General features: G+C 47.6%; 4 protein-coding genes and 1 long non-coding RNA gene across 19 annotated transcripts in view; 2 read left to right on the forward strand and 3 right to left on the reverse strand.

The window, feature by feature from the left end:
• The window catches only part of LOC127318105 (uncharacterized), a 9,122-nt gene extending 6,748 nt beyond the window's left edge, over positions 1-2,374 (forward strand). Inside the window, exons 2-3 of the mRNA XM_051348734.2 lie at positions 1,228-1,394; positions 1,491-2,374. Coding sequence (XP_051204694.1) covers positions 1,228-1,394; positions 1,491-1,599 — 276 coding nt within the window. The 3' untranslated portion in view covers positions 1,600-2,374. The remainder of the gene's footprint in view (positions 1-1,227; positions 1,395-1,490) is intronic.
• Positions 2,375-8,688: 6,314 nt separating this feature from the next.
• LOC127313613 (uncharacterized) lies at positions 8,689-10,794 on the reverse strand. Its single transcript, XM_051344099.2, has one exon. It carries the CDS (start codon positions 10,792-10,794, stop codon positions 8,743-8,745), a length of 2,052 nt encoding a protein of 683 aa, XP_051200059.1. The 3' UTR covers positions 8,689-8,742.
• Positions 10,795-13,088: 2,294 nt separating this feature from the next.
• LOC127314997 (uncharacterized) lies at positions 13,089-14,683 on the reverse strand. The gene has a single exon (XM_051345539.2). The coding sequence runs from the start codon at positions 14,626-14,628 to the stop codon at positions 13,213-13,215; it is 1,416 nt and encodes a 471-aa protein (XP_051201499.2). The 5' UTR covers positions 14,629-14,683; the 3' UTR covers positions 13,089-13,212.
• A 9,196-nt stretch (positions 14,684-23,879) lies between these two features.
• LOC127318099 (uncharacterized) lies at positions 23,880-28,808 on the reverse strand. 15 transcript variants are annotated; one of them, XR_011749961.1, is made up of 11 exons: positions 28,468-28,808; positions 27,687-27,887; positions 26,873-27,005; positions 26,180-26,367; positions 25,926-26,003; positions 25,525-25,700; positions 25,381-25,421; positions 25,000-25,115; positions 24,766-24,906; positions 24,276-24,419; positions 23,880-24,172 (listed from the first exon to the last, which is right to left on the reverse strand). XR_011749961.1 is itself a non-coding variant. In XM_051348727.2 (8 exons), exons 4-8 carry the CDS (start codon positions 26,237-26,239, stop codon positions 24,134-24,136), a joined length of 336 nt encoding a protein of 111 aa, XP_051204687.1. In that variant the 5' UTR covers positions 26,240-26,367; positions 26,873-27,005; positions 27,687-27,887; positions 28,468-28,807; the 3' UTR covers positions 23,880-24,133. The 15 variants fall into 15 exon arrangements, 3 of the variants coding, with proteins under 3 accessions (XP_051204687.1, XP_051204688.1, XP_051204686.1); XR_011749960.1 differs by having other exon boundaries at positions 25,381-25,427; positions 28,468-28,807; XR_007861663.2 differs by having other exon boundaries at positions 25,000-25,427; positions 25,525-25,697; positions 28,468-28,807.
• A 15,014-nt stretch (positions 28,809-43,822) lies between these two features.
• Positions 43,823-44,362, forward strand: LOC139832981 (uncharacterized). The gene is made up of 3 exons (XR_011747901.1): positions 43,823-43,889; positions 43,996-44,103; positions 44,195-44,362. It is a non-coding gene; the product is annotated as an uncharacterized lncRNA (long non-coding RNA).
• The last annotated feature ends 27,011 nt before the right edge of the window (positions 44,363-71,373 follow it).

A 71,373-nucleotide genomic window follows, 5' to 3' on the forward strand; every position in this document is an offset into this window, starting at 1 on the left:
AGATAGATGCAACAAAAAGCAAAGAGCACAGGTTCTCTTATTACTGTGGCGAGCCTGGCATCTCAGGTGTGATGTGATATACAAGAAAGGTAATGAAACAATCACAAGATCGGCCTCTTTCCTTCTGAATTACGACTACCTCCTGTCAGACCCAAGTGAAAGTGCTACAAAGGATAAAGGTAAAGTGGTCATTGATTCTTTTGTTTTGACTAACCAATCTCACTCTCCTGTGCTTAGTGGAATAGAAGATGTAATTCAGAAATATTGGACTCCTCCACCGGAGAGAACCATAAAGGTCAATGTAGATGCGGCGTTCGTGCCACAGACTGGTGAGGCGGCCATCGGTGTTGTTGCACGCGACCACTCTGGTGCTCTCGTCGCCGCTCTAAGCCAGAGTACAAGCTTATGCCAGTCTGTAGAAGAAGCTGAAGCGAAGGCGATGCTGGCCGGTTTACAGCTGGGCATCGACCTGAACCTGGAGGTGTCTGTTCTTGAATCAGACTGCACAGCGACAGTTTCTGCAGCAAACAGTCAAGTACCCAACAGATCAAAAATCTGGAGCATCTACAAGGACATACACAAAGCTAGATCGCTGCTTCACGGGTGTTCTGTGAGGCATACTGGGAGAAACCATAATACGGTAGCACATGAGCTTGCAAAGCTTGCCAGGTTCTCTGGCGCCTGTAACATTTGGTTGGCCGACTTTCCACATGCTGTAGTTGAACTCGCTTTAAGCGATGCTGTAAACATTGTGTCTATTTAATGTATGAGTTTTTCCCCTCAAAAAAAAAAAAAATAACCTGAGCTGACATCTTCTACCTCGCGTGATTCAATTTTAGTAGTACTTGTTTTGCTGCGTGCGCAAATATGTCACGAGACAAAGGATTTAGCGATTAGGACATGTCCGGCATCATGCAATTGAGATAGCCTGACTAACGCTCGAGACTTCTTAGTCGATATGTTTTATTGCGGGTCTAAACAAAGTGCAAACAACAGCAAACACGGATCTTCAAGCAGAAACAAAATCTAACGGTGAAGCAAAACTTAGCAATTCCATTATTTCCTAAGCTCACTGCCAGCACTTCTGAAATCTTGTTCCCCTACGCATTCAGCAGTGTCCAGTGCCCTTAATTAGAAACCATGCCTAACATATGTCTATATTAGTGGCTGCTTATTTATTTTTCTTCTTATCTAATCGGTGTTCATTATCTATCTATATGTATCCAGCAAGCTCATGCGGAAATTGTTGCACGCGAGATACAGAAGAAGATAGATGGCCTCTACGATTTGATCGTTAAGGGGGAGAACAATGTTAAGACCAGCAGCTGGGGCGACGCTTTTCTAGTCCTGCATCTTTCGAAAAGAGTCACCCCAAGACCGGCCGACTCTGACTGGTATGACATCAAACAAATAATTACATTTTTCTATTCGTTCTTCCTTTCCTATATATCAAACAGGAGTTGATGTAATCTAATTTGATGTGCCTACAGGTACGATGCATACAAATCAAGAATTATTCTTAATAAGATCAAGAGAGCAGGCCTCATTTCATTAACCTTCCTGGCCTACAGTCGTTATGATAAGGAAGCTCAGCCATGATGATGGAATGAGAGCAACTGGAGACAAGATCTCACCTCACTGAGAACTATTCTCCGCGCGCGTAAGAAGAAGCAAGACTCAACACAACATCTTGTTTGATGGATAAGAGCTCTTTATTAATTAGAGGGGTGTAAACTTAGTACTATTATTATGATCACCATTAAGGGAATGTTTTTATGATGTGCCAGCTAGAACTTGAGTACAAGTCTAGCACAGGTGGACTGCTATATTTGTGATGTTATCACAATCTAATATAAGGGGTGGGTTGAGTGGCCTGCTGTTTTTGTTGTTTATCCCTGCAAGGTTATTGGAGAGGTGGCGCCCGGGGATGTTCGACTGCGTCGGCACAGCCACCAGATCTTCCACGTTTTCGTGCTCGTCGGTGCGCTAACGCACTATGTTGCTACCGCGATCCTCATCAGCTGGCGCGAGGCCCTGGCTGCCGCCTCCGGGGCGGCGTCCGCGTTGTTGTGACGCGCAGAGCGGAAGTGATCATGTGTACGTTGTAGACGTAGGGTATGACATTGATTCTTTGATTCGTGCACCTAGTGTAGATGATTCTTTGGACCCGACTGCTCGACGCATGTGTATCGGAGTTTGTGGTCTTGTTGGCGAGACTTTGCTATGCTAAATGCCGTAAGAGCGAGCAGCAATTAAGGTGCAAATTCTTACTCCCAAATTGGGATGGGGTTAAAGAGTAATCTCATACGATAGCAATGTAACCTGTTAGTCCTTGTAATTCTTTGCAGTTCATCAGCACATTGCTTGAACTGTAAATTCTGAATCATTATGCTTTGTTACAAACACCAGTGCAGTTTTGTGGGCAAATCATAAGTCTATCTCTGATTCTGTACCTATCAAACAGTGATAAGTAGTAGAATTATCTGCAGTTCGCCTCGAAACATAAATCTGATGGAATCTACAAAAGGTGAAAATTTGAAAGTTACGGTAAGCACATGAAAACAATTCAGCGTAAAGACAGAAACACAATACACCGCCAGTTTAGTCGTAGAGAGTTTAGTGGTGGTGTGATGCTAAATGTAGTTCCGACCCGCTCATCAAGATCGTCTTGGAAAGATTTTAATCCGGACTTTATTTTTTAATTAATACATAACCACATTCAAAAGAAAAAATACCTTACTGTCTATGTTGCTCACACTTAGGATGTCAAGTGAGATCCCAATATCCCATCCAAATCTACTTATAGTACCTTTTTAGTTTTTTAGTGTAAATTTTAAGACAAAAAAATATACTAGAAAGGCAAAATGAACTATAAGTGGGACTTTGCTTCGATCCCACTTGACACCTACTCACAGTGATGAACACTGTAGAGATTCCACTTGCTAGTGAACATACATGAAGAACTTGACATGTCCGTGGAGTATTAAGCAAGATTGCAGGGTATATGGAATCGACCACATGAATAGCCTATTTATAAAACTGGACGTGTAATTAGAGCGTCTCAAGCACGACTCGTACCAAAAAAAAAAAAATCATTCCGCATTCTAGAGTTCTTACTAGTCCACCGGGAGAAATCATCAATCATCCTAGAAGTGAAAGAAACGCATTTTCGTCATTTTGGCTTTCACTGTGAAATTCATTAACTAACAATATATGACGTCCTTTAGTATATTGAAGAAAGTATATATATTTTATACTGTATTTTTTATTTGAGTTTGCTTTGAATAATGAATACTGGACAAACTTTTACGTTTTCCTTATTTTCTTTATTTGCAAAATTTTATCAAACAAACAAAAAATATTGTCACATCGGTATCCAAACAAATAAATTGTTTCTACAAATAATTTTTTGTTGCTACATTTCTGTTACAAACAGATCCAATGGACATGCTGTAAGCAGTATCTTTATTGAATGCTCCTTCTTTACAAAATTAAGCTAACAAGGTAGATTAAGAAACTCGTAGCAATTGCTCATTTGTATGTCGAGCTTCGCTTGGTCATCAAATTCTGGCTGGCCCAATACATTTATACTATACAATTTTACTTCTTCTTAACTCTTTTGTCACTAAATATATATAGTTTGTCTTGATATACATTATTTGACATACTATCTTGAAAAATAATTTTTTCATTAGGAATGCATAGACGCTAATTATATTAAGGTACATGCTAGTCATGCTAAGAAATTCGTTGTTAAAAAATCATTTTTGGTACTAAACATGAACTCTATAGTTTGTCGAAAGAAACTTTTTCCTATTATCTTTTGGATGTATGTCGTTATAATGGATTCCACTATGAATATAAGAAAACTTGTAGTATCATATTGCTTTATGTATCTTCTTGCAAAGTATTACTAAATATAAGAAAAAGTTGGGCAATGCTCTAGAGTGTGTGAATATTACATACAACTCGAGAAATATCTTTCTCGAGTACAATCAAGTTTATGTGAAATCGGTAGATAATTCAAGATTGTGTAAAGTATCAACTAGTAGTTTGTCCTTGAAGCTCGTCTTCGCTCTTGCTAAGAGAGAGGGTCAATAGGTAGCATTAGCATATGTGTGCTTTATATTTAATATCAAGAGGGTTCATAATATCAAAGGGTAGTTAGAGTACATAATAGGGTTGTTCACTTGATTTTCCAATAATTTATCTCTAGAAATAAGAAGTGTAAACCTGCTTAAATTGTTTATCTAATTCCGTGATCTCGGGTGCTCTCCAATTCATTTGAAACCAATTTAGTCCTCCAAACAAAACCAAAGTAATTTGGTAACATTTTGTGTATTCAGGTTATAATTTCCAAAAGCATATGCTTCTATCGTCCCCCTTGTTCATGTGCCCTTACATGTGTGTAGGCTGACCCCCGGATATAGGGGTTTGGGTAAGCACCACTATTGATCTTGAGCATACACCTGCCAGTCATTGTGATACGGGCATGAAGGCATATGTGGAGCCCAATTTCAGGACTCCACCAGCCTAGTTATCTTATTTTATGTAATGATCATATGTGGGCCAATTAGAGTTTTTATTGATTTGAGTCAGTTTGGTTTGGGCTTGTTCAAACCAAGGTAGAGAGGCCCACTAGGGGTGGGCTGGCCACCCCCTCATATAAGGGTGGGACGGCTAGGGTTTTAGGGTTAGAACTAGTTTGTGTTAAGTCTAGACGCTATCGCGTGTGTGCTTGGTGAAGCATCCCTCCGGGAACGGCGCCGCCGTTTATCTATTATAGTTGCTGCGGAGGTTCTTGTGTTCATCAAGGATTGTCGTGCTTTGGTATTGAGGCGTGGTGATCTTTATCTCGTTGCTTGTTGGATTTATCCCCTACTTCAGGTTGCGTTCCGCGCGTAATTGGAGGTATCTATCTACCCGGGTTCTCGCTGTGAAAGATCGGGCAACACCTTAGGAGGATCTGCTGGGTTCCCCCTTATCACATTGTCATGTTATGTCTTCTTCTCATTGTTCGATTATAATGAAAGAATTCATATTGGTTATAACCGCATGAACAAGTGTTGATTTCCTTTCATCATTATAGGTCGATGACTTTTTCCACTTTGATGGCGGTCCCGGAGATTGTATTATGCAAACGTGTATTATTCAATTGCACACTTTTTCCACTTGTATCACTTTTTCCACTTGTATGCATCGGAAAATAAATGTATTTTTCCACTTGTATCACTTTTTCCACTTGTATCACTTTTTCCACTTTTAACACTACTACCAACTTGGCATCTCTCTCCACAGTAATTTGGTAATTCCAATGCTATTACCCAAGAACCTTCATAGAGAAAAAAAAAAGATAGGATTTAAATCCTTCCAAATTAGTATGACAATCATCCAAAGGACATGAACCCAATAGTCATCCAAATTATTGTTAATTATCAGCACATGATCACATTGTTTAGCTCTATAAGCTACACCGTGAATCATGTTTTCATTTCTTGCAGGAATATAAAAAGAATTATTACCAAATCACAATACATGTCTACACATCGGGCGTCTATCAACCACTTAAAAATGAGAATACCGACGAATTACTGGTTTCGACATGTTAATACCACGAGCACAAAGGACCCAACACACCAAATTCTGATTTGCAAGTACTCCATACTTTCAATCGAACACGACTAGCTTCTCGTATTCTGGCCCAGAGATTGCCTTCTCCATGACATCCCTCGGTGTTGGGATGTTTGGTATAGCCTCCTCTTCGCATGGGATGTCTGGGATGGCCTCCTCCTCGCCGCCGAGGAATATCTTCAGCATATTCTTGGAGAAACCACTGGCCAGCGCCACCTCCTTTTTTTCCGCTGTCACTAGCGTGGAGCGGGAGCACCACAGATTCCATAAGACAATCTGTGGCGCGTCTCCGTACCTGGCCTTGGAATACTTCCTTGTGAGTGCCTCATAGTCGGTCTCCCACGGCCTTGACGAAGCCTGGTCGAATTCCATGTCGCTGAAAACGAACACCTTCTTCACCATGCGCTCCGGAGTCCGGACGCAGGTTGCCGATGTTGTCGCCGAAGTGGGGCTAAAGTGGGAATGAAACAAGGAGATGAGTCGTTGCTTGGATCGATTGGGTGGGTCCTTTGAGAACCGATTAGCACAATTCCTCGGTTGATTTGCGGTGGGGGAGTGCAGTCGCCAAGGAAGAGAAGGAGTGGGGTGAATGACGACGGATGAGATTTGTTCGACGATGGAACACCTTCCTAGTTTTTTAGTAGTATATAGATAGAGATAAAGATATTTTGAAAGTGGGAGTGGAAGTTTGAAACTCATTGAAGAACCTGCACAACTAAATAATTCTACCCAAAGATAGAAACACGGTAGTTGATTCATCTAGTAACTAGCCATCACTAGAGAAAAAGAGGCTTCCGTCCACCCCCATTAGTCCCGGAAATATTCGAACCGCGACTAAAGGGGGCTTTAGTCGCGGTTCGGGAGGCGACCCGCGACTAATGATCCATCCGAGACAAAAGGGTACCCCTTTAGTCGCGGTTGGTAACACCAACCGGGACTAAAGGGCTATGGAGGGATGCGGCCGGCGGAAAACCCACCAACCGCGACTAAAGGGTAAAGGGTACCCCTTTAGTCGCGGTTGGTGTCCCCAACCGCGACTAAAGGTTTTTCCGAGTTTTTTTACTCCCACGCACCCTTCACCCCCCCCCCCCCCCCCCCGTGGATCGCCTTTTTTTGGTTTGTAAAATACAAAAGAAAATGATAGAAAATTCAAAAAAAGGTTTACCCGGTTAGCCAATTTTTAGATTCTCAAAATTCCAAATGAAAATACGAAAGCAGGAAGATTTTAGTTTTTGCTATAAATTATGGATTTTATATTTTTTAAATTTTTTTTAAAAATAAAATTAATAATTGCATCCAGCATAAAGATTACTATTACTTTTACCCAAATTTTAGATTTTCAAATTTTTAGGTTTTGGCAAAAAAAAAGTATTTATAAAATAAAAAAAAATAAAAAAAATAAAAATTTAATGTTTATTTATTTATTCACGATTATTATTACATCATTATTTTTGTTTATGGAAAAAATTATTTGAAATTCAAATAATAATAAAATGTGACATCGATCAACATGTTAATAGGATTGATATGATACTAGTATCACATACATGTGCGCGTAGCACTTGGATGCGGGACGGAATGGAACTCGGAAGTTAAGCGTGCTAGAGGTGGAGTAGTGGGAGGATGGGTGACCGAGCGGAAAGTTTGACCACGAGTAAGTAATTTGACTAGAGATAAGTGTAGTTAGAGATAGAGACTAAGCTATGCAAATAACTGAAATAATAGAAATTCTGAAAAAAAAATAGGAAAAAAAACGGAGTGAAAAAAAATTAGAAATCCAAATGAATTAAAAAAATTAACGAAATAGCCTTTAGTCCCGGTTGGGGACACCAACCGCGACTAAAGGTCCTTCGCTCAGGCGCACGCTAGCCGCCCACGTGGACGGGCCTTTAGTCGCGGTTCGTAAGCAACCGCGACTAAAGGGGGGTCTTTAGTCGCTCTTAATTGGTCGCGGTTGCGCAACCGCGACTAATGACAGTTGCGAACCGCGACTAAAGGTCATTTTTCTACCAGTGCATGAAAACAAAAAATGCAAGTTCTTAAAAGCCACAAAAAAGTCAACAAATATAATCAAAACACCAAACCAATCTAAAATTCAGCTTGATTCACAGCAGTTGAGTTGCAAAGATGTCATTATAATCCCAAGTATGGACTCCCATTACACGAGACCCAAGCCTCCCTAAACTATATCCTCTTACGACAAGGATTTTGGTTTGCAGGCAGAGACTAAGAATAGCGGATATATATAGGAATATGACAGAAACACATATGCTAAATGATTATTTTTTAACACATGGATTCGTTCTTCGTGCATAGGAGTTTTACATGATTTCAAAGCACATGTATGTTAGAAGAAGTGTTTTGGATTGTTGGTCAGACAGAACAACACATGTTGAATGATTGACGGAAAATGTACATATGAAATTTACAGGATTAGGGACAAAAACTAGACAAAAATCTAGTGACTGCACTAGAGTTCTTAAAGGAAAAAAAGTGGGGAAATAGGTTTTGAGCTGATGATGAAATTAATTCCTACAGACCGTAATGCCGTGCATAGGAAACCATAGTAATTTGGTAATTCCCATCCTATGACCCAAGATTCCAAGAACCTTCATAGGAAAAAAATGATTGGATTTAAATAGTCCAAATTAGCATGAAAACCCCAATATCCAAAGGAGATGAACAGAAGAGACACCTAAATTACCAGCGCATATGATCAAGCTACACCATGAATCGTGTTTTTATTTCTTGCAGCATATCCAAAAAAAAAATGACCAAATCACAATACATGTCTACACGATCTGCGTCTATCAATCAATTAAAAATGAGAATACCAACGAATTAGTAATGGTTTCCACATGTTAATACCACGAGCACAAAGGTACACAACACGATTTGAACGGGAACCAAGCAACAACTGAAACTTGCTATCTGCATAGAGCACATAAATGAATTAAGCTCAAATATAGAAACACGAGAATCTGTTGCATTTTCATAACATTCGTCCATGACGATAGGATTCATTCGATAGCTGTAAGTTCTTCCGAAGGCAGGAATTATAATGAAGAGAAATAAAAAGCGAACACTACGACCCGACTGACCTAAATTCTTTCAGTCGAACACGACGAGCTTCTGGTACTCTGGCCCGGAGATTGCCTTCTCCATGACGTCCCTGGGCGTTAGGATGCTTGGTATGGCCGCCTTCTTGCCTGGGATAGCCTCCTCCTCGCCTGGGATGGCCTCCTGCCCCTCCTCCTCTGGGATGGCCTCCTCCTCGCCACCGAGGAATATCTTGAGCATGTTCTTGGAGAAGCCGCTGACCAGCGCCACCCCCTTCTGCTCCGCTGTCACCGGCACGGAGTGCGAGTCCCGCAGGTTCCAGAAGACAATCTGAGGCACAGCGTCTCCGTAGCCTGCCTCGGAATACTTCCTTGTGATCGCCTCGTAGTCTGTCTCCCACGGCCTCGACGAAGCCCGGTCGAACTCCATGTCGCTGAACACGAACACCTTCTTCACCATGCGGTCCGGAGGCAGGTTGCCGGCGACCGCTACTTGTAGGAGCTTGTCGAACACGGCCTGGAAGTCTGTATTCATGTTCCAGTCCATACGTTGGATAAACAGGCACTTGTCCCGGAGGGTCTCTCCCTGGATGTGGTGCAGCTGTGGCCGGTTGCTGAAGGTAATGACGCGGTGGCGCCACGGCTCGTCGCAGAGCTCCGAGAGCAGGAGGCCGAGCGCGACGCAGACGTCCATGGGCTCCCCCCACATGCTGCCCGACACGTCGCACACGGCGAGGCAGTTGTTCAGCTCTCCCAAGGCCAGCAGATCATCCACCGTGCGCTGCCACTGCAGCTCGGCTACTTCGTTGTCGAACTGGGCAGAGGCCAGGATCTCGTGCGGCAGCAGGCCGCCCGCCGCAATCTTCACCTTGCCGGACTTGACGTCGGTAAGGTATTGGTAGAAGCGAGCGTGGTCGTGCTTGACGAAGAGGTCCTGGTAGTTCTTCATGGCGATGGAGGCCACGCGCGTGTACACCACTTTCCCCCATTCGCGCGCCGAGATGAAGATCTCGGGGAGCCTGAGGGCGTGGCGCAGCGGCACATAAGCCTCCTTGCGGAGAAGTTCGCGCGCGCGGTAGGTGTAGTGCTCGTCCGGCAAGTCCTCCGGGAGCTGGGCCATCGAGCCCTTGGGGAAGAGGCGGCGCGCAATGGCCTCGCAGAGCAGCGTGGAGTAGTCGTAGCAGGTGTCGACCGACGGGCACCACTTGGAGGCGAGCGAGAGATCGAGGTTGCCTTCCGAGAGCTTCTTCATGTCCTCAGCGAGGAGGTCGGCGAAAACATCCGCCGTCATGTCGTGCAGGAGGCGGTAGTTGGGGTCCCGGGCGTACCTCTCGACGGCTCTGGCCGCGGCGTCCGCGCGCTTCTTGTGGCGCTCGACGGCGGCCTGGGCGGACATCTCCTGGTCGCGCTTATTGCTCGCGGCGACGCGCGCCTCCATCGTGCTCGCGGGGTGGATCGACTTCTTCCAGCGGTGCGGTGTAGGTGGTGGTGGGTTGCGGTTGCGGTTGCGGAAGCGGAAGCGGAAGCCAGCGACCATCCCACCTTTCTGGGCGACCTTTTTGGCTCTGGTCCTGGTGGAGACGCCGCCGTGAATAATGCGGTGGAGGAGCTCGGGGAGGTCCTTGAGGTATCCAAATTCGGCGACGGAGCGCGCGTTGAGGGCGAGCGTGGCCGGATGGCAGTTGTGCATCCAGAGCGCGGCGGCGTAGAATCCCTCCTTGTCGGACTTGCCGGTGCCTCCGACGCCGCGGAGGTTGCAGGCGAGGCGGAGCGCCGTGGTCGGCTCTTTGTCCCAGGCGTCCGCGAGGAGAGACGACACGGACTCGGCCGGGGTGCCGGGGACGACTTGGAAGAAGAAGTCCAGGCAGGGGTCGCCCGAGGTGGCGAACGTCGGGGAGCTGTTCTCCGTGCGCGTCTTCGCCGGGGGAGCCGGCGGCGGCTTGTTGAAGTTGGCGTCCAGCAGGTCCAAGAACTGGTCGCCGGTGCTTGCGGGCGCAGCCACCTTCACCGCCGCCGCAGCCGCGCGGAGGCTCTCGGCCGGCGGGCCGAGGAGGGTGTAAGAGACGGCCCTGCGGCACGCCGCTCCTGCTGTTGCCGCCGCCATGACTGATCGGCTTGGGTGAGGGTTTTGGCCCTGGGTTTTGGGTGGATTACCCTTAATCGTGAACCCACATGATTTGGGCAGCTAATTAAGACGGATTTTGCGGTGGGAGCCGGTAGTATAATGCGGGCAATGCCGTGAAGCGCAAGCCGAGGCGGTGAACTGAATTTTGGTTCGTGCCATTTCTCATGGAAGGTTTTGCTAATCAAATCCTTATCTTCGGAAGGTTAACTAGTAGCTAATTTATCCTTCGAGGATTTTCATGTAACGCGCATTTCTCATTCAGCATGATGCCAATACATTTTTTTTCGTATACAAGTGAGTCTTTGTAGACTTTGAGAGTAAGGCTCCACTTACTTGCTTGGGTTTATTTGGATTACAGCATTGGAAGTACGTACTCGGGAAAGTCTTTTCTAACGGAGCCGGTTTCTACCGGGTATCCGACCACCGTCCATCTCCTCGCGATTCGTGTTAAGCCCCTTCTCTGTATCTAGTTTGTATCATCTCCATATGACATATATTTGGAATCTAAATAAAACTTTAGTAAAATCTCGTAAACTTTTTATATATATACCATGATTCACGACAATTTAAATAAAAAACAACTAAATTAGTTCAAATATGTTTGAAATATATGTATAATGTAGTCGAAATAACAAGATTTGACTACAATTTTCATTTGTACCTAATAAATATCATAGATATACCATATTGCAGTAAAATAGATACCAAATTAAAGCAAAATTCGCACGAATCGCGAGGCCAGCTGTGGTCAGATTGACACCGGTAGGAACCGGTTCCGCCAGAAAATCCGCATACTCCCTAACCTAGATTTTCTAACGGATCCCCTAGGGGACAAATATCTGCCGCGCTTTTAAGATTACTAAGGTAATTAAGCAATATTTCAGTACCAGCATATACCAAATACTTTCGATATTAACAAACCAGATCCACCAAAGAAATAGCAAAAAAATAACATGTTAATGAATTTTAAAATAATATTTTCCACAAAAATTGCTAAAAATCGTTCCAAATATTAAAGGTACAAGTTTCACAACTTTCTTGAAGTATGATTCGAATCATTGAAGCATGAAAGTTCATTAAAATATGACTAAAATTACTGAAATTCATATTTGTTGACTTTTTAAATTTCGTGGAAATATGATTAAAAAACAAAATATGATTGCAATTATTTAAAAAAAATATGATTGTATTTGAATTCTTACACATTCTTTTGCAAATTATTTCTATTTTTTTAAATCTTTCAGTTATTTTGGATTTTTTTGGACAAGAATGGAAAAACAATGAGATATTATTCTCGGTGACTATCGAGTGTGGTCTAGTCTTTAAGTTATTTTTGGTTTCACGGAAAAAATGAAAATTGATGAGCTATTCTTTTTTGTGTTTATCAGTTGTGTTCTGAAAATACCGAAAACCAAAATGTGTAATGCAAAGAGAGGCGTGCTAGTACATGCTATGGTGGCATGAGCCATGGCATGATTGATTGAGAGGACTCGAATGTAGCGGCACGGCCATAAAAGGAATTTTGCAGCTACTCCCTAATTTCCAAAGTTTAAGCTTATTAATGTTTACGTAAGTAAAATTGTTCGGAATTTGACAAAGTTTGCAAAAAATATGTATCAATAGGTTTAGTACTAAGTAAATACACTATAGTTCATAGTGTATCCATCCATTCATATTAACTGGGAACCATACATATGTTGACATTTTTATCTACAATCTTGGTAGGATGTAAGTTCCGACTTAGAAAATTAATAAGCCTTATATTTTCTGAACAAGAGTATACCCAAAAGTCAACCTCCAGGACGTGTAGATATTTTTCTTCTTCTTGACTTCTAGACTTTTCTTTTCTTTTCTTTTGACAGAACCTTTTTGGGCATGAAAGGTGTGAAACTGTGATTGAAAATTGGCTTCATCAGAAGCTCGATTTTGCTTAATATATCTGTAAGTTATTGGAAGTTCCTCAAAAAATAATTTGAACCCACAAATAAATTGCTGAAATTCCTCAGAATGTTGAAACTACATTTGTAAAGTGAAAGTTCCTTTTTGGAAGTTCATCTGAAGTTTTTTGGAAGTTGATTGATGCGCTTATCTTCTGAAGTTCTTCAGAAATTCTCCAAAAGCTCTTAATATTGTGCACACCCATATTCGTTTAAAAAGAACAGCATGGCCTGCTTTTCACTGATTAGAGAGAGAGAGAGTACAATGTGCAAAGTTGAAGAAAAAATGAACAAGAAAGGAAAAGAAAAGCTAGGGAATGCTCCGAGTGCTCAAAGTTTCAGAAGACAGTGCTTCTTTAGGTGCAGTCAGTGAATCGCTTCGGCCAGCAATTTCGTTAGTACAGTATAAGATTCAATAACAAGAGCAAGCTCGTCGTGTTCTATTGATTGAGAAGTCTCTTCAGTCGAACATGATGAGCTTCTCGTACTCCCGCCCGGAGATGGCCTTCTCCATGACTGCCCTCGGCGTCATGGCGTCGGCGCCGTCGAGGAACAGCTTCAACATGTTCTTCGAGAAGCCGCTGACCAGCGCCACCCCGCTCTGCTCCGCCATGACCGGCACGGAGCTCGAATCCCGCAGGTTCCAGAACACAATCTGCGGCACGGCGCCGCCATACCCAGCCTCGGAGTACTTCCTCGTGATCGCCTCGTAGTCCGTCTCCCACGGCCTCGAAGACGCCTCGTCGAACTCCATGTCGCTGAACACAAACACCTTTTTCACCATGCGCTCCGGCGGGACGTTGCCGTCGACCGCCACGCGGAGGAGCTGGTCGAACACGGCCTGGAAGTCGGTGTTCATGTCCCAATGCATCTCCCGGATGAACTGGGTCTTCTCCCACAGAGTCGCCCCCTTGACATGGTGCAGCTGCGGCCACTGGCTGAAAGTGATGACGCGGTGGCGCCACGGCTCGTCGCAGAGCTCGGAGAGGAGGAGGCCGAGCGCGACGCAGACGTCCATGGGGAGCCCGGTCATGCTGCCGGACACGTCGCACACGGCGAGGCAGTTGTTGAGCTTGCCGAGCGCCAGTAGGTCGTCCACCGTGCGCTGCCACTGCAGGTCCGCGACGTCCTCGCCGTCGGTGCCGACGGACGCCAGGATCTCGTGCGGGAGCAGCGCACCCGCCGCGATCTTGGCCTTGCCGGCCCTGACGCTCTCGAGGTACTGGCAGAAGCGCTCGGCGTCGTGCTCGAGGAAGAGGTCCCTGTAGTTCCTCATGGCGACGGAGGCGACGCGCGGGTACACCACCTCCCCCCACGCGCGCGCGGCGACGAAGACCTCCGGCAGCTCGAGCGCGCGGCGGAGCGGCACGAGCGCCGCCTTTCGGAGGCACGCGCGCGCCCGGCTCGCGTAGTTCGAGTCCGGCAGGTCCTCGGAGAGCTCGGGCGCCGAGCCCTTGGGGAAGAGGCGGCGCGCGATGGCCTCGCAGAGCAGCGTCGAGCGGTCGTACCGGCTCTTGAGCGACGGGCACCATTTCCCGGCGAGCGAGATCTCGGGCAGCTTGCCATCCCCGAGCCTCCGCATGTCCTCGGCAAGCATGCCAGCGAAGAGGTCGGCTGTGCAGTCGTGCAGGAAGCGGTACCTCGGGTCCCCGTGGTACCTCTCCACGGCCCTCATGGCGGCCACAATGCGGAGCCGCCTGAGCTCCAGGGCCTCGTAGGGTGACATCTCCCGGCGCGGCTTGCGCGCGTGGAACCGGCCGAGGCGGCGGTCGTCGTTGACGATGCGGTGGAGGATCTCGGGGAGGTCCTTGAGGTAGCCGACGTCCGCGATGGGGCCAGCGTTGAGGGCGAGGGTGGCCGGGTGGTGCTCGTGCATCCAGAGCGCGGCGGCGTAGAAGCCTTCGCGGTCGGCCTTGCCGGTGCCGCGCACGCCGCGGAGGTTGCAGGCGAGCCGGAGCGCGGTGAGCGGCTCGGCCGCCCAGGCCTTGGCCAGGAGGGAGGAGACGGACGCGGCCGGGGTGCCCGGGACGACGTGGAAGAAGAAGTCCAGGCAGGGGTCCACGGAGGTGGCCAAAGTCGGGGAGTTGTTCTCCGTGCGGGTCTTCGCCGGCGGCGGCTTCACGCCAGGCTTGCTGAACTTGTTTACGAACGAATCGCCGGTGGATGCCGGCGGCACCTTCACTGCCGCCGCAAGGATGGGGAGCAGTACAGCAGCTGGCGTTTGGGCTCGGTCGTGTCAGCCCTTCACCCAATTACAAGTGGGGAGATGCAGCTGTCTTTTTTTCTCCTCAACGGTGAAATTTAAGTTCAAACTGTCATTCTATGATAAGCACCATCAGCAAGACTTTAGACTGTGTCTATTTGGCGGTTGATGGATTCATATGTTACAATTTACCTTCTTAGAGCAGGTCTAACAGACCCCGTAAAAGGGGCAAACCCGTATAATAACCGCCGATTTGAGGGTTTCGGCTCTACCCGGCCGTCTAGCACGCCCCGTAAAAACGGCCCCCGCATCGTTTTTTGCTGTTTTCGAGTACGGGGCGGGTCATCGCCCCCTACTTGTGCGGGGTGGGAGCGGGGATAGTGGGCGAAACCAGTATCCCAATTCCGAAAGCGCACGCGGACATTTCAGTTCCCCCCACCCATTTTCCCCCGCGCGCCGCCGCCGGAATCCGTCATATCCGCGCCCCTCCGCCGTCCGCCGAGCCGCGTCGAGCTGCATCGACGCCCGCCGCACCTCCGCCGCACCCCCGCCGAAGTTCCGCGTCCCTCCGCGCGCGCCGCCCGCCCTCCCGCCGTGGTCTTCTCCGCCGTTTGTCGCCGGTGAGTATTCCACCGCGTTCCTCTTCGTTGCCGCCGGTAAATTGGTCGGATTTGGGGCTGATGTATGGTACACCGTGGTAGATGGCTTCGGAGGATGTGCACATGGCGGATTTGGACGCGACGTCGACCGATTGGTCGTCGTCGGATTCCGACGATTCGGATATCGACGAGTTGCTCAACGACGACGAGACGGAGATGATGCTGCTCCTGTTCGTCTTGAAGCAAACGGAGGACCGCATGAAGCTGCTGGATCAGCGGAAAGGATCCGTGATGGGGCGTATGTGCATTCCGCGGAACCGCGCGCTCGGCCACGAACAGCTGATGCAAGATTATTTCGCCGAGGTACCGACCTATCCTCCCCGCCTCTTCCGTAGACGGTACCGAATGCGTAGGTCTTTGTTCGAGAGAATCGTCAAAGATTGCGATTATTTCAAGCAAAGAAGAAATGCTGCCTAAGTCATGGGATTTAGCCCATATCAAAAAAATTCTGCCGCCATGAGGGTTATTGCATACGGTATACCAGCAGATTATACCGATGAGTACATTCGCATTGGTGTGCAAACAACCACGGATTGCGTGCGTATGTTTGCCAAGATGGTGATCAAGTTGTATGGAGAGACGTATCTCCGAGCTCCAAATGAGGATGATACAAAAAGGCTCATGGAGATCAATGAAAAGAGGGGGTGGCCGGGGATGCTTGGTAGTTTGGATTGCATGCATTGGACATGGAAAAATTGTCCAAAAGCATGGCATGGAATGTATTATGGCAAAAGCCGTGATGCTACCATTGTTCTTGAAGCTGTGGCCTCTCAAGACTTATGGATTTGGCATGCTTTTTTTGGATTGCCGGGGACACTCAACGACATCAACATCTTGAATAGATCCCCTGTGTTTGCAAGACTAGTTAAGGGTGAAGCTCCCCCTTGTAACTACAAAGTTATGAACAATGAGTACACCATGGGGTACTATCTCACAGATGGTATTTACCCTAACTATGCAACCCTTGTCAAGTCCATAAAAGAGAAAAAGGACAGGGCTTTGACAAGAAAGGAAGCTTGCTTCACCAAAAATCCAGAGGCATGCCGCAAGGATATTGAGAGAGCTTTTGGTGTCTTGCAAGCAAGGTTTGCAATTGTCTGGGGTCCTGCTAGGTTTTGGGACAAGGAAACTCTTGTTGATGTCATGACATGTTGTGTGATTCTTCACAACATGATCATTGAATATGAAAGAGGTTTGAACTTGCCATGTTTCTATGACAATGTTGGCACCCGAGTGCAGCCCGAGAGGAACCCTGATCGGCTTGAAGCTTTTCTTGCAGCTCATCGAGGCATTGAAAATGCCGAGACTCATCACCAGCTCACCCAAGATCTGATTGATCACCATTGGCAGTTGCATGGCCAATGATTTATTACATTCATTTCCCATTGTTGTATGTGTGAAACATTCATTTCCCATTGTTGTATGTGTGAAACATTTGTTATTTGTTTAATTCTTCCATTAGAACATTTGTTGACATTTCCGAAAAACATTATTGTAATAATTATGATGATTATTGTGTGATGTAAAACATTTATTTTATGTGAATGTTGTGTTGGTTCTAATATCCAATTTGTCAAAAAACCCTGTTTTGAGGGGTTGAAAACTCGGACGAGCTAGCAGACCCCGTATCCCACCCCGTAAAACAGAATATTTTGTTTTACGGGGTGGGGATACGGGGTCTGCTAGCTCGTCCGACTTTTCGGCCGGCGAAAAGTGAATACAGGGCCCTCTACTCGCGTTTTAAGGGGCGAAAAAATACGGGGCCTGTTAGACATGCTCTTAGAGCATCTCCAATCACGTCCCCCAAAGAAATTTGGGGCGCGTCGAACAAAAAAAGTTCCCAGCTGCGTCCCCCAAAGCCTCTTTTTGTCCGGCGCCCCGAGATGCCGGACACACCGAAAAGCGAGGCGAAGCGACGCGGACCCGATTCAAATCAAAGAAAAATTCAAATTCCACATACATGCATTAACGCCGGAAAATGCATAATAATGACATAAAGTATGTAAAAAACATGTGAGTATCATCATAAAAGTAGCATGGAACATAAGAAATTATAGATACGTTTGAGACGTATCAAGCATCCCCAAGCTTAGTTCCTACTCGTCCGCGCGCTCTGCCGCCTCCGCCACCGCCTCCGCAAAAAGACCTTGTTAGTCGGCTTCCGGCGTGTCTTCGTGCTAGTCTTCCCCTGCCGTGAAGTCAGAGCTGCTACGTTCGTTCGAGTTAAAAATTCGCCAACGTCCTAAGTAGGCGCCAGCCATTACAAACAAGTAGTTAAAAAGAAAATCAAAAATGTAGATATTATTTGGTAGTCTGCTAGCCGCGCCGTCGCCAAGCGTCCAAAGTCTTAAGTCGCGAATATTCACGCGAGCGCACGCGCTATGTATGTGTAGTGTAGCCATATGTGTGTTTCTAGCATTTTATATAGCTACAACAACATCTCTTATAAGTTGCTCAACACTTCCACCCCTTAGCGAGGTGGGACTAAAAATCTTCCCATGCTCCTTTCGTGCCCAGTTGTGCTATTTTCCGGTAGCTGTGTCAAAAGCCTTCTATGCAGTGGGCCTTAGCTAGGCCTTTTTGAATATGACCTCTAACCTGTAGAATCTTTTAATGTTCTAGTACCTGATGTAGAATGGTGGCACTAGGGGCGCATGCAAATGGTCATCTATACAAATATATTATTTTATAATAGTATGTATATGATTTAGACATCTCCGGTTGCAACAACTTTTATTTTAAGTAAAATGCCAAGAAATTGGTTAATACGTAGTATATGCCAAGAAAAAACAAACACATGTGTCACAAACCGTCATGGGAGAATATCCTACATGATATCTGATTATCATGCCATTGTCACAAAACATGGTAAACTGTCGCGGTAACACGGGGCGTCAGACAGGAGTTGATCGGTGGGAACCGTCGCTGTGGATGGGGCACCAAGGAGCATGGGGTTGTTGCTAATCCGGTGGCCAGAGGATGCACATCACTAGGTTGGACATGCCGGCCGCCGCTCGCGACTAACTAAAACCGACGTGACCGGATCCATCGACGTTTGTTTCATTTTCATGAAACTTGCTAACTCATGGCTTACTTATCACAAATCCAATCAACAAGACAAACTTGAACCAAGCTCAAAGCTAGACATCACATGCACTTGGCAAATCAAACTTGAATAAAATTCTCGTACATGCATGTATCATCGTACCACCTTGGCCGGGCTCCGGTGCTCAGGTGTGCTACATAGCGGCGGCCGACCTAGAAAGCAGCTCCTTTGGTACCCACCACTTTCGGCTGCCCGAGGTGTTAGTTTTAATCCTGATTTTCTTTGTATCTGCATGTTTAATTTGTTTCTGCATACAGGTCAGGTTGTAGAAAGTGTAGGACTAGAACGTCTTGAGATGTTTAATTTATTGGCATATCATGTCACTAAAACGTCTTGAGGTGTGTGATGTTACTAGCTATGTTACTCCGAGTAGTCTTATTATGCTTTGGCGAAATTTTGAATTTTCTTTTACACCCTAAGCATTGGTACGGGATAGTTGAGAGAAGAAGATGATACCTAATTTTCATCACGGCGAGAAACGCTGCTGACATTAATTAGCTTCATCTCATCCTGACGTCCATATAGTAGAAATACAAAACGATGATGCATGCATGATTACACATTGTGCGGAGACTAGGAAAACATGGAATATACGCCGAACCCCATGCTAATGTTTTGTTGTCTTTTTTCCAACGTGGAAGCTTATGAATCAATCATGTTGTAAATTAACTCATGTAGTACTATAGCAGTGAATATATTTATATTAAACATGTAATTCATTAACATACGTGGACGTAACTATATGAACAAAACAAAAGATTGGTTTTCCAAGTAATATGGCCATGCCGACCTTGGCCGGAGGCGCTTGTGGAAGTTAAATGGTTGCGATGGATGCATGCTCCAGAACATCAGGGATGGATGGTGAAACGGTGAACTAAATCCTCTCTATATATCCCACGAGGACAGGAGAGGAAACAGTCAAATGGCGTCGTTCGGATGCAACAACTGGGCAAGAAAACTTCAAATGGTGCGATATAGCTCCTGAAATACTGTACTATAGCCCCCCAAAATGGGTGAGAAAACAAAAAAAAAGGACGGGAAAACGCCAAAACCAAACCAGTGTGATATATCCTCCGAGAGCGGCCAGGAAACACCAAAATAACATCTTCATGAATCATGACCATGTGATTGTGGTCCTGACCCACGGAAGTTGGGCGGGAAACGCCAAAAACAGTTTGTTGTAGCCTCCAAAAATGGGCAGGATGGTGATTTTCCACGACACCTCGCTCGAACCGATGAGAAGACGATACGATAGATAAAATTGTGGGAATTAGACATCATCTAGGACATCACATCATCTTGCAATTAAGACTTATTTTGTTCAAAGTGTTTGTCGTTGTTTCTTTGACTACTTCCATATTTGGCCGTTGGCACATCACCTGGCCGTCAGCAGACTTCTCCCCGGGCCACCAGACTTGCGATTTCCCGAAGCTCCACGATTTAACACCTCAAGAGATTTCATTTGCACTGCGGTGAAGTCGGACCCCAGGAACCATCAAAAAACTCTCCCGGCCTCCGAAACTACCCCGGAAGTTCGGCCACACCAAAAAAGTGCCCGGAGCTTTTCCTCGATATTTTCGAACCTATTTACGTCCCCATGGGTACGCTACATCACGTACTTCCACGCGCCATCTCGTCCCATCGTTCCTAACATTACCTATCATTCCATGTCACCTCCATGTTACGCGCGACGATGTAATGTGCCTAAATATCGGCGGCGTGGCACCCGGCGTTCCACGCGCCGCCTCTCCGCAACGCTTACTCGGAGATCATGTTCACCGCATGGAGAAAGCGGGCACAGACCATTCGACACGCTGACCTCGGGCCACGCGCCCTTTTTCTATCTGCGGAGGTGCCTACTCGCCGCGTTCCCGCGCGCCTTTTCCGAGCTGATGGAGTGCCGAATCAGGCCCGCCATCTCGCGGCCGTCGGCCTGATTCACCGCGCTCTCTAGCGCCCCCTCTTTGGGAGGCTATGACGCCACCATTAGGCTTCGGGGCTTTTCCCGCCCAAATTTGCATGCCGGCGGGCGGCTTCTCCCGCCCAGTTTACCATACCGGCGGCTTTTTCCCGCCCAAATTCCCGCGCCTACGTACTCTGCGTGGCTCTTGGCGACCTACTTCTTAATTTGTCCCAACATTTTATGTGTCCGTACCACTTTTGGCGAGGCCGTATCCGGCGCATACGAGCTCTGAATCGGGCGTGTGACCAGCCGACGGAACCGGCCCGAGAAGTTGGCTTCTCCCCGGGCCATCGGACTTGCGATTTCCCGAAGCTCCACGCTTTAACACCTCGAGAGATTTCGTTTGCACTGCGGTGAAGTCGGACCCCAGGATCCATCGAAAAACTCTCCCGGCCCAAAAGAGCCCTCCTCGGCTCAAATTGTGTTAGAGTTTTTGGTCGACTGGTATGGTTTGGTTTGGGAACAAACGAATCGAATTGGCCTCAGCCATAGAGCCTATTTCTTTGTTACCCCCTTATCACTGAAATTTAAGTGCGCTATAGAGCCTATTTCTTTGTTATAGCCCAGTTCCATGCAGTCCCTGAAATTCACTTCCATTTAAACTCTGGCCCTATAATTCACTGCATGGGATAGATAATTGAAAATTTGAAAACTTGGAGAATCAAAACACGTGGATGCGAATATGCACGCGAAACTGATTGGTCACTCTCGTTGTTCACATGTGGTTTTTCTTATAAAGAGATCGCTCCATGATTGAACCTGTTAATTCCACATAATCCTCCCAGCCTCCCAGCCTCCAGCCTCCCGTACCCCCAGCCTCCCAGCCCTAGCCGCCGCCGCCGCCGGTAACGCCGCCGGGGCAAAGACCCACGGGGCGTGGCGGCGGCGGGGGCCCTTCCTCGTCGACGCATGGTGGACAGCGGCCGGATCTCCCTCCCTCGAGCATGGCGGACGCGCGGATGGGATAGGCGGCGGCGGCCTGCGCTGCACCCCTTCTCCCGTCGGCTCTCCCCTGGTGGATCAGCCGGCGCGGTTGGGATGGCGGCCTGCCTGCGCCCTCCTCTCGTCGGCTCTCCGCAGCACTCCGGCAGGGGCTGGTGGTGGGCGGCGGCCAGGCCCATGGCCTGCGCCATTTTTCCCCCGCCTCTCGCCGGTGAGTGGAGGCGATCTCGGGCTTCACCCGCGACACGAGGTCGCCCGGGGCAGCAGCCTTGGGTACGACGGTGGAGGTGGCCCTCTTCTTCGCCGGAGAGGGTCGGCCTGCGGTTGGTGGTGAAAATGCAGCGCACGAACAGCTGGGTGCGCATCTCATTCGCTTGAAGGCAAAGCTGGTGGCAGGTGTACGAGCTAGGCCATTTGCGGTGTCGCAGGTTGTCTGCTGCCAGGCAACATGAAGAACTTGCAGCGCGGAATGGCCTTCGACTTCCAAATCGCGTTGGCGTGGGGGAAGCGGACATTGGCTGCGAATAAAAGTCCTTGGGCGCTGCTCGAGGAGAACTGACCATTTGTCGATCTGCGGACGTATCAAACAGCACGCAGCATCGCCATGGCGTCACTGTCAAATCCTCGGCTGGCACAAAGACGCCAAGGGCGCGGTTCAGGAGCCTAGCGCAGCCACGGCCAGCGGTAGCACATCACACAGCAATAAGAGAGAGATAGAGAGACAGAGGTCTAGCTCGTTGGAGTGCATGCGTGTGTACTGACCGTGTTAGCTCACGTACTGCATATCTAGTTGGTCTAGCTCAATGCACTTGGGCGAGAGCTAGCCAAGCAAAAGCAAGTACACTACGTACTCGAAATCCAGATATTTTTCTTCTTGAAGCTAGCTAGTTTCAACATTGTTTTAAGAGAGAGAAAAATAATTTAAATTAATGAGTCACGATGAAAGTGTTAAAGGATTTTCTTCAAGACACGAAATCGTTTTAGCTAACCTAAATTAACCAACCTAATATAAACTAAGGAGTGAACAAAAAATGACATGCCCTCTCCTCTTTTTGGACACCAAAACAGAAACATTCTGATCTATCCACCTAAAGATTGGGAAACACCGAAACGGGTAAACGGTAGAACGATGTCTCGGTAATCGTGTGCATGCTGAAAATGGACGGGAAAGTCAAGTGTCAAAACTGCCAAGCCGGTGAACCATGAAGAACACACTCCCCGAGGTTTTTCAAATATGCCTCTAGAATTGCTTTGATTGGATCTCATATGTAGAAGTTACGATTGCGGAAAAAGATATTGATGAAGAAATCTCCGAACAGCAAGGATCCTACTACTCCGCCATGATGACAAAACGGCACATGAAATGATAGGTAACAACTACAATTCACTTGAAAGGGTGAATGGAACGGCGAAATTAAGATTATGGTTAATAGATAGTACTTAGATGAGGCGATCGGTGCACTCATGCATTCAATTGAATGAAAGAATGAATTGTCTCATCGACGCTGACCGGTAGGCTACAGGTTTTGAAGATGGTGCCCTAGTGTCCGTTGTTCTAACAAGTTTGCGTCAGTCTTTTCTCGCCTCCAGTGAACATGCAGCGTCAACACCAGCATAACTAGATTCTCGCCGAGACAAGCACATACGATGTCTATCTAGATTGTTGTTGCCAATGCTTTTGGCTAACAATGTTGGTAGAATCAATATATACGTCTGTGGCTCACACATACGCCCACGAATCTGTCAGTCAGTTCAATGGCTGAGAATTATTGTTCTCTTCTGTCAAGCCATGCATGGATCAGGTATAGATGGGTCATGACTCATGACGTCCAAGGCCAAGTCCTCACGCCAAATAATCAGGGTGCAACTGCGTGCTTACTGGGTGGGAGTGAGCAACTCCAGACTACACAGTATAGTGCAAGGTACCTACGGTAGCTAGCTATACGCGTCAAAGAGCACATCAAGTCAGTCTAGTTTGTTCAAAAATAAAAGTCACAGACTAGTTGGTTAAACAAAAAGTCCCAGACTAGCTTATTTTTTAGGGCAAGTCCCAGACTAGCCAGCTTCACTTTCTTTTCAATCTTTTTGAGCTAGCTAGCTGGATCAAGTAAATGCATGTGCAGGTCCAACTGGTGGACACCTCATCACAGGCCCATTAATCTGATCGATTCTGGCCCATTTGGGGGTATCAGGAAAAAACGGCTTTACCTACACTTATTTTTGGCTAATCAGGTGACATTTCAAACAGTAAAAATCAATAAAAGACGACACAGTCTGGAGCATTCCAACTCCATCGCAAATATAACCAAACAGACATTACAGTCCGGAGCATTCCAACTCCATCGCAAATATAACCAAACAGACATTACAGTCTGGAGCATTCCAAGAAACATCGACTACCACCCAACATTCCAGAATTGGAGTCACAAATAGCAAACCACAACCAATACATCCCAGGCGTTCAAACCAAACAGTAGTTCAGCTTTCACTTGTTATTCCAACCTCCGGTCATGCATCAGACCAGCAGCCTTCTATGCTCCCAGCCATCTGAGACTTGCAATTGAGAAACATCATAAATCAGTCCAGGAAAGGAATTTATTTGATCACAGGTGCAATCAGTTCAAAGCAAGCAAGGTAGATCATAGATTACCTCGACTCCGTACTTGATGGTGATGCCGGCGAGCGTTGCCATCCTGAACACCTCATGGTCATGGAAGTCCTGGTCATGGCATCCTCTACTAGCATGCCGCCTCTGCCGCTGCGGAAATCTTGCGGCCAGCCACAAAAGCCTATCCTGCTAGTAGTGCCAAATCGAAATTGGTCAATTCAATATCATTTCGGTAATTTCAAAGATAGGAAGAAACTGGGGCTGCAGAAGATTGGAAGGTGTTTTTTCAGCAACTGGTAGCTACAGAAGATTGGAAGGTGGTTTTTGTAATTATTAGGAAGACAGTAGTAAACTGGGAACCATTTGTATTTTCAATATCATTACAGTAATTACAAAGACGGGAGGATACTGATGCTTTGATCCAAATGATTTCAGATGAGCTAACACAGATTAAAAAGAGTATAAATGACTTGGACAAAGAGATATTTCTTAAGTATTGTAAATAGCACCATCAATATTAGCAAAAGCATACCAATTAATAAGTGAAGCTACTTGGTGAAGCATACCAATGGACGCCAGCAGCTTCAGCTCGGTGGCGCGGACAGAGGCAGCAGCTCTGGTGGACAGCACCACCACCACGCTTTTGGAACATCAGGATTATAAAAGCTCTCCCCTGAAACATAAACCAATAAGTTTCTTCAGTTGCTTCCGGGAAGAGACAGATAACATGTAGCTACCTACAGGCTAGCTAGCTAGCTTCACTTACTTTGCATTCTATTTGGGCTATGTAGCTGGATCACATACATGCATGTGCAAGTCCACCTGGCGGCCGCTTCATCACGGGCCAATTGCTATGATCGATTCTAGACCATTTGAGGGTATCTGAAAAATTCGGCATTACATACCCTTATTTTTGGCTAATCAGATGACAATTCAAACAGTAATAATCGATAGAAGTGCAACATCACAACCCAACTCCATCGCAAGTCCAACCAAATAGACGTTACAGTCAGGAGCATTACAGGAACCATCGACTACCACCCAACATTCCAGATTTAGAGTCACAAATAGCAAACCACAACCAATACAACCCAGGCGTTCAAACCAAACAGTAGTTCAGCTTTCAATTGTTGTTCTTCCACCCTACCGACATGCATCAGACCAGCAGTCTTCTATGCTCCCAGCCTTCTGAGACTTGCAATTGAGAAACATCAAAAATCAGTCCAGGAGAGGAATTTATTTGATCACAGGTGCAATTAGTTCAAAGCAAGCATAACAGATCAGAGATTACCTCGAATCCGTACTTGATGGTGATGCCGGCTAGCATTGCCATCCTGAACACCTCGTGCTCATGGAAGTCCTGGTCATCCACAGGACACTGGCGGTGGCGGCATCCTCTCCAGCAACATCACTAGCTTCTCGTACTCTGGCCCGGAGTAATCGTGCCAGCCACAAAAGCCTTTCCTGCTAGTAGTGCCAAACCGAAATTGGTCATTTCAATATCTTTTCAGTACTTATAAAGACAGGAGGAAACTGGGGAGTCATTTCGGTTAATGCCTGAAACCTCAGTTTGCATTTTCAGCAACTGCTAGCTACAGATGATTGGAAGGTGGTTTTTGTAATTACTACGAAGACAGGTGGAAACTGGGAATGCAATCTTAACACCTTAAGATTGCAAGGTGATTTTTGTACCTGTTTAGCCTCAAGTCTTACATAAGCAAGCTTAACATCATCCAGCTTCACCCGTTGAAATGCATTCACACTTTTAAGCTGCAGTGAATGGACATGACATGAATAATCAGGTACTTGCCAATTCTCAGGATGTACATAATCATTATTTGCAAATTACAGAAGAATCTCATGAGAACTATATGCTGAAAATCAGTCACGGAAAATGTAGGTGTACAACTACAGATAACTGCAGCAGATCGGGGAATTGGTCTCACCTGCAGGCAGTGGCGACCATTAACAGGGAAAAAAAGGACGAGGCCATGTGAGCAGGCCATGGGCCATGGGCCAGCAATGTAATAGTCCAGGTGGAGGCGCAGGTCGGCCAATCAGGGAGCTGTGATGAGCTCTGGTTACTCAATCTCTCCAAAACTTGCGCATCAATAGGATTATTAAAGCTCTCCCCCTGAAACATAAACCAACAAGCTTCTTCAGTTGCTTCCGGGAAGAGACAGAAAACATGTATATAAGCATTCAATGGCAAAGCAGATAAAAGAAAGTACAAAAGAAAGATAGAGATGTTTCTGAAGTCTTGTAAGTATCTCCACAAGTACTAGCTCGATGCTTACCAACAAATGTGTAAGCTTATACTCAAACTGAGTCTGAACCAAGTAATTGCAGAGTATCTAGAACAGCTCATGACTGAAGAGCCATATACAGTAGCTTATCAAACTCTACGTGTGAAGGCTAAAAGACAATTTACTATCATATCAAATCAACTTTACATTTTCAGTGGAGAGCGCAAATATCGTGCAGATATGATGCAACCAGAACACCACTGGATGTTGACTGGAGATGGAACACCTTTACATCACAGCAAGGTAGTAAACAATATGGAACCTCACTCCAACGCGAAGCATACATTGCGCAGTCCAAGGAAATTAGAGAGTACCCGAGAGAGAAATAGATACCTTGCGATGGGGGACGCAGTGTTGTAGGAGAGGTCCCAGTCATAGAAAACAGGGGCAGCTCGGCGACACAGACGCTGCTGGCAGCGCCATAAGGAGCTGCGGTGGATAGCATTATCAGCACCGGAATAGGAACCTGAGACAGGTCGAATCAATTGTGATGTAATAATATACAAACTGGAAAGCATGTAATTGTATTTAGATGAAAAGCACCTTTGACTTGTGAATTAAATACAAGCACAATGAAGACCAACTATAAGAGGATTACAAAGGAAGACTCAGAAAATTCATGATCAGATCCTAAAAGTGACAAAATAATTTGCAATCCTGGGATGTGCACAAGTTACAGAAGAAGTCGAGGAATACTACATGCTGAAAGCGTATGGTCAAACTTTAATCACACAATTGGTTGAGGAGGCTACAGGGGTGCTTCATGCTATTGAAGCATATAAGAAAAGAAAAAAAGAAACTGAATCATCATGAAATTTCAGAAGGTGGAATTACATTTGACCAAGCATTTTAAGCATGGCTGAATCCAAACATTTAGGATGATGCTAGTGGGCAGCATATCATCAGTGTGCTCCAGTTATCTTGGATAAAAATGAAGCAAGTCGTCTTGGTTTAAGGTTCAGCATTGGTCAGTAGATTCAGCTTTAAGCTTGACACAACATTCATCGAGTCCACGAAACAACAAGTTAAATAAAAACTCAAGTACAGGGGTCACCAAAGCCCAGCAAGTATAAGGATCACAAGGCAAATTATAGGTCACAGGTATACTACTGTGTATAGGAAAATCGTGGGAAAGTGTTTGTCGTACCTGCACTGCACGTCGGTGCGGGCAAGGCAGACCTTTCGCCGACCTTTCAGACGTCCCTGGAGTGCTGGCCAGCAGCAGATCAACGCTAGCAGCAGCTGGTGTAGCATGGCCACCACCGGAGCCGGAACGAAGCAGACATGGTAGGGGAAGGGAGACGGTGGACTGGGCAGGGCCAAGACTGCAACAACCTCCCGTCCCTCCCTGCACATACACAGCAGAATATATTGAGCAAATTATCATAGAGGTGAACACAAACAAGCTGTGGTGATACATAACACATGAGTTCAGTGTCGTAATTGTCCTGGATGATTACAGAGTAGGGGGAAAATGGTACTATCCTCCGTCCCAAATTAGTTGTCTCAAGTTTGTTAAAATATGGATGCATCAAGACACTAAATCATGTCTAGATACATCCATATTTAAAAAAAATCTGGGACAACTAATTTGAGACGGAGGGAGTACTACTGGAAACGAATCTGAATATCCTAAGTTCATCTAGATCCTCTCACGAATCAGAAGCAAACAAGTATATATCCTGTCACGAATCAGAGTCCAGCTACTAGATAGTAGTACATGTAAAGAAGCAAAGCAGTGATGGATGTAGCATGAGAGAGGGCGGGCAGCATTTGGATTCAAGATGGCACCGCAGCAATCAAGCAATTATTAATAAAAAAAGAAACGTCTTGTGTTTTAGCACTCCCGTGGCAGAATCGATGGAGGATCTTCCAAGGGGAGGGGAGTGTGTGAAGAGAGAGTGGAGAGGAGAGGAGGATTTGGTCACCGTGGCAGTGGTGGTCTAGGAGGCGGGCCGCCATCTTCTTGTCGTGGCTGCTGCGCGCGGATCTGGCGGGTAGCGGCGGGAAGAAGTTGCCGCCTGCTCCGGATCCTGCTGCGCGCGGATGGCGCGACGCGGCGAGGCAAGGCAAGGTCGACGGAGCGCCGCACGCGCGGTCCGGCGAGCGAGGCCGCGGCGTCGGCTGCGACGGCGGCGCCGGAGAGTGAGAGGGAGGGTGGAGTGGGGGTTAGCTAGGGTTTGTTTGTTGGGTTGGGATGAAAGGGGGATGGTTTGGTGAGAGAAGGAGGAGGCGCGATTTGTGTTCTGTTGTGTTCTGTTCTGTTCTGTTCTGTTGGCTCAAAACATGTGACCGGCGCGGCGCGTGACAGTTCATCAGACGGAAAGAAAAGAAAAAGAAAAGGAAAAGGGAGGGTATTGTGTTGGGCTCAGGAGACGTACCCACGCGCTGCGCGTTTGCGGAGGCGCTCTCGGCTGGCGGGCCATGAGTTTTGGCGCTGGTGGATTTTTATTACTGTACAGTAAGACGGATTTTTATTAATGCGGAGCCGCCTGAGCTCCAGGACTGGCCGAGGCGACGGTCGTCGTTGACGATGCGGTGGAGGATCTCGGGGAGGTCCTTGAGGTAGCCGACGTCCGCGATGGGGCCAGCGTTGAGGGCGAGGGTGGCCGGGTGGTGCTCGTGCATCCAGAGCGCGGCGGCGTAGAAGCCTTCGCGGTCGGCCTTGCCGGTGCCGCGCACGCCGCGGAGGTTGCAGGCGAGGCGGAGCGCGGTGAGCGGCTCGGCCGCCCAGGCCTTGGCGAGGAGGGAGGAGACGGAAGCGGCCGGGGTGCCCGGGACGACGTGGAAGAAGAAGTCCAGGCAGGGGTCCCCGGAGGTGGCGAACGTCGGGGAGTTGTTCTCCGTGCGGGTCTTCGCCGGCGGCGGCTTCACGGCAGGCTTGTTGAAGTTGGCGTCGAGCTGGTTTACGAACGAATCGCCGGTGGATGCCGGCGGCACCTTCACTGCCGCCGCGCGGATGGGAGATATCGGTGGGCCGAGGAGAGTGCGGACGACGGCTCTCCGGCACGCCACCGTGGCCATTGATTCTTGCGGTATTAGGGTTTATGGTTTCCGCTCAGCAAAAGGGGATTATGGTGCTAACTGCTGGGCGTAAATAACGGAAGAAATGGCGTGCAGCCCTGCAAAACTGACATGAATTGCGTGTGCCTGCATGGAAAGTTTGTGGGATAGCCTTTTATGTTCAGGCCCGGTAAAATTCTCTCTCAAACCTTCTTCGGCTCTGGTCGTTCAGCGAGATAAATAGTCCCACCTCGGAACATTACAAGCGTTACTACCGATTTATATAGCGAAATTTGGCAACAGCGTTCGCCGAGTTCGGTGGCGCGAACTTGTAACCCAGATGTTGAGGGGGCAAACTGCTGGGCCCGGTCGTGTCGGCCATTTACCCAATTACAAGAGGGGAGCAGTACAGCAGCTGGCGTTTGGGCTCGGTCGTGTCAGCCCTTCACCCAATTACAAGTGGGGAGATGTAGCTGTCTTTTTTTCCTCAATAGTGAAATTTAAGTGCAAACTGTCATTTTCTATGATAAGAGCATGTCTTTTTTTCCTCAATAGTGAAATTTAAGTGCAAACTGTCATTTTCTATGATAAGAGCATGTCTTTTTTTCCTCAATAGTGAAATTTAAGTGCAAACTGTCATTTTCTATGATAAGAGCATCTCCACCGGCAGCCCCCAAATAGGCGCCGACGATGTTTTGAATTAAAATCATAAATAAATGCATAGAAAATTGAATAAGAAATATTTGATTCCACAAACTAATACATAATTGGGAACGTGGTTTACATGAATATATAGTTTGGAATATGGTTTCCCATAAACTAATACATAGTTTCAACCATGGTTGACACAAAATATAAAACACTGCAAAGAAACTAAACCTAACTAGGGCGGTCATCGCAGGTTTCGTGTGTTCGCTGCCAAGAAAGAACACTCGAGGGCACACCCAGTCACCCAAACTGGAAAATCCAGCTGGCGAGGGTGCCCATGTTGGTTCTTTCGATGAAGACCATCCGAAAACATGCGAGCCCATATTCGTTGTGAAGAAACAACACTCGTCAGTCGTCCTCCTCGGCGCTGTCGACGTGGTAGTTCCGGCGGCAATGCGTGTCGTCGAACACGTTGACGATCATGTCCCTGTCGCCGAAGTAGGAGAACACGAGCACGAAGCCGGCTTGGAGGCTGTGGTGGCGCGCGAACTTCTCCCAGCAGATGTGGAGGTACATCTTGCCGCGCGCGTCGTAGATCACGTCCACGATCCACCGGTAGTAGCCGCACGAATCCTCCCGCAGATGCGGCGTGCCCGAGCGGTCGTCGCCGGCGACGAAGTCGGCGAAGGTGTCCGACAGCCTCTGGATGCCGCGTGGGTCGCCCTTGAGGACGAAGACGAACTCGAACAGCACGGGCCCCTCCTCGTCCATCTCCGACGATGAAGACGACCACGGCCACGACCTCAACCTCGGCCTCGACCAGACATGGCGTCGTCTTTTTAGATGGTGATGGCTAGGGTTGGGGAGAGAGGCGCCAGGGTGTGAGAGGAACGATGAGAGGCGGCCCTTTTATAGGCCGGAGGGAGGCGGGGGAGCGGGGGAGCGGTGGCGCTCATTAACGGCGGCACGAAGAGCAAGGCGCGCCCGACGGGACGGTTCGCTGCGCGTTTGCAGAAACTACACCGCCCCTGCGCCCCAATAACTCCCGCCACGATGTAGGCGGCGGTTAGGTTAAAATTGAATGAGCCACTGACGCGTCGGCCCCGCCACTCCCCGATGGCGTCGAGTTTTGGGATGTGTGGCTGACATGTGACTGCCAAGCCCAAAACATTCAGCCTCGCAAGGCACCGGCGCGCCCGATTCGCGCCCTTGGCGAAGGGGCCGGCACGGGGTTGCTGGCGATTCGTTTGGACTCCAAAATTGGCCGGCGCCGTATGAGGCGCACTTGCTCCCGGCCCCCAAAATGCTATCGGAGCCGGTATCGGGGCGCCGGTGGAGATGCTCTAAGCCACTAGTGGAGAAGAGGCCTTTGGACCCAAGCAAATGACCCACTGCTGAACCAAACCGGGTCCAATGCCCCCATTGGACCCGGTTCGTTTCTGCCCAGGACGACCCCACCCGCTGGCGCCTGTCCTGTAGCGGCCTTTGGACCCGGTTTGTCATACAAACCGGGACCAAAGGGTCCACCCGCAGGGCGCGGCAGGCCGTGTCGGCTGGGGAACCATTTAGTCCCGGTTTGTATGACAAACCGGGTCCAAAGGCCCCCCTCTGGCTATATAACCTTGCCCCTGCCCAAGTGTGAGCCACACTTAGCCATTTTTTCACTATCTTCACAAGAGGGTGTATTGCTCTCCTCTCTTCTTCACATGCACAAGAGGTGTTTGATGAAATGCTTAAGAGGATTTGCCACTTGAGTTTACACAAATCAAGCCACACTTAACTTGCTTTTTTCTTCTTCATCGAGGTTAACAACTTTATCCTTTTCATCTGCAATTGATAAAATGCATGTGTATATATACATCGTGATGTTCTGTAATGGTTTTGATCAGCTTAATTATATCATGCAGATGAATCGGCAATGGATGTACATTGACCGACGGTTTGACGAGTTCACTGCGGGCCTGGATAATTTTATGGCTGTGGCGGAGGCAAACAAACATGGTGGCTTCATGTATTGTCCATGTGTGGACTGCAAGAATACCGTAAATTACGCTCGCTCGAGTCTCATTCACAGCCACCTTCTGCGATCCGGTTTCATGCCCGATTACTATTGTTGGACCAAGCACGGAGAAAGAGGGGTTATGATGGAAGACAATGAAGAAGAGGAAGAGGATGATGACGGTTATCCCAATTTCCCTGAATACGATGATACTGCAGAAGGCAATGAAGACAATGAAGTAGAAGATCAAGAGGCACCGAGATGAGCTCATGATGATGATCTTGGCCGGGCCATTGCCGATGCAAGGAGAGAATGTGAAACCGAAAAGGAAAGGTTGGCCTTCGACAAGATGATAGAAGATCACAACAAATTGTTATACCCAACTTGCGAAGATGGCCATAAAAAGCTAGGCAAAGACACAGGAATTGTTGCAATGGAAGGCGAGAGAACGGTGTCACCGACTCGGGATTTGGAAAGTTGCTGACAATAATTAAGAGGAAGCTTCCAAGGGGTAACGAATTGCCCGCCAAGACGTACGAAGCGAAGAAGATTGTCTGCCCTCTAGGATTAGATGTGCAAAAGATACATGCATGCATTAATGACTGCATCCTCTACCGCGATGAGTACGAGAATTTGGATGCATGTCCGGTGTGCACTGCATTACGGTATAAGATCAGACGAGATGACCCTGGTGATGTTGAGGGCGAGCGCCCCAGGAAGAGGGTTCCTGCCAAGGTTATGTGGTATGCTCCTATAATACCACGGCTGAAACTCTTGTTCATAAATAATTAGCATTCTAGGTTGTTGCGATGGCACAAAGAAGATCGTAAGAAAGACGTGATGTTGAGGCACCCTGCTGATGGCTCCCAATGGAGAAAAATCGATAGAGAGTTCCCAAACTTTGCACAGGATGCAAGGAACTTACGGTTTGGTCTCGGTACGAGATGGCATGAATCCTTTTGGAGAGCAGAGCTGCAGCCATAGCACTGGCTTTGTGACTCTTTGTATATATAACCTTCCTCCTTGGTTGTGCATGAAGCGGAAGTTCATTATGATGCCGGTGCTCATACAAGGCCCGAAGCAACCGGGAACGACATTGATGTGTACCTGAAGCCATTAGTCGAAGAACTTCTACAGCTGTGGTCCCTAGCGGGTGTACGTGTGTGGGACGAGCACAAGCGGGAGGAATTTGACCTAAGAGCGATGCTTTTCGTAACCATCAATGACTCGGCCTGCTCTTGGTAACATTTCGGGACAGTCAAACAAGGGATACAATGCATGCACACACTGTTTACATGAGCTCGAAGGTGATTATTTGGAAAAAGGTCGGAAGGTCGTGCACAGGGCATCGTCGATTTCTTAGGCTTACCCATCCCGTAAGAAAGAAAGGCAAGCATTACAACGGTGAGGCTGATCACCGGAGGAAGCCTCCCCATCGTGATGGTGTTGATATATTTGGTATGGTCAAGGATCTAGATGTAATATTTGGAAAGGGTCTGGCGGACGGTCTGCATTCGAATGACGATGCCGGACACGCGCCCATGTGGAAGAAGAAATCTATATTTTGGGATCTACCCTATTGGGAAGTCTTAGAGGTCCGCTCTTCAATCGATGTGATGCACGTGACGAAGAATCTTTGCGTGAACCTGCTAGGCTTTACGGGTGTGTACGGGAAGACAAAAGATACACCGTAAGCACGGGAGGACCAGCAACGTTGGAAAGACCCCAAAAAGCTGCATGAGAGAGTTAAAGGACGTCATTTATCCAGCTACGCTCTTACAAAAGCGAGAGAAGGAAATATTTTTTGAATGTCTTAGCGGTATCAAGGTCCCGTCTGCTTCTCCTCCAATATAAAGGGAATAATAAATATGGAGAAGAAAACATTCCAGAACTTGAAGTCTCATGACCGTCACGTGATAATGACACGGTTGCTTCCGATTGCATTGAGGGGGCTTCTACCGGAAAATGTTCGATCGCCCATTGTGAAGCTATGTGCATTCCTCAATGCAATTTCTCGTAAGGTAATAAATCCAGAAATTCTACCGAGGTTGCGAGAATGATGTGGTCCAATGTCTCGTTAGTTTTGAGCTGGTGTTCCCACCATCCTTCTTCAATATTATGACACATCTCCTCGTTCACCTGGTCGATGAGATTTCCATTCTCGGTCCTGTGTTTCTACACAATATGTTCCCCTTCGAGAGGTTCATGGGAGTCTTGAAGAAATATGTTCATAACCGTGCTAGGCCGAAGGAAGCATCTCCAAGGGCTATGGAACAGAGGAGGTCATTGAATTCTGTGTTGACTTTATTCCCTGACCTTAAGCCGATTGGTGTTCCTGAATCGCGGCATGAAGGGAGACTAAGTGGAAAAGGCACGCTAGGAAGGAAATCAATGATATGTAGGGACGGGATTTCTTTGACTCAAGCACACTACACGGTCCTACAAAGTTCCACCTTGGTGGCTCCGTATATCGGTGACCACAAGAACTTTCTACGCTCCCAGAACCCGGGGCGATCGAACGATTGGATTAGACGTGAACACATGTCGACTTTCGGCGGTTGGTTGCAAAAACATCTCCCGAATAACGAACATATTGAAGATCGCTTGTACTTGCTGGCCCAGACACCATCTTCGACTGTAGTGACTTTTCAAGGGTACGAGATAAATGGGAATACATTTTACACGATCGCCCAAGATAAAAAGAGCACCAACCAAAACAGTGGTGTCCGCTTTGATGCAATAATGAATGAAGGCCCAAATGACACATATTATGGTTACATAGAGGATATATGGGAACTTGAGTATGGACCTTCTTTTAAGGTCCCTTTGTTTAGGTGCAAATGGGTCAACAAAACAGGAGGCGGGGTTCAGGTAGACAAGTTGTATGGAATGACAACAGTGGATCTCAACAATCTTGGGTATAGAGACGAACCATTCGTCCTAGCCAAGGATGTGGCCCAGGTTTTCTATGTGAAGGATATGTCTACCAAACCAAGAAAAAGAAAACATAAGGAAACAAATACATCAAACGATGAGCCAAAGCGCCACATAGTTCTTTCTGGAAAAAGAAACATCGTGGGAGTGGAGGACAAGACAGACATGTCAGAAGATTATAATCAGTTTGATGAAATTCCACCCTTCAGAGTGAACATTGATCCAAGCATCAAGTTAAATGATGAAGATGCTCCATGGTTACGGCCGAAGAAGATTAATTAAATGATGAAGATGCTCCATCATCAAGTTAATTGAAGAATGTTCATGGCACAAATGAGTATCTCAACATGGCAATCAATTTCCCATTTATTTTTGTGTAATCATGTAACTGTATGTAAGATATTAAAAGTGGAGATGCGCCACGGGAGATTTCCCAACCCTTTCCCCAACACTGTTAGATGAGATGTAGTCGTGCGCTACATGCTTTATCTCATCGAGCAGTGCGTCCACCCATGCGTTCTTATCCTGCCGACATCTTTAGTCCCGGTTGTACCCACCAGCCGGGACTAAAGGTTACCCACACGTCCTTATCCCACCGACAGTTTTGTTAGATGACACAAAAAAGGATCTTTAGTCCCGGTTGTACCCACCAGCCGGGACTAAAGGTTACCCACACGTCCTTATCCCACCGACAGTTTTTGGCGCCACTGCGTTCCCGCCTATTTTTCTTCCCGCGCTTTCCACTGCTTCCCGCCTCCGTCCTCCCGCCATTTTTTCACTATATATATGTTGGCTTGGCCTCCATTTACATATCACATCTAGACTCATATCTGCAAACCTCATCACCAGGTCACATGGCTTCCATCGTATCTCTAACCCTCCGGGAGGCGGAGGCGCTTTGCGCGTCGAACTACCCCTGCCCGCCGGGCTACCGCGTCCCTACCGGCTGGTTGCTGAGCGTCGGAGGGGTACCGGTCCCTCCTGTCCCTCTAGGTGTGGCGCGCGAGATGGCCATCACGAACCACTACTACTTCGAGCTCACGCCAGAGCAGCGGAGGAATCCCCAGTGGCATCCCGACTACAGCCCGACTTGGGAGAGCTTCTTCATCAATCGGCGTGAGAGGGCGCTCGCCAGGCACGAGGAGGGCGGCCCGCCTCCTTCGAACTTCAACGAGGCCGGCCGTCGGCTGTGGTGGCGCGACCGAACTCTCCAGGGCGTCATGGCCCACCGTGGCCCCCGCCTGCGCTACCCTCAGTCCCAGCCCACGCGTGCTCTCCCGCCGAGGTTTGACTACCGCGACCCCGATGCCAGCGACGATGATGATGGCGACTACGACGACTACAGTGGCGAGTACTATAGGGCTAGGCACGAGTATGACTGAATGACTCGAACAGTCGAATCTGGCCATGTATCTTAATTAATTTTCAGTTGAGCTAGGCACGAGTACTATAGGGCTAGGCACGAGTACTATCTGGCCATGTATCTTAATTAATTTTCAGTTGAGTTCTGTACTTTAATTCCACATGTAATCTGGCGGGAAACTTTTCTCATCATCGGCGTACGCCACAACGACTTTATTGAAAATACAATAAAATAGATAAACAACTAGTCTAGTCGATCTACTCGTCGTCGGAGGTTGTCTCGGTCCAAATGTCGTCCCACCGAGGGTCGTTGTCGGCCCAAGTTGTATTCGGGTTATCGAGCTCGAACACGGCGATGGCCCGACGATGGCGCCTGTTGGACCTGCGTTGTGCCCGGAGGTCAGCGAAGAACGCGGCGGTGTTGTCGACGTCGTTGGGGAACTGCGCCCTCCACTGGCGCATCAACTCCTCGTCGTGCTCGGCGATTGCGATCCGGCGCTGCACCTGGCGGTGGCGGCGACGGTCCTCGTCGTCGACGAGGCACGGCGTCGGCGCGAGGAACTCCGCCTCCTCTAGCGATTCGACGTCTGGGAAGTTCATGTCACACCGTGGCCGCCGAAATCGCCATGCGGCCGCGTCGTAAGCGCGCGCCGCCAGCTCCGGGGTGTTGTACGTGCCGAGGGTGAGCCGGAAGCCACCGGCACGCATCTCGGCGTAGAACCTACCGTTCGGCCGCGCTCGGACGCCACGGAAACCGGACGAGCCGCGACGGCGCGGCGGCATCCCGGCGACGAATGAACGGAGGCGACGGCGACGTGTGGTTCCGCGCGCACGCGGCGCTTTATAGCACAGCGACGCGGCAATTTTGGCGACAGGTGGCGCGGGGAAGCGGCGGGCGTGGCACGTGGAAGCGGCGGCGGCAGTGGCGCGGGAAGCGGCGGGCGTGGCACGTGGAAGCGGGATCTGCGTCGCACGGCGGTGGCGGCGGGCGTGGCACGTGGAAGCGGCGGTGACACGTGGCACGGGGAAGGGACACGTGTGGCGGTGGCGGTGGTGGGCAGTACACGGCGGTGGCCCGTACATGGCGGTGACGGTGCTGGCCAGGCGGTGGCGGTGGCGGTGGTGGGCAGTACACGGCGGTGCCGACGGTGGCCGATACACGGCGGTGGCGGTGGTGGGCGATACACGGCGGTGGCCCGTACATGGCGGTGGCAAGCGGGGCGAGGCACGTGGAAGCGGCGGCGACACGTGGCACGGGAAGGGACACGTGTGGCGGTGGCGGTGGCGGTGGTGGGCGATACAGCGGTGGCCCGTACATGGCGGTGACGGTGGTGGCCAGGCGGTGGCGGTGGCGGTGGTGGGCGATACACGGCGGTGCCGACGGTGGCCAGATACGGCGGTGGCGGTGGTGGGCAGGCGGTGGCGGACGATGGCCACTACAGCGGTGACGGTGGTGGCCAGGCGGTGGCGGTGGCGGTGGTGGGCAGTACACGGCGGTGCCGACGGTGGCCAGTACACGGCGGTGGCGGTGGTGGGCAGTACACGGCGGTGGCCCGTACATGGCGGTGACGGTGGTGGCCAGGCGGTGGCGGTGGCGGTGGTGGGCAGTACACGGCGGTGCCGACGGTGGCTTGATACAGCGGTGGCGGTGGTGGGCGGCGGTGGCGGCAGTGGCCACTACACGGCGGTGACGGTGGTGGCCAGCGGTGGCGATGGCGGTGGTGGGCGATACACGGCGGTGCCGACGGTGGCGATACACGGCGGTGGCGGTGGTGGCGGCGGTGGCAATGCTGGCCACTACACGGCGGTGACGGTGGTGGCCGTGCGGTGGCGGTGGCGGTGGTGGGCAGCACACGGCGGTGCCGACGGTGGCCGATACAGCGGTGGCGGTGGTGGGCAGGCGGTGGCGACGATGGCCACTACACGGCGGTGACGGTGGTGGCCAGTGCGGTGGCGGTGGCGGTGGTGGCGCAGACACGGCGGTGCCGACGGTGGCCGATACACGGCGGTGGCGGTGGTGGGCAGCGGTGGCGGCAGTGGCCACTACAGCGGTGACGGTGGTGGCGAGCGGTGGCGGTGGCGGTGGTGGGCAGTACACGGCGGTGCCGACGGTGGCCGATACACGGCGGTGGCGGTGGTGGGCAGGCGGTGGCGGTGGCGACAGTGGCCACTACACGGCGGTAGACGGTGGTGGCCGGGCGGTGGCGAAGTGCGGTGGCTTTTTCATTTGAAATAAGGCGGGAATGAAATTTTTAAAAAATTGGCCTTTGGACCCGGTTTGTATTAAAAACCGGGACTAAAGGCCTTTTTTTGCGCAAACGAAAAACGCAAAGAAAAAGGCCTTTAGTCCCGGTTTGTTTTACAAACCGGGTCCAAAGGGGTCTTTGGACCCGGTTTGTAAAACGCACCGGGTCCAAAGGGGGAAAGTATAAAAGAAAGGACTTCGTCTCGCGGCGATCAATCCCGCGAGACGAAGCGTTGAGCGCCGCCGGGCTGCCCAATCGCCGCGCCAGCCGCCGCTGCCGCCGCCGCGCCGCCGCTATCGCCGCCGCCCTCGCCGCGCCCGCCTCCGCCGCGCCCGCCTCCGCCGCCGCGCCATCGCCGCCGCCCTCCCGCCGCGCCCGCCTCGCCTCGCCGCGCACGTCGGCCGCCGCCTCCGCCACTCCTCCTCCTCGCCGTCCGCCGCCACCGCGCCCGCCTCCGCCGCGCCCGCCTCGCCGCGCCCGCCTCCGCCTCTCCTCGCCGTCCGCCGCCATCGCCGCCGCCGACCCCGCCGGCCGCCACCGCTCCTCTCCCTCCGCCGGTAAGCCTCCTCGATTCCGTTTTTTTTTTTTTTTTTTCATTTGTTAGATTATAGTGTAGTTAGTTTTACCCCGCAAAAAAATAAATAGTGTAGTTAGTTTTAGTGAAAATTTAGTTAAAATTAGTGTGTTAGTAAAATTAGTTAGTGTGTTAGTAAAATTAGTGTGTTAGTAAAATTATTAGTTAATGTGTTAGTGTGTTAGTAAAATTAGTTAGTGTGTTAGAAAAATTAGTGTTAGTAAAATTAGTTAGAGAAAAGTTAGAAAATTAGTTAGTTAGTGTTAGTAAAATTAGTTAGAAAAAAGTTAGTAAAATTAGTTAGAAAAAAGTTAGAAAATTAAGTTACAAAATAGATTCATTTGTGTCGGCGCCGCCCCCCGCGCGCGCCGACAACTTAGACCGTGGCGGTGCCGAGTCCGTAGCGATGCCGCCGCGACATAGACTTAGGGTCGCGAAATAGAGAAAGAGCGAGCGAGGAGGAGCGCCGAGTCCGTGGCGGTGCCGATCGCCGGCGCCTCGCCGACGCACCCATAACAGGGTCATTCAATTCCCGCTACCGCTCCCGCTGTCGTTCCCGACCCCCGATCCGGATCGATCGATCCGGGGTCGTGGAACGCGGCGTTAGTACAAAAGTAGTGAAGTTTTTTATTTAGCACAAGATCATGTTTTTTATTTATATTAGTACATATATGATTTGTTTTCGTAGCTACGATGCCGCCGCGACAGCGACAGCCGGCGGGCCGTGGTCCGACTCTCACCGAGGAGATGGAGCAGATGGGGGAGGTCCGGGACTGGGCTCTGCCGGGGTGGCACTGGGAGGTCTTAGCTTCCGGGTCGCGCACCTTGGTGCGGAATCCGGGTCCCGTTGTCGACCCGGATATTCTTTGGTGGAGGTCTTATGGGCCACGGTCGTTTCGAGAGGAGCCGGCCCCGCCGGAGGAGGTAGCTCAGCGCATTGAAGCGGAGGACCAGCACGTTCGCCGTTACATGTACGCGTTAGACAACATGTATAGGACCGGATGGAGCGTTATGCGGGGATCTCATGTTAGCTATGCTCCCGTTGTTGTTCCGTGGCTTTGGGGCACACCCGGCGCGGCTCGGGACGCGGTCGGCGCCCTCTAGGACCCGGTCTGCGCGGTTGAGTGGTTGTAGTAGTGATTGATATGTATTAGGGTTAAATAAACATGAACCCGATCTATGTATGCATGTAACTGCAGTATCTGCTTTCAGCACTATATTATCGATCCTTAGTTAAGAACTACACATATGTAACTCCATTTTCAGTTTTCTGCATTATCCTTAATTTGATCATATGATGGTTCCTATTTATAGCTTGCAGGTCGTTGTAGAAAGCATGGAGAGAGATGAAATTCAAGAAAATTTCATGGAGGAACTCATAGCAAACGGTACTCTGGATGATCGCGACGACGACGTTATTCCAGATGATGGCGGTGACGATGTCACCGCAACTTATTTGAATGACTCCGGTGAGGGAGCGGAGGATATTGAGGAAGAAGATCCTAGTGGCGCCGGTGAGGAACAAGATCATCATAATGGCTCCCGAACTGTAGTTATCACCGAGGTATATAAATTAATTAAGCCGCTGTTGATCGACTAGATGCATTAACTAATGAAATTGTACTGACTATGAACTATTTCTTTTTTAGCCCTCCGGATCGAGCACTTCTTACGTAAAGTCGAGGAAGCGAGGCCCGGCCAAATGTTGGATGACGGTGTTAGGCACGACATCACCCACATCGACAAGGATGGTAAACCGATTGCTCCAGAGAAAGGTGCAAAGGCATTTATAGCTCAATGCGGAGTGCTTGTTAGGGACCACGTCCCGATCACCGTTCGAGAATGGCACAAGCCGAAGGGACTAGTGCTGTCTGCAGAGGAAGAAGCTCAAGGTCTTTATATCGATGATGTAGCCAAAAACAGCATTATGAACAAGCTCATGGCACATTTCAACATAGTACCCGAAGAGGGGGGTGACGCTGAGAAGGCCAAGATGGAGCAGGCCCTCCGCGAGTTTGGCAAGAAGAAGATGGCCGAACTATTCAAGAGCCACAAGAAAAGATTGCGCCGCCTTATCAAGTTAAAGAAGACTCCGGACAGTGAGAAGGTAAAAAGTCACTGGGACGAATTCGTGAAGTACAGCACGGAGTCAGAAGAATTTTTGAGAAGGTCGGAAATAAATAAGGCAAATGCTGCGTTGAAGCTATATCACCAAATTCTGGGTCCAGGTGGATACAGGGCTAACCGTCCTAAGTGGGAGGCAGTGAGGCGGAACCGACCGATAAAGGGATCAGATTAGGGACACACGGGTGGATCGAACGGTGCAAGGAGTGGTTCTACGGGATTGGGGGAACGTTGGATCCGTAAACAGGGAAGTGCATCTATAAGAAAGCTCATCGAAGGTTCCCATTGATGCCCTGGAAAAGGCACATAGGGACGTGGAGGCGGGGTTGTTCCAGCCCGAAAGAGAGAACGATGAGCTGACACGCGCCCTTGGGAACAAAGAACACGGCGGACGAACACGAGGCACAGCAGGCTCCGTTCCGTGGAAGTATGGCTTTCTGCGGAAAGGAAGAGATTTCGATAAAAGCCATGAGAGGAGGAAGGCAAGGGAAACAGACCGCCTGGCTAACTTAGAGGAGGGTATGAGCACCATGCAAGCCCAATTAACCATGGTAACCCAAGTACTTACATCTCGGATGGCTCGGGGCAGGCTGTAGATCCCGCACCGCTCAATGCCATCGCCCGCTGCAATCTCAACCACACCGGAAAAGCAGCGTGGCTTCCTCTCGGCAGGTGGATAATGATGATGATGATGACCAGGTGGTCGAGCCTCCTCGCTACCCCCCCGTGGATGATCTCACTGAGAGCCGTCCTTGTGAGCTGCATGTTAAAGTTTTCAACCTATCCTTCAAGGCGGCGGTCGGCATCCTCTTACCTACAAGGTCTTACCATTGCCGTCCGGTCCAAGACGACTTTCTTTGTTGTGATGGTGGATGAAGTGTTGAGAGAGTATGAGGGGTTGGTGCTTGAGCACCCCGGTGAAGATGGGGAAATCAAAGAACTGGGAGAACCCCGTAGAACCACCGGGCACTGGCGGAAGGAGAACATTGTGTTTCCGGGTGAGAAGCCAACAAGCGGGCCACCTCCGCCTCCTCCGCCACCTCGCCTCCTCCGCGTGATGATTCTCCTCTCGCGCGATGATGATTCCCCTATCCATGACCAGTCTCCTCCGCGTGAAAATACTCCGCCGCCTCCTCCTCCTCGTCAGAGACTCCGCCGCTTCCACCTAAGCAAAAGAGGAAGCGGTCCGCGGCACCTCCTACAGCTCCGAAGAGATCATCAACTCCAATGAGGGAACAGACTCGAGTTGTTGCCACATGAGCAGATCGAAGAGCAAAAGGCGTTTCTTGCAACTGCGCCGAAGAAGATGTTTATTCCACCGCAGACAGTGAAGCACTTTGCCGAGACGAGAATGAAGAGACCTGAGCTAAGAGCTGATTATGACCGCTCTCTTGGACAGTCCTCTAAAGCGATGAAAGAAGCAAAAAAAGTCGCCCAGCTTGGACAGCAGGACATTCAGGCTGCACCCCACTTCATCGTGGAGCCATATCATGATCCAGAGATGGCATCGATGATCGAACGGGCGGCTAGAGCTCAGGGAGCATCAGTTGAGTACGAAGATTACTATCCAACGGCTCAAATGGTAAACAAGTATAGATACGGATCTGATCTCGTCAAACCTGGCGAGCTCGCGCGTCTAGGGACTCAGATGCGAAGGTTGCATGACTGGTACCTGAAAGCCTGTCGAAGAGGTGATCGCTACCTCACGGTGTATCTTAGAGATGAGCATTACTTCCGGGGGGAAGACGAGATAAACATTGACGTAGAAGAACTGTTTCAGTTATTCAATCAAGACGCCCTCGACAAAGCTGTCATCAGTTGCTACTGCCTGTAAGTGATTTATTTGTGTAATTAAGTTTGTAGCTCATTCATTTGCACTAACAATTATCCTCATTATATTCTTTGTGTACGCTATACATTTAATTATGCAGAATGAAGAAGCTGGAATACAAAAGAGGCAAGCTCCTACCGCTGGGGTTCATAGACCCAAACACAGTTCATGAAGTTACGGTTCGAGACTTCGCCAAGGACACAGAGGACAACATCGTAATGTTTTTAGAGAAGCAAGCAGACAAAGAGGATATATTCTTTCCCTACAACTTCAAGTGAGTGTTATATATAACATACATTATGCTTGTGCACCTTCCACTTTATTCTCGTAATCATTGAGCTATGCTTGTGCAGTTTCCATTTTATTCTCCTAATGATTGATCTTCACCTTGGAGTCGTAAACGTCATGGACTCGAAACGTAAAGAATATGCGGAATGGGCGGACATGGCTGCCATCCTCCAGAGGCAATCAATTTCGTATTGGCATCTTCATCTGCTCTAATTCGAAGATATCATCAACTAATCAATTACTCATTTACTCATTATTTTTTGCCGGGCAGGGCTTGGAAACGGTTCATCAATACTGTTCTGGGTGAATGGAAACCGGAGCTTACATTTAGAGATTACCCTGTAAGTAGTACTATATATATAGCTATGTCCGTGAAACTTTATATATGATATTTACTTTCAATACGATGCTTGATTATTAGTTTGATCGAACTATTTTTTCGTAAAGTGTATGAGGCAGGAAAAAGGGAATAACTTATGTGGATACTACGTCTGCACCTTCATGCGTGACATGTCCTGTCCCAAGGGTGGGGATCCCCAAATACACCACACTCGTGTACGATAACAAATTTTCACAATTAATCTTAATTAGTACCATCTATTGTATTGAGTTCCATTCATATATTGATCTCCTTTTTTAAATATAGATGACACGCCTGCGGGACACTCTCATAACAGCGGATCAAATAAAAGCAATTCAAGAGGAAATCGCGGGATTCTTTATTACCGAGGTCCTTACCCCAGGTGGAGAGCACTATCGGAAGATCGTGACGTTGGACGATATTCGTTCAGGAAAAGTTGTATTGTAAATATGCATGCATTACGTGTACTGTGTTGACTATGTCGTGTACTGTTGACGATGTCTATATATATTCATGACGATTTTTTGTGGTTTCTTGAATGATATATATATGCATTGCTGAAACTCTGCCGCGGCAAGGGAAACAGATCGCTTTCTCTGCCGCGGCAGAGAAACGCTGGTGCAGCCCAAATCGGTGCCGCGGGAGAGAAATAGCAATTCTCTGCGCGGCGAAACATAGGCCCGGTTCGTACCACGAACCGGGACCAAAGCCCTTCCACCGCGAGCTCCCTGGCCGCACCACGTGTCGAGGCCTTTAGGCCCGGTTTATCTTTGAACCGGGACTAAAGGGTACCCCCTTTAGTCCCGCCTAGTTGGTCCCGGTTCGGGAACCGGGTCTAAAGGCCCAAATGGACCGGGCCTATTGCCCCGTTTTCCACTAGTGAGCATCATCAGCAAGACTTTAGACTTTATCTATTTGGCGGTTGATGGATTGATATGTTACAATTTACCTTCTTAGCCGGTGCCGGGACTGAACTTCACATCCCGGTAAATCACGCGTCAACCAAAACTCATCAGCATGAACTACTCGAGGCTTGTTCAGGTCAGGCTTCTTGCAACCATGCGTCATGGTCCTTAGCCTAAAGTCCAGCAAGCCTATTTGCTGATGCCCAAAAAACTCGTTTCTTCTATTCCCAGTGAGTCACAAGGCAGAGCTGCAAAGGCATGCTGATGTAGTTGCTTATTATGCCAAAGATCTTTTAACACTCAACTTCTTGACCCAACAGCCCCTCTCTGCTGGACCGAGCAAAATGCCAAAGACCATGTTGTGAACACTGATCTGGCAATTGACAAGATCATTGACATGTTATGTATAACTCTCCCTAGTAAACTTAGTTGAAGAAAGAGGTTGATGTAAGGCCCAACAACCCCGATCTGCTGGACCGAGCAAAATGCCAAAGACCATGATGTGAACACTGATCTGGCAATTGCCAAGCTCATTGACGTGTTAAGTATAACTCTCCCCATTAAGCTTAGTTGAAGAAAGAGGTTGATGTAAGAACTTCTCTCACATTGAAATTCTATTGTGGAAGACAGGGAGGAAATTCTACTGTCGGGAATAACGTCTGAAACTCTTCCAATAACTGGATTCAAGATGAGAATATAAAGAGCATTAGCATTAGGGAATAAGAGATCATTAATGATACAGTTGAAGAACAAAGTATTGCTTAAGGACACTAGATAGAGGAGTTCTTGCTCTATCAATATCTGATTCATTTTATCAACATCACATGCATGCACCCAAAATGAGTCGTGCACCCCTGCAGCCAAAGCACATTGAGAAAAGGCGACATAAATTGCTTATGGACAAGCATCATAATCACAAGTAACGAAATCACAAAGCTTTTGAAGTCAACATCCAAAATCAACTTAATTTGCATTATGTATTTGCTATTTTGGTACATCAAAGAGATTGTAATCAGATTCTTTCACACTAGAAATATATCATATTCCCTCTGATCTTATTTAACTGACGTCATCTATGTGCGTACATAGGCTACTAACTTCTTGGGCTCGTGTCAATCTAATGCGATCGGAGGGATTATGTTCGTAGAAAGCTTAGATTCTAGCCAAAGTTGTCATTTGTGGGCCCTAAGGACACTTATTCTTGTTTTGGCATGAATAATAGGTAAAAAGGTGTGCTTGGGGGTTGTGGTCCCTTTTTTTAGCTAAAAACTTACACTTACCAATTTGCAAATACTGAGTATTTAGCACTACTGACACAACACTTAAACGAATAAGTTGCTGGTATTGCTACAGAGGATATATATGAAGAATTGGAAGTGGTGAAAATGTTAATATTTATACCAATCATTGGATACCAGCTAGTCAGAACAGGAAAATCTTAACCCCCCGCGGACAGGTGGTGCTCACAAAGGTTTCCGAACTGATTGACCCGATCTTAGACTCATGGGATTCAGAACTGCTTAAAACTCTGTTCGATGATATTGACATCAACCGAATTCTGGAGATACCATTAACTAACCAAGGATTTTATGATTTCATAGCCTGGAACTACAACAAGAATGGACGTTATTGGGTAAGGTCTGGCTACCATCTCCAATGGAAATTCTCTTTTGGTGCAAGGGTTGGGAAATTGGCTCTTCCTAGCTCTTCAGTGACGAATCATGTTTGGAAAGTGGTGTGGGGACTGAAGCTACCAAGTAAGATTTAAAAAAATTATGGTGATTACTTCATGGAATTATTCCCCTAAAGTCTATTTTGGCAATCGCCATATTGGCACTTCCGGCCAATGCCCAATATGCATGGAAGGAGCTAAAGATGTGTGGTGACCCTGCATACCACTGCAAGTTGTAGTATGCCAGTCGTTGATATAACATTCGCGAAGTACCAATCCGCAAATATTACATCCCTCAGAGTAGTACAACAGAAACATAGCTGGTCTCAAACTCATTCACATATTATTACAATCCATATATGTACATCAACTTGGAGCTCCTCTTGGGTCCATAGAGGTTTACTCCTAGGTTCGAGTTGAACCTTACTTAACTTACTTAATATAAGTCTTACTAAGTATACATTATTCGACTCGAGCAGCTAAATGCTAAAGTGTCCGTGATGCTCGACTACTACTATCACTACGGTGGTTCACACTTGTTGTCCTTCTGGAACCTCCCCGGTTCCGTAGACGATAAGGTAGTCAACCCCCTCTATCCCTCCAGAGAGGTCTGTCTCTTCGTAGCAGATCCCATCTGCTCCATCTGGTCCTTCGGTGGCTTCCTCAAGGTGATTTAGACAATCTAAGCAGGGGATTATAAGAGGTATGAGTACGAGCGTACTCAACAAGTTCATTATAGGAAAGTGGTGTTTAATGCACTAGCTACGACATTAGACCAGAAAGTCTAATACCAATGAAGTTTTTCATATTCATTTCTTCAAAATGTTGCATTTATTCAGAAGAACTATGTCCGTCAGCCTTCACCAACTTCATGGAGTTCCTTTCCGGCATCGTTCTCAGTTCCAAATCCCGGAACAAGGAGTGACATGTCACGATTCATTACACTCTGCAGAGGTGTGTTGCTTTACCCATAAGAGATCTTAACCTTGGTGCCAACCGGGCAGCTTTCCCATCCACAATTCCGTGGTGTGAGGCCCGGTATAAGGTCCTAACCAAATTATACTCCTTCGCGACCTCGCACACCCACCCTTTGTTGCAATTCCGACATTGGGTCCTCGCCGGTCAGCGTACCCCTATGGATACCTTCCGACCTCGACAACAACCAGGTTCTCGACCTGATTCCTTTGCCGGTCGTTGCAACCCCTCATAGACCGCATTACCGTGGGGAATTAGAATGGGATCCCCACCCTCAAATTGCTCTCGCAAGATACAACTGCTACGATAAGCGCATCCGTTGATGTAAGAGAGGAAGAAGTACAATTGACTACTCCGTCACACTCCAGATCTTATGGTTAACACGAGTCTTACGGCACAAGAATCACTGGACGACATTTGTTGTTAATCCTTGATGGATATAAACCCTTGCAATGGAACCTCCACCATACTCATACCATGGTTCCATTGACCACCACATAGTCATATTCATAGTTATGAAATTAACATCTTTGCTTTTAATGCAAGAGTGATAAGTATAGTACTTTGCAAGTAATTTGGTAAAATACTCAAAGTAACATGAGCAAGCGATGAACTTGCCTGGAGACTGCAAAGTATTGCAGTTGGATGGTGTGGACTGACCCTTGTCCTCTGTTTCTGAAAGATAGCATCATTTTTCGATAAGGGAAATGGTTAAAGATTCAAATATGCATGCTTTCCATTTTTAGGGTTTGGTTCCCCCCTTCCCGGTGTTTTGTTATTTCATGTCGGAGGTGTGGAATAAGAACATTTTATGATTACTCCCTAGGAGTGAAAATACTATCTTGGAATATTGCCAAGATGTTTTTAAGTCCAAAATAATTTATGGACTTATTTTATCATTAAAAATATGGAGTTTATTTTTAATGATTATTATTAATTCTTTATTCTTTGAATTTAATTATGGCTCAACTTTATTTGTCTATAAAATTCCATATCATATTTTATTATGATAGAGAATCAAAATTTAAGTGGTTTGCATATTTTTCTCTTTTTTTAGAGTTATATTTAATTTATAAAAAAGTTCCAAAGTTTCTATTTAAAAGCAATTTGGAATTGACCAAAATGTCCCTCGGGCCTACCTGTCAGGCAGCCCGAGCTGGTTAGGTTGGACCAGCCCATTGGGCTCGGTCCAACCGACCCAGTCGCGCTCGTCGCCTCCCCCTCGACCTAACCCTAGCCTCTCCTCGCTCCAGCGACTCTGTGGTCGCCGCCGCCGTCGCTGATTTATTCTGGCCGCCTCTGGCCATCTCCGGCGACGAGGTTGGTCGCATCAGGCTCGCCTCTCGATGGCGAACAAGATGGTCCGCACCGATTTTGCGGACTCGTCCTCACTCGCTCGTCCACGACCCCCCTGTGCAGGTAGGGTTATGGTGTCTGTCGCCGCCGCACGCTGGAGATGTCGCGGTGGTCGTCGTGGTAGTGCTGGGCGCTGCGGCGTTGCGTCGTGGCCTGGCCTGGCTTGCTCTGGCACCGCCATCGTTAGGCGTGTGCCGCCGTGGCCGCCATGGCTACGCTCTTCGTCTTCTTCGCATGTTAGTGCTCCGCTCCTCTCTCTCATCTGTTCTTCCTCCTTGCTCACCACTGGATGCCTTGGCATCCAGGGTGTTGCGCTGCTGCTGCTCTTGCTCCTATGTGTTGTGTGATGTGGGCTGCTGTTGTGTGGTGTGGGCTGATGCCGCTCCTAGATTGCCATGCTCTGCCCTATGGACATGTCTGTGATGTGGCTTCCCTCCATGTTCTAGATTATGTTGTGCTATTCTATTTGTTGTTCATAGTTCTATGCAATTCTTACATGCTATTGGCTTGCTTATGCCTATATCACTTGTCAAAAGCTACTCCTATGCCTTTGATCTTGCTATTGATGCTGCTGTGGCATGTGTGCATCAGCTCATGAGCATGCTATGATGCTCATGGCTTGCCATGTTGCTCTAGATGCTATTGATGTTTGATGGATGCTCCTGTGTTCATAATCCTGTCTCTGGCTTGATTACTATGAGCAATCCCTTGCTTATGCAAGTGCCAGAATTCTCTATGTGATGCTTCATGGGGTTTTGGTTCATGGTAAGGCTCTGATGGGCTTGTTTATTGACTAGATTCCTCCATTCTTGGATGATGTGCTTCTGGATACAATTATAAATGATTTACACAATTTCTGCGAGGCAATTGTTGTTTAACTGTGGCCATTTCATTTATTTGGTTCATGAATTGATGCTAGGCTTGAATCTAGCATGCTCTAGCATGCTCTAGCAAGCCCTGATGATCTTGTGATCATCAGCAGCTTGCTGCTTGCTTGCTATTTCACTGTATGTGCCTGACTGTTGCTTATACTTGTATTTGTGTGGCTTATATATGATGTTGGTGCATGCTTTTGCTTGGTAAAGCATCTACTGATGCTTGCAGTGATCCTCTGGATCATTTGCAAGATTCTAGATCACTGTTTGCTTGTGCAATTCATTTATCTATGAAGCTTGACTAGATTAAGTGGATAAATGAGATGAACTGTGATACAGTTATGGTTCTTTTAATTAACTGACTTGAGCTAGAGGAATGCCAACCATTGGTTGAGTACCCTAGCTCACTCTGAACCCTTCTGGGTGATGATGCAGTGGCTTGGCTTATCTGTTTGGGTTTGAGGTGGCCCTAACATCATCTTGTTGCTGTCCATGGGTAGCTCCCCCTATGTGGCTTGGTGTGGCTGGTAAATGCTTTCTGGTTGATCCCTTGTTAGATTTCCAGTAGCTTTTGATGTTGAAATTTGAATAGACAAGAACTTGTCTATATGTCTGATGGTTATAATAAACCATTAGGTGCTAGGTGAGTTGGTTCTAGGCTAAGTAGGAATTAAATCCTTGCTGGATCCTTGATTTGGCTGTAGTGGTAACACACTTGGTTTGAATCAATATTCCCTAGGATTAAATCCTTCTAGCTTAGTCTCTATTTTGTCAGCATCATTGGTTTACACCATATGATGATACTCCTAGGGTAATCTTACCTTTTTGCTTGTGTGTGATGCATATGTGAGTATTATGAGCAAAACAGATGCTTGCTCAAGTAAAGTTCATATATGGGCCTCTCCTTGCTTGGTCACTTTGGTGACTCTTTGATACGTCTCAAACGTATCTATAATTTCTTATGTTCCATGCTACTTTTATGATGATACTCACATGTTTTATACACACTTTATGTCATATTTATGCATTTTCCGGCACTAACCTATTGACAAGATGCCGAAGAGCCAGTTGTTGTTTTCTGCTGTTTTTGGTTTCAGAAATCCTACAAAGGAAATATTCTCGGAATTGGACGAAATCAACGCCCAGGGTCTTATTTTTCCACGAAGCTTCCAGAAGACCGAGGGGGATACGAAGTGGGGCGACGAGGCGCCGCCCTGGCGTGTGGGGCCCTCGTGTCGCCCCTAAACCTACCCTTCCGCCTACTTAAAGACTTCGTCACGAATACCCCAGTACCGAGAGCCACAATACGGAAAACCTTCCAGAGACGCCGCCACCGCCAATCCCATCTCGGGGGATTCAGGAGATCGCCTCCGGCACCCTGCCGGAGAGGGGAATCATCTCCCGGAGGACTCTTCATCGCCATGATCACCTCCGGTGATGGGGATATGCCCAAAGGGGGTGGGTCGCTAGTTCCACTCACCACAAGGACGAAGGCCCAGGAAGTCCGCTAGTCGCCTAGCCGACTGGACCCGAAGGCGACTGGGCCGAAGACCCAAAGAGGAGATCTGCTCGGCTGGGTAAGAAGATTGCTTGTAGAAGGGTGTTGTATCCCGGATTAGTAGCAACTGATGCGATTCGGAGTTATCCCCTTGTAACCCTAGACCGGGGGTGGATATATAAACCCCCGGGCTAAACCCGAGAGGACAGAACATCTGAGATCCGATCTCCCATGTAAGCTCTTGGCTCCGCGCCGACTGAGCCCCCTCCCATTGTAATTCTCCACTGAGCAATAAGATCTAGCAGGACGTAGGCCTTTTACTCTCCAGAGGGGCTGAACCTGGGTAAAACCTTGCGTCCCTTGCACCTCGACCCGTAGATGGCGATGTTCCCTTGCCCTCGCATCAACGAAGTGCTACCCCCTGTAGCATCTGTCGTGGTCATATCCACGACAGTGGCGCCCACCGTGGGGCATGGGACATCAAGCCTCCGAGCTGCGGTGAGGCCCTACTCGCCAGTACGGCGGCCGGTCGCTTCCGGCAGGATGATCGCCATCGGCAGCTTCTTCCACATCCAGCCAAGCACCTACCGGCCCGCCTCGTCACCCCTCAAGCACGCCTGGATGGTGTCGATCGGCTCGATCAACCTCTTCGTTGGGCTCGCCGGCGTCAGCGACCCCACCGAGCCCCGCCCCGGTCGATCGCACGACCCCTTCGCGCCGGGCCAACTCCTCACCGCCACTCGCCCAGTTACTGGCGAGGTGTACGCGGAGGCCGAGTCGGCCCTGGAGGACGATGCCGACTCGGCGGCCGTGGCGTCGATCGCCGATCCCATCATCACCGCGCCAGCCTCCGACTCCGTCGCTGCAACCCCAGCCGCTGATTCCGGTGTCGCGGCATTCGACGCCGATTCCATCGCCACGGCTTCGGTCGCCGGGTCCACCGCTGTGTCCCCGACTGCCGGCTCCATCGCCACGGCGTCGTTCAAAGACTCCGTCTCCTTGGTCTCTCACCCAAGCGACTTCGAGGATGACTCCGTCCTCTCCCTCTTCGGCACCTATTCTGACTCGGACTCCATCGAGGCCCCACGCTATCGCTACCCAACTGCCATCTTCATGGCAGGAGGCGAGGAGGAGCCTCCGATCGACGCCTTCACCACCCCCCTCCCTACAACCTCCACCGCGACCGAGATCGAGGCGCACCGGGCAGCCCTCGAAGAGCAGAGGAAGAAGGAGCTCGCCGAGCGGCAGAAATTTCGCCTCGAGCAAGACGAAGTAAGAGCCGTGTCCCACTATCGCCAGCAGCGCAATCGCCTGCGCATGGAGCGTGCCCGCGCGCACGACTTCCCAGTGCGCGCCTCAACTTCGACGATCCGGATGGAGAAGTCCGGATCGCCCGAGTCCAGAACCCCGACGTCCCGGAAGGAAGTCGGGCCGCCGCCGATAGGGCGACACATGGAGCACCGCCACCACCACCACAACCACCACCACCCGAAGTTCCTCGGGCGGAAGTTGACGCCAATGGCCTGCCATTGCACTCATCTCCAGCTGACAACGTTGCGGTCGCCCAAGCCGTTCTTGCGAGGCTCCCCGAAACGGGAGACGGCGCGATCCTCGTCCAGCACGCCAAGGCCCTGGTTGCCAAGGCATTGGAGCAACAACACGCCGCCACCGACTCGCAAGGGTGACTCTATTCGCGCACATCCGCCTGTCGTGCGGCGTCATCTGGCGTGGCATATCGCGTAGTCATCAACGCCAACAACTGTCCGCCGCCAGCACCGCGTGCATAATCAAATCGACCGCCAAATCGGCCGCAACGTACACGTCTACATCGACGACGTGGTAATCAAGTCGACCCATCAGGCCGACCTCATCACCGACCTCGCCGAGACATTCGCCAACTTACGACGATATAAGATCAAGCTCAACCCTCTGAAGTGTACCTTCGGGGTCCCTTCTGGACAGCTGCTCGGCTACGTCGTCTCCAAGCTCGGCATCGAGCCCAACCCGGAGAAAACACTGGCGGTCATGCGAACCAAACAACCAACCTGCCTGGACGACGCGCAAAAACTCGCCGGCCGGGTCGCAGCCCTCAGTCGCTTCATACCCCGGCTCGGTGATAAGCCCATGCCACTCTACCGCCTGCTCAAGAAGTCAGAATCATTCAGGTAGACAGAAGAAGCGCAACGAGCCCTGGAAGAGCTCCAACACGCCCTTCAGAACGCCCCTATCCTCGCGGCCCCGCGACCACAAGAGACTATGCTACTATATGTCGCTGCGTCGAACCGCGCGATAAGCGTGGTCATGGTCGTCGAGTGCAAGGAAGAAGGAAAAGAGCAGCTGATACAGCGCCCGGTCTACTACATCAGCGAGGCCTTAATCGACTCCAAGCAACGATACCCGCATTATCAAAAGCTGGTGTACGCAGTCCTCAGGGCCCAGAGGCGACTGGCCCCCTACTTCCACGAGCACCCCATCAAGGTAGTCGCCTCAATACCACTCGCCGACATCATCCGTAACCGCGATGCAACTGGCCGGATCGCCAAGTGGGCAGTCGAACTCGGCGTCCACAACATCACCTACGAGTCGCGCCATGCCATCAAGTCTCAGGCACTCGCCGACTTCCTCGCCGACTGGGAAGAGGCCCAGCAACCAAGCTCCCCCGCGGACCTCAAGCATTGGACTCTGCACTTCGACGGTTCCAAGAACCTCGAGGGGGCAGGCGCAGGAGTCGTCCTCACATCACCAACAGGCGACACCGTGAAGTACGTCCTGCAACTCCGGTTCGAGCCCTGCACCAACAACATGGCTGAATACGAGGCGCTCCTACACGGTATGCGAGTAGCAAAAGAGATGGGCGCAACACGGCTGCGCTGTCTCGGCGATTCCGACCTGGTCACCAGCCAGACTTCCGGCACCTGCGATGCCACCGACGCCAACATGATCGTATACAAGCGCGCGGTCGACCACGCCGGCGCTAGCTTCGCCGGCCACGTCGTCGAATGGGTCGATAGACGCAAGAATGAAGAAGCAGACGCGCTAGCTAGACTCGGGTCCAAGCGACTCCAACCTCCTCCAGGCATCTTCCTTGATATCCTCAGCCACCCCTCGGTGCGCGCACCTCGCGAGTTGGACATTGCCGAGCCTCCTGCACCCGACTCCACCCTAGTCGCACTTGCCTCCGACAGCGATGACTGGACGGAGCCATACCTAAGCTACCTCGAACGCCAGGTGCTGCCAATGGATGAAACCGAAGCACGAGCAATCGTACGCAGGTGCAAGTCTTTCACCATTATCAACAAAGAGCTATACAAGCGCAGCGTCTCGGGAGTGTTCCAGCGATGCGTCGCCGCCAACGAAGGGCGCAAAATCCTGCGCGACATCCACGCAGGGGACTGCGGCCACCACGCAGGCGCGCTGATGGCGTGTAACTCACACGTTCGTTGGGAACCCCAAGAGGAAGGTATGATGCGCACAGCAGCAAGTTTTCCCTCAGAAAGAAACCAAGGTTTATCGAACCAGGAGGAGCCAAGAAGCACGTTGAAGGTTGATGGCAGCGGGATGTAGTGCGGCGCAACACCAGGGATTCCGGCGCCAACGTGGAACCTGCACAACACAACCAAAGTACTTTGCCCAACGAAACAGTGAGGTTGTCAATCTCACCGGCTTGCTGTAACAAAGGATTAACCGTATTGTGTGGAAGATGATTGTTTGCGTAAAACGGAGAACAAGTATTGCGAGATTGTATTTCAGTAAAGAGAATTGGACCGGGGTCCACAGTTCACTAGAGGTGTCTCTCCCATAAGACAAGCAGCATGTTGGGTGAACAAATTACAGTTGGGCAATTGACAAATAAAGAGAGCATGACCATGCACATACATATCATGATGAGTATAGTGAGATTTAATTGGGCATTACGACAAAGTACATAGACCACCATCCAACTGCATCTATGCCTAAAAAGTCCACCTTCAGGTTATCATCCGAACCCCCTCCAGTATTAAGTTGCTAACAACAGACAATTGCATTAAGTATTGCGCGTAATGTAACTAGTGACTACATCCTTGAACATAGCACTAATGTTTTATCCCTAGTGGCAACAGCACATCCGTAACCTTAGTGGTTCTTGTCACTCCTCCAGATTCACGGAGACATGAACCCACTATCGAGCATAAATACTCCCTCTTGGAGTTACTAGCATCAACTTGGCCAGAGCATCTACTAATAACGGAGAGCATGCAAGATCATAAACAACACATAGATATAACTTTGATAATCAACATAACAAGTATTCTCTATTCATCGGATCCCAACAAACGCAACATATAGAATTACAGATAGATGATCTTGATCATGTTAGGCAGCTCACAAGATCCGACAATGATAGCACAATGGGGAGAAGACAACCATCTAGCTACTGCTATGGACCCATAGTCCAGGGGTAGACTACTCACACATCACACCGGAGGCGACCATGGCGGCGTAGAGTCCTCCGGGAGATGAATCCCCTCTCCGGCAGGTGCCGGAGGCGATCTCCTGGATCCCCGAGATGGGATCAGCGTTGGCGGCGTCTCTCGGAAGGTTTTCCGTATCGTGGTTCTCGATGACCGGGGGTTTCGTCACGGAGGCTATTTGTAGGCGGAAGGGCAGGTCAAGAGGCGGCACGGGGGCCCCACACCATAGGGCCGCGCGGCCAAGGGGGGGCCGCGCCGCCCTAGGGTGTGGCCCCCTCGTGGCCCCTCTTCGTCTCTCCTTCGGACTTCTGGAAGCTTCGTGGAAAAATAGGCCCCTGGGCTTTGATTTCGTCCAATTCCGAGAATATTTCCTTACTAGGATTTCTGAAACCAAAAACAGCAGAACAAAGAATCGGCACTTCGGCATCTTGTTAATAGGTTAGTTCCAGAAAATGCACGAATATGACATAAAGTGTGCATAAAACATGTAGATAACATCAATAATGTGGCATGGAACATAAGAAATTATCGATACATCGGAGACGTATCAGCATCCCCAAGCTTAGTTCTGCTCGTCCCGAGCAGGTAAAACGATAACACAGATAATTTCTGGTGTGACATGCCATCATAATCTTGATCATACTATTTGTAAAGCATATGTAGTGAATGCAGCGATCAAAACAATGTATATGATATGAGTAAACAAGTGAATCATAAAGCAAAGACTTTTCATGAATAGCACTTCAAGACAAGCATTAATAAGTCTTGCATAAGAGTTAACTCATAAAGCAATAATTCAAAGTAAAGGCATTGAAGCAACACAAAAGAAGATTAAGTTTCAGCGGTTGCTTTCAACTTGTAACATGTATATCTCATGGATATTGTCAACATAGAGTAATATAATAAGTGCAATAAGCAAGTATGTAGGAATCAATGCACAGTTCACACAGGTGTTTGCTTCTTGAGGTGGAGAGAAATAGGTGAACTGACTCAACATTGAAAGTAAAAGAATTGTCCTCATAGAGGAAAAGCATCGATTGCTATATTTGTGCTAGAGCTTTGATTTTGAAAACATGAAACAATTTTGTCAACGGTAGTAATAAAGCATATGCATCATGTAAATTATATCTTATAAGTTGCAAGCCTCATGCATAGTGTACCAATAGTGCCCGCACCTTGTCCTAATTAGCTTGGACTACCTGGATTATCACCGCAATACATATGCTTTAACCAAGTATCACAAAGGGGTACCTCTATGCCGCCTGTACAAAGGTCTAAGGAGAAAGCTCGCATTTGGATTTCTCGCTTTTGATTATTCTCAACTTAGACATCCATACCGGGACAACATAGACAACAGATAATGGACTCCTCTTTTAATGCTTTAAGCATTCAACAACAATTAATTCTTTTCTCATTAGAGATTTGAGGATGTTTGTCCAAAAGCGAAACTTCCACCATGGATCATGGCTTTAGTTAGCGGCCCAATGTTCTTCTCTAACAATATGCATGCTCAAACCATTCAACTCAGTGTAGATCGCCCTTACTTCGGACAAGACGAACATGCATAGCAACTCACATGAAATTCAACAATGAATAGTTGATGGCGTCCCCGATAAACATGGTTATCGCACAACAAGCAACTTAATAAGAGATAAAGTGCATAATTACATATTCAATACCACAATAGTTTTTAAGCTATTTGTCCCATGAGCTATATATTGCAAAGGTGATGATGGAATTTTAAAGGTAGCACTCAAGCAATTTACTTTGGAATGGCAGAAAATACCATGTAGTAGGTAGGTATGGTGGACACAAATGGCATAGTGGTTGGCTCAAGTATTTTGGATGCATGAGAAGTATTCCCTCTCGATACAAGGTTTAGGCTAGCAAGGCTTATTTGAAACAAACACAAGGATGAACCGGTGCAGCAAAACTCACATAAAAGACATATTGAAAACATTATAAGACTCTACACCGTCTTCCTTGTTGTTCAAACTCAATACTAGAAATTATCTAGACCTTAGAGAAACCAAATATGCAAACCAAATTTTAGCATGCTCTATGTATTTCTTCATTAATGGGTGCAAAGCATATGATGCAAGAGCTTAAACATGAGCACAACAATTGCCAAGTATCACATTACCCAAGACATTTATAGCAATTACTACATGTATCATTTTCCAATTCCAACCATATAACAATTTAACGAAGGAGAAACTTCGCCATGAATACTATGAGTAGAAACCAAGGACATACTTGTCCATATGCTACAGCGGAGCGTGTCTCTCTCCCATAAAGTGAATGCTAGGATCCATTTTATTCAAACAAAACAAAAAACAAAAACAAACCGACGCTCCAAGAAAAAGCACATAAGATGTGATGGAATAAAAATATAGTTTCAGGGGAGGAACCTGATAATGTTGTCGATGAAGAAGGGGATGCCTTGGGCATCCCCAAGCTTAGACGCTTGAGTATTCTTGATATATGCAGGGGTGAACCACCGGGGCATCCCGAAGCTTAGAGCTTTCACTCTCCTTGATCATGTTGCATCATACTCCTCTCTTGATCCTTGAAAACTTCCTCCACACCAAACTCGAAACAACTCATTAGAAGGTTAGTGCACAATATAAATTGACATATTCAGAGGTGACACAATCATTCTTAACACTTCTGGACATTGCATAATGCTACTGGACATTAGTGGATCAAAGAAATTCATCCAACATAGCAAAAGAGGCAATGTGAAATAAAAGGCAGAATCTGTCAAAACAGAACAGTTCGTATTGACGAATTTTAAAATGGCACCAGACTTGCTCAAATGAAAATGCTCAAATTGAATGAAAGTTGCGTACATATCTTAGGATCATGCACGTAAATTGGCTTAATTTTCTGAGTTACCTACAGGGAGGTGGACCCAGATTCGTGACAGCAAAGAAATCTGGAACTGTGCAGTAATCCAAATCTAGTACTTACTTTTCTATCAACGGCTTAACTTGGCACAACAAAACACAAAACTAAGATAAGGAGAGGTTGCTACAGTAGTAAACAACTTCCAAGACACAAAATAAAAACAAAGTACTATAGGTAAAAACATGGGTTGTCTCCCATAAGCGCTTTTCTTTAACGCCTTTCAGCTAGGCGCAGAAAGTGTGTATCAAGTATTATCAAGAGACGAAGTGTCAACATCATAATTTGTTCTCATAATAGAATCAAAAGGGTACTTCATTCTCTTTCTAGGGAAGTGTTCCATACCTTTCTTGAGAGGAAATTGATATTTTATATTACCTTCCTTCATATCAATGATAGCACCAACAGTTCGAAGAAAAGGTCTTCCCAATATAATGGGACAAGATGCATTGCATTCAATATCCAAGACAACAAAATCAACGGGAACAAGGTTATTGTTAATGGTAATGCGAACATTATCAACTTTACCCAAAGGTTTCTTTGTAGAATGATCAGCAAGATTAATATCCAAATAACAATTTTTCAGCGGTGGCAAGTCAAGCATATCATAAATTTTCTTAGGCATAACAGAAATACTTGCACCAAGATCACATAAAGCATTACAATCAAAATCTTTAACCTTCATCTTAATGATGGGCTCCCAACCATCCTCTAGCTTTTTAGGAATAGAGGCTTCACGCTCTAGTTTCTCTTCTCTAGCTTTTATGAGAGCATTTGTAATATGATGCGTGAAAGCCAAATTTATAGCACTAGCATTAGGACTTTTAGCAAGTTTTTGCAAGAACTTTATAACTTCAGAGATGTGGCAATCATCAAAATTCAAACCATTATAATATAAAGCAATGGGATCATCATCCCCATTGTTGGAAAAAATTTCAGCAGCTTTATCACAGGCAATTTCAGCAGTTTTAGCAGTTTCAGGCAGTTTTTCGCGCTTTGCATTAGAAGTGGAAACATTGCTAACACCAATTCTTTTATTAGTATGAGTAGGAGGTGCAGCAACATGTGTAGTATTAGCATTACTAGTGGTGGTAATAGTCCAAACTTTAGCTACATTCTTCTCTTTAGCTAGTTTTTCATTTTCTTCTCTATCCCACCTAGCACGCAGTTCAGCCATTAATCTTATATTCTCATTAATTCTAACTTGAATGGCATTTGCTGTAGTAGTAATTTTATTATGATGATTCTCATTAGGCAAAACTTTTGATTTCAAAAGATCAACATCAGCAGCAAGACTATCGACTTTAGAAGCAAGTATATCAATTTTCCCAAGCTTTTCTTCCACAGATTTGTTAAAAGCGGTTTGCGTACTAATAAATTCCTTAAGCATGGCTTCAAGTCCAGGGGGTGAATTCCTATTATTGTTGTAAGAATTCCCATAAGAATTACCATAGCCGTTGCCATTATTATAAGGATATGGCCTATAGTTGTTACTAGAATTGTTCCGGTAAGCATTGTTGTTGAAATTACTATTTTTAATGAAGTTTACATCAACATGTTCTTCTTGTGCAACCAATGAAGCTAATGGAACATTATTAGGATCAATATTAGTCCTATCATTCACAAGCATAGACATAATAGCATCAATCTTATCACTCAAGGAAGAGGTTTCTTCGACGTAATTTACCTTCTTACCTTGTGGAGCTCTTTCCGTGTGCCATTCAGAGTAGTTGATCATCATATTATCAAGAAGCTTTGTTGCTTCACCAAGAGTGATGGACATAAAGGTACCTCCAGCAGCTGAATCCAATAAATTCGGTGAAGAAAAATTTAGTCATGCATAGAAGGTTTGGATGATCATCCAAGTAGTCAGTCCATGGGTTGGGCAATTTTTAACCAGAGATTTCATTCTTTCCCAAGCTTGAGCAACATGTTCAGTATCTAATTGTTTAAAATTCATTATGCTACTCCTCAAAGATATAATTTTAGCAGGGGGATAATATCTACCAATAAAAGCATCCTTGCATTTAGTCCATGAATCAATACTATTCTTAGGCAGAGATAGCAACCAATCTTTAGCTCTTCCTCTTAATGAGAAAGGGAACAATTTTAGTTTAATAATATCACCATCTACATCTTTATATTTTTGCATTTCACATAGTTCAACAAAATTATTAAGATGGGCAGCAGCATCATCGTAACTAACACTGAAAATTGCTCTCGCATAACAAGATTCAGTAAAGCAGGTTTAATTTCAAAGAATTCTGCTGTAGTAGCAGGTGGAGCAATAGGTGTGCATAAGAAATCATTATTATTTGTGGTTGTGAAGTCACACAACTTAGTGTTTTCAGTGTTGGCCATTTTAGCAACAGTAAATAAAGCAAACTAGATAAAGTAAATGCAAGTAAACTAATTTTTTTGTGTTTTTGATATAGCAAACAAGATAACAAGTAAAGTAAAACTAGCAACTATTTTTTTTGTATTTTGATTTAGTGCAGCAAACAAAATAGTAAATAAAACTAAGCAAGACAAAAAGAAAGTAAAGAGATTGAGAAGTGGAGACTCCCCTTGCAGCGTGTCTTGATCTCCCCGGCAACGGCGCCAGAAAATATGCTTGATGGCGTGTAACTCACACGTTCGTTGGGAACCCCAAGAGGAAGGTATGATGCGCACAGCAGCAAGTTTTCCCTCAGAAAGAAACCAAGGTTTATCGAACCAGGAGGAGCCAAGAAGCACGTTGAAGGTTGATGGCGGCGGGATGTAGTGCGGCGCAACACCAGGGATTCCGGCGCCAACGTGGAACCTGCACAACACAACCAAAGTACTTTGCCCCAACGAAACAGTGAGGTTGTCAATCTCACCGGCTTGCTGTAACAAAGGATTAACCGTATTGTGTGGAAGATGATTGTTTGCAGAAAACAGTAGAACAAGTATTGCAGTAGATTGTATTTCAGTAAAGAGAATTGGACCGGGGTCCACAGTTCACTAGAGGTGTCTCTCCCATAAGACAAGCAGCATGTTGGGTGAACAAATTACAGTTGGGCAATTGACAAATAAAGAGAGCATGACCATGCACATACATATCATGATGAGTATAGTGAGATTTAATTGGGCATTACGACAAAGTACATAGACCGCCATCCAACTGCATCTATGCCTAAAAAGTCCACCTTCAGGTTATCATCCGAACCCCCTCCAGTATTAAGTTGCTAACAACAGACAATTGCATTAAGTATTGCGCGTAATGTAACTAGTGACTACATCCTTGAACATAGCACTAATGTTTTATCCCTAGTGGCAACAGCACATCCGTAACCTTAGTGGTTCTTGTCACTCCTCCAGATTCACGGAGACATGAACCCACTATCGAGCATAAATACTCCCTCTTGGAGTTACTAGCATCAACTTGGCCAGAGCATCTACTAATAACGGAGAGCATGCAAGATCATAAACAACACATAGATATAACTTTGATAATCAACATAACAAGTATTCTCTATTCATCGGATCCCAACAAACGCAACATATAGAATTACAGATAGATGATCTTGATCATGTTAGGCAGCTCACAAGATCCGACAATGATAGCACAATGGGGAGAAGACAACCATCTAGCTACTGCTATGGACCCATAGTCCAGGGGTAGACTACTCACACATCACACCGGAGGCGACCATGGCGGCGTAGAGTCCTCCGGGAGATGAATCCCCTCTCCGGCAGGGTGCCGGAGGCGATCTCCTGGATCCCCCGAGATGGGATCGGCGTTGGCGGCGTCTCTGGAAGGTTTTCCGTATCGTGGTTCTCGGTACTGGGGGTTTCGTCACGGAGGCTATTTGTAGGCGGAAGGGTAGGTCAAGAGGCGGGACGGGGGCCCCACACCACAGGGCCGCGCGGCCAAGGGGGGGGCCGTGCCGCCCTAGGGTGTGGCCCCCTCGTGGCCCCTCTTCGTCTCTCCTTCGGACTTCTGGAAGCTTCGTGGAAAAATAGGCCCCTGGGCTTTGATTTCGTCCAATTCCGAGAATATTTCCTTACTAGGATTTCTGAAACCAAAAACAGCAGAAACAAAGAATCGGCACTTCGGCATCTTGTTAATAGGTTAGTTCCAGAAAATGCACGAATATGACATAAAGTGTGCATAAAACATGTAGATAACATCAATAATGTGGCATGGAACATAAGAAATTATCGATACGTCGGAGACGTATCACGCGCGTTCAATAGTCGCCAAAGCCTTCCGTCACGGCTTCTATTGGCCGACAACCCATGAAGACGCAGTCGCGCTCGTCCGCTCGTGCGCCGGGTGCCAAAAGTATGCAAGCTAGTCGCACATGCCGGGATCAGCACTGAAGACCATCCCCCTCACCTGGCCATTCGCCGTCTGGGGCCTGGACATGGTAGGGAAATTCAAAACAGCCCCCGGCGGGTACACTCACCTCCTAGTCGCGGTGGACAAATTCACCAAATGGGTAGAAGCAAAACCCATCAAGAAGTGCGACGGAAAGACAGCCACAAAGTTCCTACGCGAGCTTATCTACCGATATGGCTACCCTCACAGCATCATAACCGACAATGGCACAAATTTTGCCAAATGGGAGATGGCCGACTTCTGCGAGGACAAAGGCATCCGACTCGACCTCGCATCGGTCGCACACCCCGAGTCGAACGGCCAAGCGGAAAGAGTAAACCAGAGCATCCTCCACGGACTCAAGCCGCGCCTGATGGTGCCTCTGGAACGTGCAGCCGGTTGCTGGGCAGAAGAGCTCCCCTCCGTGTTGTGGGGCATCCGCACAACACCAAACAGGTCGACCGGCTTCACGCCTTTCTTTCTGGTGTACGGCGCTGAAGCAGTCATGCCCACGGACATCGCCTACGACTCGCCACGGGTCACCAACTACGCCGAAGAAGACAACGAGCGTGCCCGCCAAGACGACATCGACCTCCTCGACGAGGCCAGGGACCTCGCACTCTCCAGGACCGCCATCTACCAGCAAGATCTCCGCCGCTACCACAGCCGTCGCGTTCGGAGTCGCTCCTTCCAAGTCGGGGATCTCGTGCTCCGGCTAATTCAAGACAAGAAAGGCATGCACAAGCTGTCCCCCCATGGGAAGGACCTTTCGCCATCAGCCGCGTACTCGGCAACGACTCCTACTACCTCACCGACGTCCGCAAGGATGACAAAGGCGAACCACTCACCCGAGAGGTGGAGCGCCCCTGGAATGTCAATCTCCTCCGACGGTTTTACACCTAAAGGAAAATGTGTAACCCACAAATTCAGAGATTAATCCAAATCGCCAATTGCATCAATCTCCAACACCGATCGCCTCTCCACCGCCCGCCAGATAACTGTATCTCCCATCTCGGTAAACACCGGCCCAATCGCCATGGCAAGCGACTTGGTACTGGGAGACCTTCGATCGCCGCTGCTGGAAGAGAAAAGTCCACGATCGGCCAAGTAGCCGGGCTAACAAGGGCACGATGGGTCTCCCGGGCGCAACACCAGGCCCGGTTACCTACCACCCCTTACGCCGTCAGGTGAAAACGGCGACTGGAACCTACAGCAGGGTCGCATGCCCGACCAGCCCCCCGGGCCACGGCGATCGTCTCGTGCTACGCTAAACAGCACACCAATGCCCTCCTCTACCTTAGGCTGGTGACTTGAATGGCCAAGTACTTCGACCAGGGACCTCGCAAAACGGACCCGCGGCTCGCCAAGGAACAACGCCCGCAAGAACCCCCTTTGGAGTCACCCAGCGACTGGCTCACCGAGCCACGACGAGTGGCGCGCTACATATAAACAGCGCAACTATAACCAACCCGCTACTCCACCCATGAGGCTGCTATTCGCACTACAATGACTACGTACTGCGACTGGGGACGCCCAGCTCGACAAGGAAAACAATCAAGTCGATAGCCTTCATTGGGGTCGCATGGCGACTGGCCCGTCGGCCATGGAGAGTCGGACCCAACTCAAATAGAAAACATCACCGTTACGTTCACATATCTCAAAATCGGTCACCAAGTTATACTTAAGCAAAAGCTAACACTTTATTTACAACTAACACCCGCGAGTCTTACTCTCGCGGGAATTTGAGTGACATCATCCACAGGTTTACAAGACTCTACTGGGACGGCCCCGGAGCTTCCTCTACGACCGGCTCGGCGCCGCCGTCGCCATGTCGAAACTTCGGAGTATACAAGACGACCGGGTACGTGGACAGGGAGTTGGCAGCCGCGGCATGGAACAGACGCTCTGCGGGGAAGTCCATCGGGCCAGCCTCCTTCTCCGCGTCCCCGGGCGCCGACTGGCTGGGAATGTGCGTCTCCAAGTCCGCAGTAGCCAACACCCGGTCGGCGTAGGGGCGCACTGCCTCCATCAAGCGCAGCACCTCGGCGACGTCAAACTCGCCAGTCTCCGAGGGGAGGCCAGCCGTGACCTCCTCCACGTCAAACCCCTCCGAGTAGTGGGCCAGCACCATGCTCAGCGCCATGGTAATACCAACGCAGCAGGAGGAGCGGCGGAGCCAGTCGACAACAGCTGGAATGTTGGAGACAACCCTGAAGACAGACGGCGTGTCCCGCGGAATCACCTCCCGCGGACTTAGGTACTGGAGCGCCGCCAGGATCTCCCCCGCACAGGCGATGATGCGCGCGGTCACGGTTGACATGCACTCCCGCGGGGTCGCCGTCTCCGTGAAGTCGCTCGTACCTGACACCAACAACAAGAAGAAATTGAAGTCAGAACTCACCCTCGAGGCCGACTCGCCACGCTCGGGGACTGGCCCCCGAGGCCGACCCGCTATGCTCAGGGACTGGCCCCCGAAGCCGACTCGCCACGCTCGGGTACTGGCCCCCGAGGCCGACTCGCCACGCTCGGGGACTGGCCCCGAGGCCGACTCGCCACGATCGGGGACTGGCCCCCTCAAGCGGACTTGCCGTTTCGGCAATCAACAATAAAACATTGGAGGAATGCGGGAACCTACCAAGGAGCTGCCGCGACATCTTGCGGACAAACGCCTCGAAGCTGGTCTTCTCGGCCTGCACCGCCAGGACGATGCCTGATACGTCCAATTTGCATCACTATTTTGTATCATAATTTGCTGTTATTCATTGATATATTTCATGTTTGGACACAATACTTATGTTATTTCATCTATTTTGCATGTTTCATCATTATTGGAGGATCGAGCACCGGAGCCAGGATTCTGCTGGAAAAAGCACCGTCAGAACAAAATATTTCGGAAGATCAACTGTGGAAGGAAATTATACCAAAAATCCTATTTTTCCAGATGACGAAGGAAGCCAGAAGGGGGAGCCAGCTGGACCCAAGGTGGGCCTAGGCCATAGGGCGGCGCGGCCCATGGCCTGGCCGTGCCACCTGGTGGTGAGGGGGCCCCACAGCCCCTTTCGCCTCCTTTTCTTCGCGAAATCCTTCGTCCCGAAGACCTAAGCCACAGAGGGTACCTCACGAAGAGTTACAGCCGCTTCTGCGGGGCGGAGAACACCAGAGAGAAAAGAGCTCTCCGGCGGGCTGAGATCCGCCGGGGAAATTCCCTCCGGGAGGGGGAAATCGACGCCATCGTCACCGTCATCGAGCTGGACATCATCTCCATCACCATCATCATCATCTCCACCATCATCACCGCCGTCTCCACCGCTGGACATCGTCACCGCCGTAGCGATTTGGGTTTGATCTTGATTGTTTGATAGGGGAAACTCTCCCGGTATCGATTTCTACTTGTTGTTGATGCTATTGAGTGAAACCATTGAACCAAGGTTTATGTTCAGATTGTTATTCATCATCATATCACCTCTGATCATGTTCCATATGATGTCTCGTGAGTAGTTCGTTTAGTTCTTGAGGACATGGGTGAAGTCTAAATGTTAGTAGTGAAGTATGGTTGAGTAATATTCAATGTTATGATATTTAAGTTGTGGTGTTATTCTTCTAGTGGTGTCGTGTGAACGTCGACTACACGACACTTCACCTTTATGGGCCTAGGGGAATGCATCTTGTACTCGTTTGCCAATTGCGGGGTTGCCGGAGTGACAGAAACCTAAACCCCCGTTGGTATATCGATGCAGGAGGGATAGCAGGATCTCAGAGTTTAAGGCTGTGGTTAGATTTATTCTTAATTACTTTCTTGTAGTTGCGGATGCTTGCAAGGGGTATAATCACAAGTATGTATTAGTCCTAGGAAGGGCGGTACATTAGCATAGGTTCACCCACACAACACTTATCAAAACAATGAAGATTAATTAGTCGTATGTAGCGAAAGCACTAGACTAAAATCCCGTGTGTCCTCGAGAACGTTTGGTCATTATAAGTAAACAAACCGGCTTGTCCTTTGTGCTAAAAAGGATTGGGCCACTCGCTGCAATTGTTACTCTCGCACTTTACTTACTCGTACTTTATTCGCTTGTTACATCAAAACCCCCTGAATACTTGTCTGTGAGCATTTACAGTGAATCCTTCATCGAAACTGCTTGTCAACACCTTCTGCTCCTCGTTGGGATCGACATTCTTACTTATCAAAGATACTACGATACACCCCCTATACTTGTGGGTCATCAAGACTATTTTCTGGCGCCGTTGCCGGGGAGTGAAGCGCTATTGGTAAGCGGAATTGGTAAGGGAAATATCTACTGTTTGTGCTGATTTTATTTCTGCCTGCTGCCATAATTCATTATGGAGAGATCTCCTCTCGAATGTTTATTTGGAAAATCTGCTACTACTGCAAAGGTAGTGGATGAGGCGCCAGGTGAGGAGGAAATACCATACAAAATACCTATGAAAATTATTGAACGCGTAGTGAATAACCGTTATACAGGAGATGGAACTGTCCACCCTGGAGATCATTTACTGTTCTTGCATGAATTATGCGGTTTATTCAAGTGTGTAGGTATTGCTATGGATGAAGTGAGGAAGAAACTATTCTCTATATCGCTGTCTGGTAAAGCGGCGCATTGGTATAAATTACTGGATAATGGGGATTCTCTTGAATGGAATGATATTGTGCCCCGGTTTTATTCTAAGTTCTATCCTCCAAGTGAAATTCACAAGGATCGGAATCGCATATATAATTTTTGGCCTCATGATGGAGAGAGTATTGCCCAAGCTTGGGGGAGATTGAAGTCTTTAATGCTCAAATGCCCCATTCATGAGCTTCCTGGTAATGTTATTATTGATAATTTCTATGCAAGACTTTCTTTTGAAGACAAGACCTTGCTGGATACTTCTTGTTCTGGATCATTTACACGTAATAAGGAAGAGTTTAAAAGGGACCTTCTTAATCGGATCCAGGAAAATACTGAAGGATGGGAGATCGACAAAGTTAGAGAATCAGGTATAAATTATGATTACAAATGCATTGAAGCTTTTATGGATACTGATAAATTTCGTAATATGAGTGCTACATATGGTCTTGATTCTCAAGTTGCTGCAAATCTTTATAAAGCTTTTGCCTCTCATTATGAATTGCCTAAGAAGAATTTTGATAAGTATCATGAACCGTATAAAGATAAAAATTGATTCATCTATTAATAAATGCGTTGTAGTTGAAACTGTTGATCATGTTATTCCTGAAGCTTATATTGAAAAAACTCCTTTCCCTGCTAAAATGAAGGAGTACTCTGTTATAAATAGTGCGGTTCATAAAAGTGAAAAGAAACCTATAGAACCTGAAGAACAAATAAAAGTTGAACTCTTTGTTGCAATAGTTAAAGATCTTGTGACTGAAAATTTGGAGGAAGGTCATATTATTTTCTGTGAAGATGCTTCTAATATTGTTTCACATCCTAATAAACCCAAGCAAGCTAGTGTTCCTATGCTATCTGTTAGAATTGGTGATCATTGCTATTATGGTTTATGTGATATTGGTGCAAGTATTAGTGCTATTCCTTATGAGCTTTACACGGAGATTATGCACGAAATTGGTTCTTGTGAACTTGAAGATATTGATGTGGTTATTCAGCTGGCTAATAGAGAAACTATTTCTCCAATTGGTATTGTTCGAGATGTGGAAGTTCTATGTGGTAAGATTAAATATCCTGCTAACTTTTTGGTACTTGGTTCTGCTGCTAGTGATTATTGTCCTATTATTTTTGGTAGACCTTTTCTAAATACTTGTGGAGCTATTATAGATTGCAAGAAAGAGAAAATTTTGACTAAATTTGCTGGTGAATCTTATGAGTTTAACTTTTCTAAATTTACTAAAACTCCTTATAAAGCTGATTTGCCTAGTAATGATTTTAAAATGGAACAGTGTGCATCTATTGTTCTTGTTCCTAATAATCCTTTGCAGCAACATTTGGAGAATAGCGAGAGTGAAGTTTTTAGGAAAGAAAGAGATGAGCTTGAGGAAATTTTTCTTCGCCAACCTATTCTTAAGCATGATTTACCGGTGGAAGATCTGGGTACAACACCGCCACCAAAGGAAGATCCTGTCTTTGATTTAAAACATTTGCCTGATAATCTTAAATATGCTCATATTGATGATAAGAAAATATATCCTGTTATTATTAGTTCTAAGCTTACAGAGTTTGAAGAAGAAAGGCTATTGGAAATATTGAAGAAACACCGAGGTGCTATTGGCTACACTCTTGATGATTTGAAGGGGATTTTTCCCTCTATTTGCCAACACGCCATCAATATGGAAGATGATGCGAAGCCTGTTGTTGAACCTCAGCGTCGTCTAATTCCTAAAATGAATGATGTGGTAAGAAATGAGGTATTACGACTTCTTGAAGCTGGTATTATATATCCTATTGCTGATAGTAGATGGGTTAGTCCTGTAATCGTGTTCCTAAGAAAGGAGGAATGACTGTTGTGCCTAATGATAATGATGAGCTCATACCTCAAAGAGTAGTTGTAGGTTATAGAATGTGCATTGATTATCGAAAAGTTAATAAGGTTACTAAAAAAGATCATTACCCTTTGCCTTTTATTGATCAAATGTTAGAAAGGTTATCTAAAAATACTCATTTTTGCTTTCTTGATGGTTATTCTGGATTTTCACAAATTGTCATAAAACTAAGGATCAAGAGAAAACCACTTTCACTTGTCCCTATGGAACTTATGCTTATAGACGTATGCCTTTTGGTTTATGTAATGCTCCTGCTACTTTTCAAAGATGCATGTCTGCTATTTTTCATGGTTTTTGCGAGAGTATTGTAGAGGTATTCATGGATGATTTTTCTGTCTATGGGAATTCTTTTGATAATTGCTTGCGGAACCTTGATAAAGTTTTGCAGAGATGTGAAGAAACTAACCTTGTTCTTAATTGGGAGAAATGCCACTTTATGGTTAATGAAGGAATTGTATTGGGACATAAAATTTCCGAGAAAGGTATTGAAGTTGACAGAGCTAAAGTTGAAGCAATTGAGAAGATGCCCTATCCTAGGGATGTTAAAGGTATTCGTAGTGTTCTTGGTCATGCTGGGTTTTATAGGAGGTTTATTAAAGATTTCTCCAAGATTTCAAAGCCTCTTACTAATCTTCTTCAAAAAGATGTACCTTTTGTTTTTGACGATGATTGTAAGGAAGCTTTTGAAACTCTAAAGAAAGCCTTAACAACTGCTCCTATAGTTGAACCACCTGATTGGAACTTACCATTTGAAATTATGTGTGATGCTAGTGATTTTGCTGTAGGCGCTGTTCTTGGACAGCGAGTAAACAAAAAATTGAATGTTATTCATTATGCTAGTAAAACTCTTGATGCTGCTCAAAGAAATTATGCTACTACTGAAAAGGAATTGTTAGCTGTAGTCTTTGCTTGTGATAAGTTTAGGTCTTATATTGTTGATTCAAAAGTTACTATACATACTGATCATGCTGCAATCAGATACCTTATGCAAAAGAAAGATGCTAAGCCAAGGCTTATTAGATGGGTACTTCTGTTGCAAGAATTTGATTTACATATTGTAGATAGGAAAGGTGCCGATAATCCTGTTGTCGATAATTTGTCTAGATTGGAAAATATTGCTTATGATCTTGTTCCCGTTAATGATAGTTTTCCAAATGAACAATTGGCTGCAATAAAGGTGAGCTCGCGAGACAAATTCTTGGTATGCTGATTATGCTAACTTTATTGTTTCCAAGTACTTGCCTCCAACCTTTTCAGCTCAGCAAAGGAGGAAATTCTTTTATGACTTGAGGCATTATTTCTGGGATGACCCACACTTATATAAAGAAGGAGTGGATGGTATTCTGCAAAGATGTGTTCCCGAATATGAACAACAAGAGATATTGAGTAAATGTCATGGTAGTGCTTATGGAGGACATCACGCCGGAGAAAGAACCGCGCAAAAGGTTCTACAATCAGGTTTTTATTGGCCAACTCTCTTCAAAGATGCAAGGAAGTTTATTTTATCTTGTGATGAATGCCAAAGGGTTGGTAATATCTCTAGACGCAATGAAATGCCGATGAATTATACTCTTGTTATTGAACCGTTCGATTGTTGGGGATTTGACTTCGTGGGACCTTTTCCCTCTTCAGAAGGTAACACTCATATACTTGTTGCTGTTGATTATGTTACTAAATGGGTGGAAGCCATACCTACAAAAAGTGCTGATGGTGAGACCTCTTTAAGAATGCTTTTAGATATTATTTTTCCTAGATTTGGAGTTCCTAGATATATTATAACTGATGGAGGTTCTCATTTTATTCATGGTGGTTTCAGAAAAACTCTTGCTAGATATGGTATTAATCATAGAATTGCTTCCGCTTATCATCCTCAAACTAGTGGGCAAGTAGAATTATCAAATAGAGAGATTAAATCTATCTTGCAAAAGACTGTTAATAAAACTAGAAAGAATTGGGCTAGTAA

This window comes from Lolium perenne, chromosome 7, assembly GCF_019359855.2.
Source record: "Lolium perenne isolate Kyuss_39 chromosome 7, Kyuss_2.0, whole genome shotgun sequence".
Classification (NCBI taxonomy): Eukaryota; Viridiplantae; Streptophyta; class Magnoliopsida; order Poales; family Poaceae; genus Lolium; species Lolium perenne.

Coding starts and splice junctions, on each gene's coding strand:
- LOC127313613 (XM_051344099.2), bottom strand. CDS start 10,794: ATGGCGGCGGCAACAGCAGGAGCGGCGTGCCGCAGGGCCGTCTCTTAC.
- LOC127314997 (XM_051345539.2), bottom strand. CDS start 14,628: ATGCACGAGCACCACCCGGCCACCCTCGCCCTCAACGCTGGCCCCATC.
- LOC127318099 (XM_051348726.2), bottom strand. CDS start 26,239: ATGGCCTGCTCACATGGCCTCGTCCTTTTTTTCCCTGTTAATGGTCGC. Junction 25,701..25,925: donor TAAGACTTGAGGCTAAACAG/GTACAAAAATCA, acceptor TGGCACTACTAG/CAGGAAAGGCTTTTGTGGCT. Junction 24,353..25,621: donor TGTTGCTGGAGAGGATGCCG/CCACCGCCAGTG, acceptor GTAGAGGATGCC/ATGACCAGGACTTCCATGAC.